General features: G+C 44.6%; 1 long non-coding RNA gene across 1 annotated transcript; it reads right to left on the minus strand.

Moving 5' to 3' along the window:
* Positions 1-20,439: 20,439 nt before the first annotated feature.
* Positions 20,440-21,875, minus strand: LOC130282436 (uncharacterized). Its single transcript, XR_008846382.1, has 3 exons — positions 21,814-21,875; positions 21,502-21,604; positions 20,440-20,711 (listed from the first exon to the last, which is right to left on the minus strand). It is a non-coding gene; the product is annotated as an uncharacterized LOC130282436 (long non-coding RNA).
* Positions 21,876-72,089: the final 50,214 nt, after the last annotated feature.

Below are 72,089 nucleotides of genomic sequence, written 5' to 3' on the forward strand. Positions count from 1 at the left end.
TATGATAGAGCTTTTTACAGCTTGGACATTTTTTTTAAGAGCAGGAGGGGTGTTAGGAGTAGTTAGGGAATATAACCTGAGTTAGTTTAGAAAATATGGTTTGATGACAGGTACTCTTTAACCCCTTAACGACCAAGGACGTATATTTACGTCCTTTGCCGGTTCCCGCGATATAACGCGGGGTCACGCGGTGACCCCGCGTCATATCGGGTCGGTCCCGGCATGTATCTGATGCGATCGCGGTGCTGCGCTCTATTAACCCTTTAGACGCGGAGTTCAAAGTTGAACTCCGCGTCTAAACTGAAAGTGAAACCTGCCCGGCTGCTCAGCGGGGCTGATCGGGACTACTGCAGTGAAAATGCGGTGTCCCGATCAGCTGGGACACGAGCGAAGGTCCTCTTACCGGCCTCCGGCGTGTCCCCTCGGCGATTGATTGCTCCAAACCTGAGATGCAGGCTTGAGCAATCGACCGCCGATAACGCTGATCATTGCAAAGCTATTGCTTTGCAGTGAACAGTGCTGGCAATCAGTGTGTGCAGTGTTATAGGTCCCTATGGGAGCTATAACACTGCAAAAAAAAAAGTGTAAAAAAAAGTTAATAAATGTGATTTAACCCTTTCCTTAACCCGATAACGACCATGGACGAGTATAGACGTCCAGTTTGGCGGCCGTTCCCGCAAATGGACGTCTATACTCGTCCATTATGCTGCCTGCTAGTGAAAATTGGCAGGCAGCATATAACTGCAATGCTTTGGAATACTAAGTATTCCAAAGCATTAAAAAGTGTAAAAATAAATAAATAAAATAAAAGTGTAAAAATAAATAAAAATGTAATAAAAGTGTAAAAAAAAAATAATAATAAAAATACATTTATTAAATGAATCTAATAAAAAAAAAAAACATAATGTGTAGGATCGCATTGGCGGACATCCGCAGCATGTAATATGCTGTGGATGTCCACCATGTGATCCTACACATTATGCAGCAGTCATGAGCTCCCTGCTGCGGCTGGGTAGCTTTGTGTGTCCACTCATAGCTGCGGATTTCACTGAGCTACCCAGCCGCAGCAGTGATGGATATATTCGCCATGAGTGGGTGCTTATTCCCACAACATGGCGGATATATCCATCAGGAGCCTTAACTGTCACAGACAGATGCGTTATACTGCTAGCCGACCAAGGACCAATCAGAGAGGTCCAGCCAATAACTTATGGGGGTGCGGTATATAAATGGGGTCACTTGTGGGGGTGGGGGTACTGTTCTGCCCTGAAAGCCAAATGGCGCTCCTCTCCTTCTGGGTCCTACCACGCGGCCAAGGAACCATATATGGCCTAAGCGGGGGTATTTCCGAACATGGGACAAGCAGCTAAATAAAATATAGGGTGCATTTCTTTCAATATCAGAAGTGATGTACAAAAAATATGTCCCACAAATTATGCATTTGTAAAAAAAAAAAGCTAGTTTTGATTTTTTAACACTGACTTTGTAATAATTTCTGCCAAAAAACTATGGTATTAAAATACTCACTGTGCCCCCTAGCTAATACCTTGAGGGGTCTAGTTTTTAAAGTGGTGTTATTCCGGGGGGGGGGGGGGGGGGGTTCCCATGTTCTACTACTTCTCAGTTGCTGCAATCCTTGCTTAGCACATAAAAATAAGATGTACTTTTCAAATTTTCAAAATGTCAAGTAAATTTGTTAGGCCTCTAATACATCTAAAATATGAATGACAATAAAAAAAAAAGTTGAGAAAATAAAGTAGACATATGAAATTATCATTTTTGATAAAAAAAATAAACATTATGTATAAATATATGCAACCTATTAACGTCAAAATAACAAAAAAATCGTATATTTTTTTCAAAAATTTCACAGTTTCTTGCATTGTAAAAAAATACAAATTATATCGATTAACTTTTACTATTTTCATGTAGTACAACTTGTGACAAAAAAACTATGTCAGAATTGTTTTCATTGGCAAAACATTACCAGAGTTATTCTCAAATAAAGACATACATCCCAGATTTGAAAAAACAGGCCTGGTCTTTGAGGGGCGTACAGGCTTAATTAGCTTGGTCCTTAAGGGGTTAATAAAAGTTCAAATCACACCCCCCCCCCCCTGTAGTTATGATTTTTTACAGAAGTACAACAAAATCAAACCTATATAAGTAGGGTATCATTTTAATCGTATGGACCTACAGAATAAAGATAAGGTGTCATTTTTACCGAAAAATGTACTAGGTAGAAAAGGAAGCCCCCAAAATTAACAAAATGGCGTTTTTTCTTCAATTTCATCGCACAATGATTTTTTTTTTCCGTTTCGCCGTAGATTTTTGGGTAAAATGACTGATGTCACTGCAAAGTAGAATTGGTGGCGCAAAAAATAAGCCATCATATGGATTTTTAGGTGCAAAATTGAAAGGGTTATGATTTTTAAAAGGTGAGGAGGAAAAAACGAAAGTACAAAAATGGAAAAACCCTTGGTCCTTAAGGGGTTAAATCTATCTAAAAAACTTGTTGTAATATCACTAGTCATGAGACATGCGGACCGGCGAGCTGTTGTGGGTGAGAGGACCTTCATATTAGTTCCCCACATCCCCCCTGTGCTCTAGTATCTAATCGATCATTAAATCGTAATAACCATTCTCATTTCTAACCTTTCCATTTATTTCCAGCCTCGATCAATATCGGCACATTCACTGGTTCTAGCACAGAAATCCTTCTTCCCCCGTGCGGTGTGAGGAACGGCCATTTCTTACAATGGAAAAACCAAAGAAATCAATTTTTTGAATTTCACTAACTTTAAAGCCTCATTGTCCTCTTCTTACCGCCTGTCACTTCTCCCCAATATAAATATATATATCTTCCAGGAACCTGCCGTGGCCAGCAAGGCAATGAAAGATAGATCTGTTTGAGAATGTAATGATAGGAGTGTTCTATTCAGCAAATTGATATCTTTTACTGTATCTAAAGAGGCTTCATAGATGTTCTTGTCTATATGCCTTGCCGGCATCAAAGATCCATAAGTGATCTCAGAAGTAATGGACGACACCGGCAGTGATTGATTTCCGTGCTGATCAAATAAAACTCGTCATAAATGATAGTTCCAAGAGGACGAGCTGGAAGCGCACGTGTCGCGGACAAGCAGTAAATGTGGTCCTGGGCCTCAATTTACCCTGCACATTGCATCCGACGGTAATGACTTATAGCAAATCAATAAGGTCATTCTGCCATCCCGAGTGGGGAAGAATGGGACAACAGAACAATATCATCCTACATTTGTATTCTCTTGTATTCAACAGAATGAAATGACCAACCATGCCTAAAGCCATCAACATACAATTAAAACACACACGCCACCTACGCACCAGGTCACACTGTGTTTCGGCTTGACCTAAGGCACACACTAATGACCCCTATTTATTAACATCATTGCAAGGGACACTTGCACGTTCCTTCTGTTTCCTTTCTTCTCTGTCTGTACAAAAGTCACATTAGGTCTGACACTTATATAGTTCTGGCATTGTATGCATGAACCAGCAGGCACAGGATGAACAGAATTACAGGTTCCATCCTGACAGAAAAAGTGCATATACTTGTTGAAGAACAATGGAACATGTGAATAAAGCCATGCAGTCTGGGAGCTCATTGTTAGCTTCCGCTAATACAGTCCAATCTTTGCGGAAATGGATATAGCACTACCTACATCTGCAGACAGAATTAATAGAATTAGAATAGAAGAATTCTTAGTTGGTTACATGTTTCACCTCTGTGTTGGAGTCTTCATCAGACTTTAGATGCTGTTACTTGGAAGCTATAGGGCTCTGCCAGGACGGAGATTCTTGGAGATGGCACAGTGAAAGCGAGGAATATTCAAATAGTTTAAAAGCAGCTGCAATAGAGATAATCTGTGTATGGCTGCGTTAAATAGTCATTGTTGTTTCAATATGATAGCCTATGTGATTCCAAAAATATTTGTAAACCCCTAACTTACCAAAAATGTCTTACCCCAGATAAACAGCCCTAAAGTCTTGGCCACTAGGCATCTCCTTTCTTTGCAATCTACTGTCCACTGCCTGTTGTCAGAGGATTTCTCACCCTGGACAAAACACTGCATGTAGTGGTGGGGCTCAGCTTTTGTTATGTGTTTGAGAGGGACAGATCCTGAGAGCCAATTTCCATGAAAAAGATGGTCCAAAAAGGTAAATCCAGGCTTCCCTCTTATCTGTGACCACCCATATATAGCTCAGGGCAGCTGCCCCTTATCTTGTCTATATAGCAGTGTATCTACTGCTGTAGGTCCACTGTGTTGCATTATAATCACCCCCTCCCCCTTTAGCTTTTCAGCAGCAGCAAAAGCTAATGTAACCCCTACATTGCTGCTGTTGTTTCTTGCATTTCTGACTACAGAGCAACTTTCAAACCCAGGTTGGAACCACAGCTCAGTTTTCTCTATTTGTGCTGTTATCTCTGTTCCCTGTGCTGTATGACTGCCCAACCCCCTCCCTTTCCTCAGTGACCCAACTACTGTACAAAACCTGAAAGAAGCAGAGGAGTGGGAGGAGATCAGGAGGTAGTTCTGCTCAGAGAGCATAGCCTGTAAGTACTGTAAGCATCCTCCATCTCCTACTGCTCCCAGGCTCCATGAAGCTCTGCTTTGGCCACATAAAGTACAATGTGTGGCATGAGTTTTTTTGCACTGGCCAACTGCATGGCAAAGAGCTGCCTGCTGTAAGGTTCAATGGGGGTCTATAGCTACTTTTATCATCTGCTATTCTGGTGTAAATTCTGAAAGTGTTCCATCCGAACGCAATGTGAACATAGCCTTCCTTATATAGAAGTCACCATGTCCTATACATCAAACTGTTATTTTTCCCTCCCTTTAATATTTCTGTCAAATTTGAGACTATAATAGACAACTTTACTTCCCTGAAAAAAAAAAAACACCACTTAAAAAAAAAATAATTGGAATTAATGCACTGGCACCCAAAAGAAAGAACAGGGCCCCTATTGACAATTCGGCAGTCATTATTCTTTGTTTGCAGCCTTTTCCTTCCATGTGGAGGCGAATAACACAGTTGTGAATATATGTATTTATGTATATACAGTTGTCAGGATGAGGAATGATCGTATTGATTTGCCGTGAATCATCGTTTGCGCTGTACGTGCTCGAGTGCAAATGGGGAGATCTGGAAAAAAAGAAAGAAAGGAAAAGGTACCGTGACCTTCAAAGGGACAAGTCGTAACAAACAGAGTGCCTCACACACACACAGCAGATCAGGCCACCGCAAACCCAGTGTAGAATGTACAGTTTTGTGCTTCTGCACTAAAGAGAACAAGGCAAACAAGAGGCTTTCATTCATGGCGCTCCCGTAATGTTCGGCTGAGTGAGCCGGGACAGATAGGTCTTTCATGAGCACAGCCCGCAGCTGAGGAGATGACTACCGGTGCTAGTGTTCTGAACTTTTCATCGGCCTTATGTGTGAGCTGCCAGAGCAATACTTAACCACTCTCTATTCCCTGTAGTTTCAAGGGGACCGGACTGAACAAAGGCAAGGGGAACCGGATCCCTGAGCAGGTTGGGAGCTTTGTGTGTCCTAGCGGAGTAGAAGGAGCTCCCGTCTCTAGTCGTGTCATGGAAAAGTGCTCAGCAATTTGTTTCTGTTAAACAGGACCTTTCTCTAGAGGAAGCATTTGGCTTTTCATCTCTACCTGTGCCTGGCTGCCAATCTGTCTTTGAGTCAGGAGATGCTGTAATACTAAGGAGCCAAAGAAACACATAGCAGTCATGGTCTCCAGAATGGGCATGGGGGCAACTCATACTTAAAGGGGTACTCCACTGCCCCATTGTTCGGAATATTTTGTTCTGAATACTTGGAGCGGTCGACGGGGGTCGTGACATAGCATAGGTGATTTAGAATGCTGGGTACCAGCGGTGGGGGTCGTAATGTCACGGCCACGCCCCTTGTGTCGTCACACCATGCCCCCTCAATGCAAGTCTATGGGAGGGGGCATGGCGGTCGCCATGCCCCCTCCCATAGACTTGCGTTGAGGGGGCGTGGTGTGACTGACGTCACGTGGGGGCGTGGTTGTGATGTCACGACCCCTGCCGGTACCCAGCATTCTAAACGAAGACCCCCAGGATCAGACATCTTATCCCCTATGCTTTGGATAGGGAATAAGATGTCTAGGGGTGGACCCCTTTAAGAGCCATCTTCTACTGGAGATTGTCTCTAATGTAGCTAAGGATACAGTTGCACATCATTCGTTATTGTCCCCTACACTATTTATTACAATAAAAGTCTCACATATTCTGAAGCAAGGTTGGTGTAAAACCTATGTGCATGCACAAGGCCCATCAAATATCCCTGCTAAAGGGGTTCCTCAGATGATCCGTCACTCAAGCCTTGTCACCAACAAGTTATTGGGTTTTCCGGGACCATAACATAGGCCATTAATGGGATTGTCCAGTGAAAAATAACTTATTTCCTATCCACAGGATCTTCAGAACAAGACCCCGACTCTCAAAGAGAGCACACATTCTCCTGTTCTGGAGATCGCATGGGTCCAAACACAGGGATACTTTTCCTCTATCCTGTGTTTTTTTTTTTGTTTTTTTTATATCAGAAAACCCCTTCATGATCACAGGGTCCAAATCCAGGCAGCCCCACTGACCTTTTTTGGCACAAAAATTATGTGACTTTTGGTATGTTTTTGCCAGTATTTTAATGATAAATACCCTCCTATGTTTACTTCCAGGATAGAGGCTGTACTGCTGTTCGGTGGGGGTGCAAGGTGTCCTCTGGATAGACGATCAATGGGTTTTCCTGGAAAACCCCTTTAGGCAACAACTCTGTTAGTCAAAAGATCAGACTCTGTGCACAATACTTTTGCTTTGTGTGTGATTTACTTCATTTTTTAGTTTTTTTTAATTTTTTTTGCGTGTTTTTTTAATTTTTTTTTTATTTTTTTGCGTGACTCCAAATTTATTACAGGGCATGTGATACATTTTGTGAAGGACACACATTTTCTGAAATTTCACTCTTCACATACACCAAAAAGCTATGTTAGGTCTGGGCTGGTGTAGAATCATGGCTTACTGTTTTTTTTTTTGCAAAAGTCGCAGTTGATAAATTCATTACCACTGCACAAGACTAACCCTTAACATCTGGCCTGCATGCTCTTTTGAAAAAATGGTGTAAATCAAAAAGGCGCAAAAACTAGCCTGAGGCACGGCGCTGCGCCTAAATAGTGACAAATCTGCACACAAAAACAGCTCTAAAGACAATGATAAATGCCCTACTAGTTAGAATTTCGCAAATTTTTTCATGATACTATGAAGGCAAGGTGAACATACCTTGGTGGGAAATGTATTTGAATATTTAATCTGACAGATGTTTGACTTCTTAAGATAACTTCCCAGTTTTAAGGTTAGCCTCACATGTATTGAAGCCCGTACACCTTATAAAGCCACTAAAATGAGATTAAATCAATAAAGGGATATATTGTCAGAGCTTAAATCGACATTCATTGTGGACTAGTGTGTATTCCTCAATAAAGAAGATGATGAGAAGATATTGTGGTGACCCAGGACAGAGTCAAATACTCCTCTGTACTTCTGCCCATCCTGGCTGGCAAATCCTGCTCGATGTCCGTCATGGGTCCCCTCTTCCTAGAACTCTCTTTATTGCACTACAGAATGAAATTGATATTGATAAGAGTTAATTTGCTGTGTTTTATATGTACTGTTACCTTACATTTATGTTGCTCCTGAAGGAGGCCTAGTCTAGCAACCACGCCCTGCACTGTCGGTGAAAGTTAAAGCCTGAAGGCAGGAACTAAAAATATTGGGGAATCTGCTAAAGTCCAGTCCAAGTAGTCAGTCAAGTCAGTCTGTCAATCATTAAATTCAAGCATGGGTTGCATCAGTCAATACAATTACAACTATGAGTCCCAGCATGCCGATAAACTTCCCAAGTTCACCCTTCATCTCCTTAGTGCCTATCTGAACTGTATGGACCTTAACACCTTGTTTACCTCAGTAAAGCAAGCCAGTTAACTGTAACCTTGCGTCAGAGTGATTATTTGCCCTGTTCCTGGCACAGGTGAAGCTGGCCTACCTCGGGTAGTGTATAGGTCAACCACGCCCTGGCATCACAAACAGGTTAATACACACATTACCCCATCGGACACCACAGCATCATCAGTAATCATCATTAGGGTCCACTGGGACCCCTCAAAGGGGCCAACGTCACCATCAATGTATTGATTAATCTTATATCCACAGAACAATGTTTTTACTGTATATATTAAATATTATGTCAAATGTATCCCATTATATGAAGTCCGTTCCATTGAAGGCAAGTAAATCCTATCGTCCTTCTGCAGGGTCTTGAAATGACTACTCAGGGCACTGGAATGTCAGTGATGAATTCTTGTGAATCCTGCAAACTTTGTTATACCTCCCCCTCACCTGGCACAAGGTAACAATGAGAACACAAAGCCTCCCTTAGGGAACAGTAAAGAGAGAGCCAGACACTACATTCTCAGAGCTTGCACAAAGAGCGTACACTTGACTCTGATATTGAGCCAGGTATAGATGCACCTGTGGTTGATCCTTCTCTTACCCCCATTTCCCTTCCTCCCCCCTCTCTGCATAGGTCAGGAAGGGTTCAGCACTTGTCCAATGTGACCCCCCTTCTGTCCCTTTGGCCCCGAGAGCTCCTCTGTTTTCAGTTCACAGTGAGATAAAATCTACAGTGTTTGACCGAACTCATTTATTTGTGTGTGATGATGCGGGTGGATGCCTGAGTGACAGAGACAGGGATTTCCGGCTACACCCTAAGACACATTCCACAACCATTCACAAATAAAGTGGATTTACATGTGAGCACACCCTACCCCAACATCCCATCATCACCAAACACTTTCTTTTGCCATCTGTACCCAGCTTGGCTTTGAAGTATACCTGTACCCAATGGAAGTGGCCACTGTATAGTCAGAACCTAATTTCCAGTTTACTGTGGTACATAATACTATGATGTAATGCATAACTACAATTGGGATCAGACTGGGGATATGGTTGCATTGGTAATGATTGGTTCTTAAGATAGTTCTGACATAGTCTGTGAATGTGGACCTCCACCAAATGCACAAAGACCCATTCAACAGTGCTCTAACATGCAAACAGTAGCTGTGGCCCAATAAAACGTAGAAGGCGTATGACACCTTTAGACCTTTATCCTTTGTGAATAGTATAACAGTGAACCTGATCACATTCTGCTGGGTACATGGCTATAATAGAGAATGCAATGTTGGTACTCTCAGATGTATCTAATGGACAGCCTGGGCCTAGTAATATACACAAAACATACTGTGTGGGTTGACAAATTATGAGAAACCTACTTTTCATGTTCTTGAACTATATGAATGTTTACAAGAATATAGTAAATGTAAGACTGTAAAGGTATGCATGTGGTTATAGTTAGGATGGAACAATGTCAAGTACACTCCAGGTGACAGGGATCCTCTACTTCACATATATATCGGCTCCCTACGTCATGCCCCACTCCCTCAAGCTCTACACTAGTCTATTCTTTTCTCAGCATGGAAACTTTAAAGTACAGTCCTAGTACAAGAAAGTTTTTTTTACAGAACTTTAAATTGTTAAGTATGTTTTTTTTTTATTTTTAACATTTTCTAAATTTGCATTTTAGCACTTTATGTGTTATATTAGGTTGCTCATGGCATTATTTGCATTCATATGTATTGTGCATTTCAGTTACCTTTGTAGAAAGCATAAACATCTAAAAAATAATAGATAAACAGAAGGATTGAACTATGGACACATTTGCATAGATTTGTTTTTCTGTTATTCATTTGCTTCCTAAATGCCATATTAAGCTACTTTCTAAACAGTCGCCATTACAAATTTTCTATCATTTTGTTGTTGCATAGTGTGTACCTCCTTCACATAACTGGCAGTGCTGTTGCTTCAGACAGGTCCAAGAGTACACTACTATTCCCTTAGTGTTAGAGATAGAAGGGCGGAGGATGCAAATGGCAGATTGGAGAGAGAAAAAAGAAGCCAAGTCATCAGGGAGGTCAGATCACATATTATATAGATGGGGAGGCGATCACACATTGACAATCTTAAGAGTAGAATGACAGGCTATGTATGTATGATGTTCTCGTGACTAAATAGAAGGCTTTTTAAGATGACGCACAGCCACTGTTTGTATAATGTATTAATGGGACTTTAATGCGAAAAATGTCAGATTGTATCCTGTTGATGTACATGCATTTTTAATCTGTAAAATAAGAAGGATATTTTATTGGGCATCTTTGGTTCTGGTGGACTTAACTAGGACTGGACTCCAGGTCATCTGTAAACACCGGTTTTACACTCTATAGGCTTTTTTTTCTACTATCTATATAGGCTGTGTAGAAGTGTGGAGAGAGGAGAGATTACAGGGGAAAGCTGGTAATCGCATACTCTGCAGCATCAGTGTCTGTCATGACATGAAAACATGGATTCCTCAAGGGCTATAGAAGAGTAAAGCAGTGCTGGTCCATGAGAGCTAGTGGAGGTAGCACCTTTCAGGCCACACAGACCTCACATCCAGTATGTGTTACAGGGGGGATACATCTGTGATAGCCTGGGGGGTGTCAGATATGGTGAGTGTAGCTGTGCGGTAATCAAAGGGTGCTTGTTAACCCTTGCTATCCGTGATGTCAGTGTGGGGGCTCCTCAATAAAGCTTTTCCTACCACCGCCCTTCCCAGGAACCATAGGGAGGTAGATGATAACGGGTTTGAGGTAGAGAATAATAGATTGTCCACAACCGGAGAGCTTCTGTAAACAGTATTAACTTTTACTGAAGATTTTCTGTATACTTAACATAACAGTCTCTTAGCTTAACAACAGCTTTCCCTTGGAGATTGACAATGGTTGGGACTTTAGCATTCAGAGTCTTTTAGTCTATTGCGCTGTTCCACAGGATTTAGGTGAATTAGTTGCGGTCCAGTAGTCACGATAGCATTAGCAGGAATTTAGGAATTTGAACTGAAGATTTTGGTTCTGCTGAGGCCGTAGGTTTTGAGGCCTAGCGTGTCTTTGAAAGTTGCGTAGCACACTGTCCTGTTAGTCCGGCATCCACGAGAGCAGTAACCCAAGAGAGCGATAATTAGACGCAGCTCCCTTACATGGGCAGGGGCTGGACTAACGCTAATTGGTCCATAAGGATGTCAATCACCATTACAGAGATTTGTGGGTAACATGTGACCAAAGGACCTCCTAAGGTCCTACAACATACCATAGAGGTTACTAGCACTGTAACATGACCGAAGGTCCTGCGACACTGAACAAGGTAAGTACTATACCGGTACATTCCTATGAAACATAGATATAATTATTAAATATAGACATATATTAACATTGAGTTAGACTCAAAGAGAGGCGACTAGGGGCTGTCCCACCTGAAGAACCATACCTGAACGTAGTTACTCTGACTTTGGGGACCTCTACACTAGGTACTGTATGCAATACGGTACCGGGACACCACACATCCAGATGAGAAAAGTCTGAAACTAGAAGCAGGGTACATTCTGCATATCAGGCTGTCTAAAAATGAAGGACTGACGATTGCAACTTGTTTTTTAAACTCTAACCACTGACTATTAAGATACATAAAAATTTGTACAACAAAAACAACAACAAAAAACCTTATTCTGAAAAACAATCAAGCAGTTTTATAATACCTCCATATGGGACTAATAAAAAATTGTAAAAATAAAGTTACGGTAATTAAAAATCCCAACGAAAAATCTGTGTTTTTTCCTTACAAAACCCTTTTCATGGAAAACAAGACATAATTTGTATTCACACATGCATATAAGTACCGTAAATGTATCATGTTATTTATTGTGTAGGTAAAAGCCATGAAAAGAATAAGCAAAAAGAAAAAAAAAAAAAAAAACAACACCATTCCCCCATAAATTGGAATAAAAAGTGATCAACAAAGTGAAATGTACCTCAGAAATGTACCTCAAAAATAAGAACCCACACAGCTCCATTCAAAAGTACTAAAACATAAAAACTCCATTAATTTTGTATCACTGCAATTGTACTGACTCGGAGAATAAAGTTATCGTGTTAATCATACTAAACAGTGTACAGTGTAAATTAAAGTAGACACTGTGCTTTGAACAGGGCAGGACTGGCCTACCGGGAAAATTCCCAATAGGCCGCTCACCCTGTGGGCCGGCCCGTCCGCAGCCCACCCGTGCTTGGCCACCTGAAGCGCGGACCAAGCCGGCCACTAACACAAGCACATAAGGTCCTGACACTACTATTAGGACCTTGTCTGCAGCAGTCGCAGAGTGGCGAAGCTGATAGCTATAAGCTCCTGGCCCCGCCACTTAGTCCAATACCTGCAGGGTGGCCGTGCGAGACATCTGAATCCTGGTGCAGGCAGCTCAATGATATGACATCATCATGCTGCCTATGCTTGGACGCAGTGGTTACCTCCCTATCTGGTTACCTCCCTATCTGTCTGCCTACTTACCTATCTAAACTAAGGGGCGGGGAGGGGAATATATGTATACCTGTGGGGGGTGGGGGGGAGTGTTGGGGGAACTTATCTACCTGCCTTTACCTAGTCTAGTCTTAGGGGAAGGGGATCAATCGAAACAATGTGGGGTTGGAAGGTGAGTCTGCTTGTTTACCTGCCTACTTATCTGCCCAATCTAAAGTGGGGGGTGGGGGGTGGATACCTACCTAGCTAATATGGGGGAGGCTGCCTGCCTACCGAATAGGTAGGAGGTGACTAATATGGTGCACCAAGGGGGCTTGCTACTATATGGGACACAAAGAGTGCCTGACTCCCCCATATGGCAATCAGGCGCCCTTTGTGCCAGAGAGCGGCCAAACAATTATATGTGAGCACAAAGTGGGCATAGCTACTATATAGGAGGATAACGGGGACCTAATACTATAAGTGTAATGGGGCACAGAGGAGGCCTAACTGCTATATTGGGGTGAGGCAATATTAACAGGAAGTTTGTATAAAGATGAGGATGATGCTGAAGCACAGAGTTTAAAATGTGTGTCTGGCAGATTCTCCGGTGACAAGTCTTGGCCGGGAGAAGTGTTCATGATGCCCAGGACAGATGGAGAAGAAAAGTAAAAGTGAACGACTCTGAACAAAGAAGATGTTACCTGTGATTCACTGGATGTAACTGTAAGCACTTATATAGTCTGCTGTGCCTGTGTAGTGTTGGTGTATACCTGTATATGTGCACTGTATGTGAAAATCTTACATAGTGCATTTTATTTAGTAGCAGTGGGGAGGTATTAGTCATTCTGTGGTAGTAGTGGTCAAGGTGTGGCAGTATTATTTGTTCCTTGTATACTGGTATTATTGGTAATATCATTCTTGGTATACAGGATTTGGTCAGTAAGAGTATGATGGTAATATGTATTGTAATAATACAGTATTTCTCCTTTTATACTGGTATTATTGGTAATATTGGTCTCAATATACAGGATTTGGTCAGTAACAGTATGATGGTAACATGTATAGAGATAATATTCCTGCTTGTATACTGGTATTATTGATAATATTGGTCTTAGTATACAGGATTTCCACACTCAATGCCTCAGTTCCCCATAGAACCTTTTTCTTGAATTGCAAACATTTTTCACTATAATGTAGTGCTGTGCCATTTTACTTATTTTACTTCTATTTGGTCTTGAATGCTGGCACCATTTCACTGAAACATTTGGCAAAGTGGTGCTGTATTTCTTCTGTGACATATACATATTTATTTAAAGATATATATATATATATATATATATATAAACAAATTGATATCAATTTGTGTGTGTATGTGTACAGTGGGGATCAGCAGTTTGGGCACCCCAGGTAAAGATTTGTATTAATGTGCATAAAGAAGCCAAGGAAAGATGGAAACATCTCCAAAAGGCATCAAATTACAGATTAGACATTCTTATAATATGTCAACAAAAGTTAGATTTTATTTCCATCATTTACACTTTCAAAATAACAGAAAACAAAAAAATTGCGTCTGCAAAAGTTTGGGCACCTTGCAGAATTTATAGCATGCACTGCCCCCTTTGCAAAGCTGAGACCTGCCAGTGTCATGGATTGTTCTCAATCATCATCTGGGAAGACCACGTGATGTCAATCTCAAAGGTTTTAAATGCCCAGACTCATCTGAATTTGCCCCAACAATCAGCCCCATGGGTTCTTCTAAGCAGTTGTCTAGAAATCTGAAACTGAAAATAGTTGACGCTCACAAAGCTGGAGAAGGCTATAAGAAGATAGCAAAATGTTTTCAGATGTCAATATCCTCTGTTCGGAATGTAATTAAGAAATGGCAGTCATCAGGAACAGTGGAAGTTAAAGCAAGATCTGGAAGACCAAGAAAAATATCAGACAGAACAGCTCGCAGGATTATGAGAAAAACTATTCAAAACCCATGTTTGACTGCAGAATCCCTCAAGAAAGATCACTGGATGGTAGACACTGGAGATGTGGTACACTATTCCACTATAAAGAGATACTTGTTCAAATATGGTCTTCATGGAAGAGTCATCAGAAGAAAACCTCTTCTACGTCCTCCCCACAAAAATCAGTGTTTGAACTTTACAAATGAACATATAGACAAGTCTGATGCATTTTGGAAACAAGTTCTGTGGACCAATGAGGTTAAAATTTTACTTTTTGGCCGGAATGAGGAGAGGTACGTTTGGAGAAGAAGGGGAACAGAATTTAATTAAAAGAACCTCTGTCCAACTGTTAAGTATGGGGGTGGATCAATCATGCTTTGGGGTTGTATTGCAGCCAGCGGCACAGGGAATATCTCACGAGTAGAAGGAAAATGGATTCAATAAAATTTCAGCAAATTTTGGATGCTAACTTGATGCCATCTGTGAAAAAGCTGAAGTTAAAGAGAGGATGGCTTCTACAAATGGATAATGATCCTAAACACACCTCGAAATCCACGGGAGATTACATCAAGAGGCGTAAACTGAAGGTTTTGCCATGGCCTTCACAATCTCCTGACCTCAACATAATTGAAAATCTATGGATAGACCTTGAAAGAGCAGTACGTGACAGACAGCCCAGAAATCTCAAAGAATTGGAAGACTTTTGTAAGGAAGAATGGGCAAAGATACCTCAAACAAGAATTGAAAGACTCTTGGCTGGCTACAAAAAGCATTTACAAGCTGTGATACTTGCCAAAGGAGGCAGTACAAGATATTAACTCTGCAGGGTGCCCAAACTTTTGCAGACGCCATTTTTTTGGGTTTTCTGTTATTTTCAAAGTGTAAATAATGGAAATAAAATCTAACTTTTGTTGACATATTATAAGAATGCACAGTACAGTCTATAGAGGATGTGCATAAGTTACAAGATGACTTGGATAGACTAAGTGTCTGGGCATCCACTTGGCAAATGAGGTTCAATGTGGATAAATGTAAAGTTATGCATCTGGGTACTAATAACCTGCATGCGTCGTATGTCTTAGGGGGGATTAAACTGGCAGAGTCACTGGTAGAGAAGGATCTGGGTGTACTTGTAGATCACAGACTACAGAATAGCTTGCAATGTCAGGCTGCTGCTTCCAAAGCCGGCAGGATATTGTCATGTATCAAAAGAGGCATGGACTCGAGGGGCAGGGACATAATACTCCCCCTTTATAAAGCGTTGGTACGGCCTCACCTGGAATATGCTGTTCAGTTTTGGGCACCTGTCCATAAAAGGGACACTGCGGAGTTGGAAAGGGTGCAGAGACGCGCGACTAAACTAATATGGGGCATGGAACATCTTAGCTATGAGGAGCGATTAAAGGAGTTACAATTGTTTAGTCTTGAGAAGAGACGTTTAAGGGGGGATATGATAAACGTATATAAATATATTGATGGCCCATACAAAAAATATGGAGAAAAACTGTTCCAGGTTAAACCCCCCCAAAGGACAAGGGGGCACTCCCTCCGTCTGGAGAAGAAAAAGTTTAGTCTCAAGGGGCGACACGCCTTCTTTACCGTGAGGACTGTGAATTTATGGAACGGTCTACCTCAGGAACTGGTCACAGCAGGAACAATTAACAGCTTTAAAACAGGATTAGATACATTCCTGGAACAAAATAAGATTAATGCTTATGAAGAAATATAAAATCTCATCCCTTCCCCAATATCGCGCCACACCCCTACCCCTTAATTCCCTGGTTGAACTTGATGGACATATGTCTTTTTTCGACCGTACTAACTATGTAACTATGTAACTATGTAATCTGTAATTTGAGGCATTTTGGAGATTTTTCCATCTTTCCTTGGCTTCTTTATGCACATTAATACAAATTTTTACCTGGGGTGCCCAAACCTTTCATCCCCACTGTATATATACACACACACATACATACACATTTATACAGGGGCGGACACAGACAGCATAGGGCCCCTGTGCAAAGAACGTGCCTGCCCCCTCATACATTAATTGTTCAGGTAGGAGATAAATATGAGATATGAGATAGATAGATAGATAGATAGATAGATAGATATGAGATAGATAGATAGATAGATAGATAGATATGCGATAGATAGATATAAGATATATAGATAAATATGAGATAGATATCAGATAGATAGATAGATATTAGATAGATATGAGATAGATATGAGATAGATAGATAGATATGAGATAGAAAGATATGAAATAGATAGATAGATATTAGATAGATATGAGATGGATATAGATAGATAGGGTCTGTCCCAATGAGGCCACCTTGTCGCGGTGGGACGGTCCAAGCTATTTGACCGCCGGCGGAGACAAATTTGCGAGCTAAGTGCCTCACTATTTCATAGTTTCACATTTGCATCTATTACACCATAGCTGTATAGCTCTCCATGTTTTAACTGCATATTCATGTTTCATCTATATCCTTGTGCTGGCAGTGTGCTGCTGCATTCTTCTGTTGCTGTATATCTAGCCTAGTAGCGTGCACCTGTAGGCCAGGTCCATACAATAGTTTGGTATCAACTAAAGTGCTGGCTGACTTATTCTTTGTCTGTATTGCACATACGGGGGAGTGGCTACCTCCATGTTGGCCTTGCACCCCACCCACCTCTATCAGGTGTGTATATAAGGTGTCTTGGATGTTCCAGACCCTGCCATGCTTACTGAACTGTTCACACAGAGGCATATTCACAGTGTAGGGTCCGTCCCAATGAGGCCACCTTATCGCGGTGGGACGGTCCAAGCTATTTGACCGCCGGCAGAGACAAATTTGCGAGCTAAGTGCCTCACTATTTCATAGTTTCACATTTGCATCTATTACACCATAGCTGTATAGCTCTCCATGTTTTAACTGCATATTCATGTTTCATCTATATCCTTGTGCTGGCAGTGTGCTGCTGCATTCTTCTGTTGCTGTATATCTAGCCTAGTAGCGTGCACCTGTAGGCCAGGTCCATACAATAGTTTGGTATCAACTAAAGTGCTGGCTGACTTATTCTTTGTCTGTATTGCACATGCGGGGGGAGTGGCTGCCTCCATGTTGGCCTTGCACCCCACCCACCTCTATCGGGTGTGTATATAGGGTGTCTTGGATGTTCCAGACCCTGCCATGCTTAATGAACTGTTCACACAGAGGCATATTCACAGTGTAGGGTCCATCCCAATGAGGCCTCCTTATCGCGGTGGGACGGTCCAAGCTATTTGACCGCTGGTGGAGACAAATTTGCGAGCTAAGTGCCTCACTATTTCATAGTTTCACATTTGCATCTATTACACCATAGCTGTATAGCTCTCCATGTTTTATCTGCATATTCATATTTCATCTATATCATTGTGCTGGCAGTGTGCTGCTGCATTCTTCTGTTGCTGTATATCTAGCCTAGTAGCGTGCACCTGTAGGCCAGGTCCATACAATAGTTTGGTATCAACTAAAGTGCTGGCTGACTTATTCTTTATCTGTATTGCACATACGGGGGAGTGGCTGCCTCCATGTTGGCCTTGCACCCCACCCACCTCTATCAGGTGTGTATATAAGGTGTCTTGGATGTTCCAGACCCTGCCATGCTTACTGAACTGTTCACACAGAGGCATATTCACAGTGTAGGGTCCGTCCCAAAGAGGTCACCTTATCGCGGTGGGACGGTCCAAGCTATTTGACCGCCGGCGGAGACAAATTTGCGAGCTAAGTGCCTCACTATCTCATAGTTTCACATTTGCATCTATTACACCATAGCTGTATAGCTCTCCATGTTTTAACTGCATATTCATGTTGCACCTATATCCTTGTGCTGGCAGTGTGCTGCTGCATTCTTCTGTTGCTGTATATCTAGCCTAGTAGCGTGCACCTGTAGGCCAGGTCCATACAATAGTTTGGTATCAACTAAAGTGCTGGCTGACTTATTCTTTGTCTGTATTGCACATACGGGGGGAGTGGCTGCCTCCATGTTGGCCTTGCACCCCACCCACCTCTATCGGGTGTGTATATAGGGTGTCTTGGATGTTCCAGACCCTGCCATGCTTAATGAACTGTTCACACAGAGGCATATTCACAGTGTAGGGTCCATCCCAATGAGGCCTCCTTATCGCGGTGGGACGGTCCAAGCTATTTGACCACTGGTGGAGACAAATTTGCGACCTAAGTGCCTCACTATTTCATAGTTTCACATTTGCATCTATTACACCATAGCTGTATAGCTCTCCATGTTTTATCTGCATATTCATATTTCATCTATATCCTTGTGCTGGCAGTGTGCTGCTGCATTCTTCTGTTGCTAGATAGATAGATAGATAGATAGATAGATAGATATGAGATGGATGGATAGATAGATAGATAGATAGATAGATAGATGTGAGAGATAGATATGAGATAGATAGATAGATAGATAGGTAGAAAGATGTGAGATAGATAGATAGATAGATATGAGATAGACAGATAGATATGAGATGGATATGAAATAGATAGATAGATATGAGATGGATGGATAGATAGATAGATGTGAGATAGATAGATATGAGATAGATAGATAGATAGATAGGTAGAAAGATGTGAGATAGATAGATATGAGATAGATAGATAGATATGAGATGGATATGAAATAGATAGATAGATATGAGATGGATGGATAGATAGATATGAGATAGATAGATAGGTAGAAAGATGTGAGATAGATAGATAGATAGATAGATAGATAGACATGAGAAAGATAGACAGATAGATATGAGATGGATATGAAATAGATAGATAGATGTGAGATAGATAGATAGATAGATAGATAGATAGAAAGATATTAGATGGATAGATAGATGATAGATAGAGATAGATAGACATGAGCTAGATACAGTAGATAGATAGATAGATAGATAGATAGATGATAGATAGGACATGGATATCTTTTTACCAACCAGGGTGCCTCCAGATGTTGCAAAACTAGAAAACTACAACTCTTGGGCCTTTGGCTGTTGAGGTATGCTGGGAGTTGTAGTTTTGCAACAGCTGGAGGCACCCTGTGGGATGGATAGATCGATAGGTAGATAGATAGTGTTTTCCAACCAGGGTGCCTCCAGCTGTTGCAAAACTACAACTCCCAGCATACCTGGACTGTAGTTTTGCAACAGCTGGAGGCACCATGGTAGGAAAACACTGATCTATGCCCAGTCAATCTATCTCAGTGTTTACCAAACAGTGTACCTCCAGCTGTTGCAAAACTACAACTCCCAGCATGCCCGGACAGTCTTTAGCTGTCCGGAAGTTGTAGTTTTGCAACAGCTGGAGGCTCCCTGGTTGGTAAACACTGCCTTAATGGATTAATGATAAATAAACAAGCAGTGTGTCCACATGTTGTGGCCCCAGTGGGGTCACTTTCCCTCCTCCGGGGTCCACAGGTAACCTACAGGTCCCATTACAAGAACAATTTTTTGAAAAAATTGCGGCAAAAATTTTCCCCAAAAATTGTTCTTGTAATGTGACCTGTAGGTGACCTGTGGACCCCGGAGGAGGGAAAGTGACCCCACTGGGCTGCTACCCCCCAGCCGCAGGTTATACTGCTAGTGAGAAGAGAGGCAGGACAGGGGACATAACTTCCACTCACAGCCGCTGTGCTCCTGGGAGGCCTGTCAGTTCTCGGCCATCGTCCTCTTCCTGTGCTGGGGGCGGAGCCATGAATCAGGTGACTTCATCCCTTCATGCCTGTCTCCCTAATGATACCGGAGCAGGAGCAGCGCAGGGATTGTAAAAAAAAAAGAGCGCTTGTCTGAGTGGGGATCGGGACAACTGTCCTGGATCCTTACCAGCTGCACCTCTGTCTCACGTGACTTGTCCGCCCCTGCATTTATACATATATATATTATATATATATATATATATATATATCTGCATAAAGCAATGACAGTGCTGTGGGGCTGGTATGCATTTATTTCCAGGGCTGTTTTTTATCCCCAGCCCTGCCATTGAACAAGCTTTACATAGATCAAAAGTCCAAGTGAATATAAGAAACTTTGTAATGCTTCTTTCTCCTGTTTTCAAGCTTCTGCTCTCTCCCCTACTCCTGTGAGACTGTATCCCCCTCGGAAAATTAGTTCAACTTTGTCCTACAGTATGTCTAGGAGGGAGCTCTGTCCACCTGCTCCGGGAGAACTACAACTTGTAGATAAAGCCTGCAGAGCAGAAATCTGCTAAAAAAAAAAAAAAATAATCATATAAAGGTTATATAATGCCAAGAAATAGTGCTTCTCCTCATGTACACAGAGCAGCTTATCCTGAAACATCACCTGAAATGGCAGGTACACTTTAACTCACAAAATAATGTCAGTAGTTATAGTGCAAAGCAAAAACAAAACTCATCTAATATAAAAACAATCCCTCAATTGGTGGCTCATATGTCAATGGAAAAATAAAAAAGTTTGTTTTTATTAGGGACTACGATAGGCCAGTAACTAAAGCAGTGTGCTTCTAGGTGTTGCAAAACTACAACTCCCAGCATGCCCGGAAAGCCTTTGGCTGTCCGGACATGCTGGGAGTTGTACTTTTGCAACAACTGGAAGCACCCTGGTTCGGAAATTCTGCATTTAAGGGTTAAGAATAACCTTGCTGTAGCTCAGCACTTGTATCACTCGTATTTATCAGCATACGTAATTTCTATACATTAAAATAAATAATTAAATAATAAACAAACAATCTAAAGTCAGAGAATTTGAGCAGAGCATGGGGGATAGATAGTTGCAAACCAGAAACATAGTGGAGGTATGCCAAAATGTACACAGTGCATTCCAGTCACAACCAGATACCGTGGAGAGCGGTCATTTGTAGCTCTAATGATACATATGCATACAAATACACAGTATATATATATATATACACACACACACGGGCATACAGACAAGCGTGTACAGTCTAAACACAAACGTAACTTTGTGTCTTCACAAGTTGTCACAACAAATTATATGATCGGTCACTTCAAGTCACCGGGATTTCCAGAGTGAGTTCAGTCCAGTCCACGTCGTAGGGATTCGTGCAGAGTAAAGGATGAATCTCTATGTCGTATAAATTGAATGTTCAATACAAACAACTAAAAGGTAAGTAAAAACAATATAAGCTGTGGATGGCAGTTATAACTAGTAAAAGTAGGAATGACTACAAATCAAAGCTTTTCAAAGACGTTGTCAAGGTATATATATATATATATATATATATATATATATATATATATATTTATTTATTTTTATTTTTTGTTAACGGCCCCATATGAATTAAAATGTCAAAGCCTCAGTAACTTACCTTTCCCATACAGACCCCCATTCAAGCTTCAGTTGGCAACCCGATCTTTTGTAGCAGACGTCACATGACCGCTTTAGCCAATCAGTGAGCTCCGTGGTCATGTCTGTACTCCGGGCATCGCTGCTCAGGGATTCAAGCCATGATGCCTGGAGTATGGCACAACATCACTAAGGCTGCTGAATGGCTGCAACGGCCACTTGATATCTGACTGGGGTGCAGGACGAAGCCTGAATGGGGGATAAGTAGTGTGAGTGTGGGATTGGAGGGGTAAGTAAATGCTGCTTTGTTACAAGAAGTCCTGCATAGGAAAATGTACAACAAAGAACACACACCCCGCGATCTCCTGTACGGCGATTTGGCTCTCCTTGCATACGGAGCGGGGGTCAGCACACACCTTCCATTCATCTCTAAGGGAGAGTCGGCAATACACGAGCGCTCACTCATGTATGCCTTGCTCTCCCATAGAAATAAATGATGTGCATGTGTCGAATTCCCCTCCGTGCGCAAAGAGAGCTTAAGCACGATGCAGGCATTTGTGGTCATTTAAAAAAAATAATTCTGTGGTGACATGGGGGTGCAAGGAATTCCTAATCACTTCGTGATGCCAGGGCACCATTAGCCTATACACTTTCCGAGGTGGAGACAGCTTCTCCTGGGCCAGACACTGGGAGTAAAGAAACACACCAACGTCGGGTTACAGATAACTGTCTTTACTGAGCAGGGTGCAGATGGTATTACACAGACAGTATGAGAAGAGAGGAAGGAATGCAGTGTAACCCTTTGGGAGCCCTGTTGCCTTGCTGGGATTTATGGTGCTTTTCACCCACTTGATTAATACTGACTTGAGATAAGAGACTATAGATTCTCGATGCCAGCTAGGCTTCTGCCTAGGTCCAATACTTTCTCCACCAGGGCTTGACTTTCCGCTGCATGGGGGAACACTTGCAGAATGGCTGGATAGATTTTTGAAGAGATACACTGCTCCTCACTCTTAAAAGCATAGAACACATAACATATTATACAGTGCATATGGAAAACATAAAGGAGTATGTAATAAAGTGCTTGAACATATGAAATATAACTGACAGTCTCTTAGTGGGCCCAACATATGTACAGCAGGCATGCCTGTGGAAATCCGCAGCCCACAGGACAGCCTTTGGTGCTGGGACACCACAAACTCCCCCTCTTAAGAACAGCCATCCTCTGAGCCCAGTCCTAGAGGCTGGGGATTTATGAGGGAAGTGCAATTGAACAGTACCTTGTGGAGGTAGAATAAAGTCTCCTTCCATAATGGGGTTTGTGATGACCATTCGCATTTTTGGGTTTGGACTTAATGTGCCATATATTTTACTTGTTACCTGAGAACTTGAATAAGCTAATAAGGCTATTCCGCCAGGATAAGGATGGATTGAAACAGACTGACATAAAGCACACAAATACACATAACACCATCGCTACCGGTCCTGTGCCAAGGGGCCTATTGGATTATAGCATCTTCTCTCGTTGACTAGTGAGTAGAGAATACCTGATGGCCAAAACTAAGGGACACAACAAGGAACATACAGACTCCTTCTTCCACACTTAAGTTTCAGCCAAGGTATCCCCTTGAATTTGGGGGTAACCTCATGCGTATCAGAAGACAATTATGACAAATGCCATAGAACATATAGAGATAATACATTGTGACTGAGAAATACATTTCTGACTATAAGAGCCTTGATTACTGTCTGCCTTTTTGCATTTCACTAATGACAGTACTGAGTAAGACATGAGAAATACTGAATAAGGCAATACAATACATATGAAGACTGACTAAGCACATTGTATGAATGTCAAGGTTATACGTTTCTGACCACTAGGCAATCCTGTCTAGCACATTTAGTTTTTTAAGGCACTTGAATATTTGGCACCAAACTGGGAAGGTAAAAGGATATTTAGGAAGTTCATGGTGTAACACCGGGTACAAAAGCATAGTGGTTTCTTCATGGCCAGGCACGGGCCTGACATGTTTCTTGAACTTGTTGCAGAACTTAGGAAACAATAATTGGTAGCAGTCTTGGGGCATTGCTCTTAATGTCCTCCACAGGCTGAATAACATGCAGCTGATGAAGACCTATAACAGAACAACAGGTTTCCATCGCCTTTAACTGGAACAAAAGGATGTTGAGGGAGTGAGCATTATTGTGGCTCACTTTTTTGCTTTTTCTGTAGATTTAGTAAGTTGGATATTTGCCACCCCTTCTTGGCTGGGACAGGAATCTTGCCTCTCTTCCTTGAGAACCCTCTGGCAGGTTGATCGGGTTAGTCCATGATATTCTGGAGAGGTTAGAATGAGACACGCTGGGGCTGAGTGATAGTAACCACCATCTTTACTGAAGCAGCTTGTGCCACTGGGGCTGGTGGTGCTGCAGCAGCTGCTCCCCCAACTTCTTTCTCTGGAGGAGGTAACTAGGTGGTAATGCAGCAAGCCTAGGTAGGGTTACAGCAGATTTTGAGGTCATAGACTGGGGTTCATTCCTGCAGTCGCCTTAGTAGTGAACAGTCCATGCAAGTCAGAGGACCAATCTTCTGAAGGGCAATAGACAAATGGCAGCTGCCTTGGGTTTTTAGGTCTTGTAACCGCAGTCGCCCACTCTCCTCTGGAGCTTTGTACAGGGGTATACTCTACAATTTCCCCACTTTCAAAACTGTGTAGGTGTCAGGGTAGATAGTCCCTTTTCACCGTCCTTCTGTTTACTAGAACAGTGCCCCCATGGGAAAAGTCCATCAGTGTTCCGAATCCTCTGTGCTTGTCGAACTTGACTACAGTGGCCCGTCACCATTCTAAGGGGGGCTTCTCCCAGGTGGGGGTGTTCAAGCATGTGGATGTACACGTGTTCCAAGAATTTTGTGTCAGTTTGCTGTTGCTTATGTACCTCTGGTGGGAGCTGTTGCTTTCGGGCCTCCTGCTCAGCTTCTGGAGTAAGGCCAGAGGGAATCGGGGAAGTGATCTTTGCCAGGTAGAGGTATCAGGAATTTGTGTATGGCCCGGATGACCGCTAGTTCGTCGCCAAATACCCACCACGGCAGCGGGGGTGACTTGGGTCACTTACTGGGTCCAGACGCTGACTCCTGTGTTGGGGCTCCCACTTCGGGAGTCCACTTCTGGAACTTTTTGACGCTACATGAATTCTGTTCACATCTCGCACAAATAAGTGGTACTGAATAACACAGTCTCTGGTCACAGTTTTTGCTCTCTGTATTGCCGATAATAAAGTTCTCCCCCTCTATTTCTGTAGATGTCGGGTTACCAATAACTGCCTTTTACTGAGAAGGGTGCAGATAGTATTACACTCTATTCTCCACACCGGCTAGGGTTCTTACAAGGTCCAATTACTTTCTCCGCCAGTGCTTGGCTCTATGCTGCATGGTGGAACACTTGCAGAATGGCTGGATATATGGTTAAAGAGATATTTTCTTAGGCTTCCTCTAGAGTTCTCCACACAACTTCCCTTCCTTTCCACAGCTGTCACGCCCCATCCCATAAACTTGCATTGAGGGGGCGTGGCCGTGATGTCAGGAGGGGCAAGACCGACCCCGGCAGCATGAAAACAGCATTCGAAACATTTACTTCCGAACGCTGGCCAGTGGATGACCCCTTTAAGGCAGCACTGGAAAATAATGGTGGCATCACATATTATTTACACTTTGGGCCCAACTGGACATTTCTCCTTAGGAGCGCACTCACTTGCTGTTGCCAAGGATGTGTGTTGAGTTTTTTTTTTTTTTGAGGTGAGGGGACACAACATTATACACTGTTATACAGGCTGTGCACTCACTACTTTACATTGTAGCAGAGGGTCATTTATCAGTGTTGCCACATGAAAAGATGTAATAAAATATTTACAAAAGTAGGGGGGATGGACTCAATTATGTAAGATACTGTAACTATTTATTTATTTAGTTATCTTTTATCTATCTACATATCTACCTATATTTTACCCATAAGTTGCAGTTGTAGCATTGGCCTACCCTTTACATTAAAGGGTAGCTCCCACCATCCTATTTTTTTTTTTTGCTAGCCTGTTAAACCCCCCCCCTCCCCCGCGCGCTACGGCACTAGCCCGTTACCTCCCCCCCCCCCGCCCCGCCCCGCACACCCCGTTCCCTCATTACACTTGCAGTCACTGCAGAGTCCGGCAGCGGGCGTGCAGGGACAGCAGCGGCAACGAGGCGGCGGCGGCGATGTGCGGGAGGAGTGGCCTCCCAGCCAGTGGCCGGGGAGCCAATGCACTCGCTCCCGCCTGTCTGATTGACAGGCAGGGAGCGAGTGCCGCCTAACTGAAAAAGGACTGATTGCCACTCTAAAATCAGTCCTTTTTCAGTGGCCGGTTTTTAAATGTAAATTAAACCTTTTTAATGAAAAATAAATAAATAAAAGTATATTAGAGATATGTTGTAGTACATAAGTACTACAACATATCAAAAAATAAAGTTGGTGACAGTGCCCATTTAAAATACATTTCCAATGTGAGATATGATGCATGGTGCATAGATACACCTCAGCTGCAGAATCAAAAATAATAATAATGTCAGAGATTGTACAGAATATAAAAGAACACAACAATTTAAACTTTAAAGTATATTTTGCATTTAAATCCCCTCAGTAGAACATACATTTCAGCCCCGGTATATCACTTTCTAACAATTTCGCTCTCAGGCAGCTGTTAAATATTATTTTCCTTTCACTTCGACAATAATAATAATAATAAACACATTTCCAATTGTAACCTTGCATTACTGTATTTGTACGGCACAAAGAAGAATGGTCGTGAGCAGGAAATAAAGATTGAGCACCCAGGAGGGTGGTTGAGTAGGGTAATAGAGTGGGGGGAGGGCAGAATGTTATGGTAAAATTCACTGATGCTGTGATCTCTGCCATAAATCTGTAATAACACATTGTGCTGCCTGTCAAGCACTGAATCCCAGCTGGGGCGCGGAGAGGGGTGAAATGCCTCATTAGCTCATAATAAGCTGCCCCCTAATCACCCCCCGCCCCGGGACCGTCTCCCCTGACACCAAGCCATAAGCACCATTTAGACGCACACAATGGCCACAGAATGAACAACGTTTGCAACAGACACACATACACACATTACACAATGACTAGAAACATTCCCTACTAAGATCCCTCTTACTGGAGGTCTGGACGGCTTTCAGTCATGCAGGGAAAACAAACCTATGGTTAGAACAGGCCGGGCTATTACACGAAACACAGAAAACTAAAAATAAAACAAAGTTCTATAATGCACATAGTACAATCTGTATATCAGATACATATTACAGGTTATGTTAAAATTCATCCGTAAAGTACTATCTCAAAGTATAAACTAGGCATGAAAGAGTTACATTTAATTAAAACTGTGCCAGACCTTAAGGGAATATAAAACTAAATTAAATTATTTACAATGTAAATGTATCAAATTCCTTATAAAATTATACATTTTACCAAACAAACAGATTTGTGGACAAATAAGTAGAATATGTTTTTGAAAATTGTAATTGAAAAATAACGCTCTAGAGCAGTGCTCCAACCTGTGGACCCTGCAACTGGAATTTTCCATTTTTCTATATAGGTCCACAGGTTGGGGACCACTGCTCTAGAAAATGACAATAAGAGCCAAAGGGTCTTCAGTATTTATCTCCCAAATCTCCCAAAATTTGTTTTGGATCCAATTTGCTAGATTCTGCCATAAGGTTTGATTTGGATACCAATTTAGATTTAAAGGGATACTTTGCCCTTAGACATCTTAAGATGTCTCATCGCTGGGATCCCACCACTGGGGACCCCCACAGTCTCCTTGCTGCACCCCGCATTTGTTTAGAGTGTCAGGTGCAGCTCTGGAGCGCCAAAGGCTCATGACATCACGGCCATGCCCCTTTAATGCAAGTCTTTGGGAGGGGACATGACGGCCATCATGCCCCCTCTCATAGACTTGAATTGAGGGGGCACGGCCGTGACGTTACGAGCGGGGCGTTGCCTTGAATGTCCTTTGGATAGGGGATAAGATGTCTAGGGGCGGAGTACCCCTTTAAGGTGCCGTTGCAGGGGCAGGCAGGAGGCCCTGCTTCTGTACAGTGCACTGCGCAGCTATACACATTCGCTGAGATGGATACAGAGCACCCAGTCCAACAAATGTATGAGTGAGTCTAAGTGGCAGTGCACAGCTTCACCACTTACCTCCATGCCACTTGGTGTACAAAAGCAGGGACTTCTGCCTTTGACAGGAGTCCCTGCCGCTATATATACTTTCCATGATAGCATAGGGTGCCACACAATTCACCCCAAGAGTATTCCGAAAAGGTTGAGATTTTGACGATTTGTTTATCTCTAGCCGACAGCTGTCTAATGTCCATGGCCAGCTCTTGAAAAGATCCTAAAGAACACAATGCACAATAAATCGAAAGTCACATAATACCTTTGATAATATGGTTAGACAGTTGTTTAGCACTGACTGGGTGTAAAGATCAATGTAAGAAATACACAGGGTTATCTGGAATCCTATACTTTCCTGTGTACCTGGTCTGGGGGGTGAGGATATATCGTACTTAGAACCTCAGAGTGATCCAGATCATAAGTGGAGAAATCTTTCACTCTCTCCTCTACATATCCAGGAATACACTGCTGTACATACATTTCCCCAGCTGAATTACACTGCATGGTCAGATGGGTGTAGGATTCTTAAGCAGGGTCTTCCATACATTTAAATGGCGGTGATAAATGACACCTCTCCTGTTTAAAGACATGAAGTCCTTATTCTCCTCAGCGACTCCATCATTAGCTCATCATGAGGATTGAACGATTGGGGGCTTTATGTCTTCTCTAATAGACCCCAGGGAGGCTGCAGGGTCATTCTCATGTGAAGTTTTAAGACTGAAGATAGCAAATCCACTTCTCCTTAAGAATCAATACTGCAAAAGGCCCAGTGCGCTAGATAAATTCTTAAATATGGATTGTGTTGTCACTATCTAAATAACAGTATATATTAGCCAGTTGTGGAGCTGCTGCATATTGTCAAGAATCTAAAAGGTCATTGTCTCACAATCTGTGTACTTTACACAAGTGCTACAGGCTGGGGGTGCAGGAGAGATGGAATTAGATTATTATTTGTAGAGGTAGAACGTGGAAAAACCTGGAGCAGCCCCTTGCCACTGTACCATACAGACATGTTCCTATGTGGTCCGGGGCCATTGGGCCATGGACTGCAGCCCCTATAGCTCTTGTTAATATTATTAATAGTGCTGAGCGCGAATATTCGAAATGCTAATTTTTACCGCGAATAACGGCACGTCGCAATTTCGCATATATTCTAAATGACGAATAATCTTTTTTTGCGAATATGCAGATATTGCGAATATTGGCACTTCCAGTCAGAGGACACTGATCCCTCCCTTTTTTTAGTTGAAAGAAATAATCGCGCATGCGCACTATGCAAATTTCATTACGAATTTTCGCAAGTAAAAAAAAAGAACGAACATAGCGAATATGTGAATTTTGTGAACATAGGACGAATATTCATCCATGTATTCGCAAAATATCGCAAATTTCGCAAAATATCGCGAATATGGCCCCTTGCGCTCATCACTAATTATTAAATGTGGTCATTCACCATGTAAATAACACTATTTGGCTATGTTCCTATGTTATGCACAAAATTTGCATGGAAAAACACAAGTAATATGAAATCCATTGTATTTAATGGTAATATGCGTATGGTAGTAGCTGACAAATATGGTTAGATAAGTGACACATTGGCCCAGATTTATCAAACTGGGTGAGAGAAAAAGTGGAGAAAATTTCCCACAGCAACCAATCACAGCTCAGCTTTCACTTTACCAGAGCTCGTTAGCTGAGCTGTCATTGGTTGCTATGGGAAAATCACTCCACTTTCCTCTAAGGCTGCATTCACATCTCATTTTCAGTCTACGGTGGCCGGATCCGGCTGGGGGAGGGGAAAACCAGGTGCTCCTGTACCCCAGACAGACCGGTGCTGAAATCCATTTACTTTAATGAGTTGACCAGAGTCAAACGGTGACTCCAGTCGGCTAATTTTTGACCCGTATCTGGTTTCCTGACCGGACCTAAAACCGTAGTATACTACGGTTTTAGGTGCGGTCACAAAACCGGATGCGGGTCAAAAATGAAGTCTTCAGCAGAAAGGATATGCCTCAAATTTTTTGCCACATTTACTGCAGCATAAGGTAAGGTACACTGGGGAAAAATAGTCTTTTTGATGGTCGATACAATGTTTGGGTAAAGTATTCAATGAAGCCAGTTGGACACGGTATGCTTTCCCTCAGCTCTTCATCACAGCCCTCACTCCTTAACTACTTTCCTCCCATAACATTGCTGCCATTTTTCCACACAGAGCTGTTTCAGAACATCTACTTTTACAGCAGACTATCGCATCAGTGACATTGCAGCACCTGCCATTCATACCCCGTCTGGTCCTGTGGTATTGTTCAGCACAAGGCAGCATGCTGTAAAAACACCTTAATCTTCCCTAAATGTCCCAATAAAGACATATATATATATATATATATATATATATATATATATATGGATATGACAGGGGGATGGTGATGTAGGCTGGTCAGAGGTGATGACATCACTCGGATGCCAGGCTGGGGCACAGAGATAAGATCCAGTCACACTTCCCGAGACAGCACCAGATGTAGTGTTGTCTTGGCAGAGAGGGAGAAGCTGGGAGCTGCTGTCAGGGATGAAGAATGCTAAAGCCACAACAATTTAATATAACTGTATATTACTAAGTTATACATCTTGGGGCGATAGTCTTATTTAAATTCAACTTTTTAAAACCAGATTACCCCTTTAATGCCTAGAGCTTTGTCAACCCATATGAGTACTGTTGTACTCCGCTGCTCAGCATTTGGAACAAACTGTTCCAAACGCTGGAGCCAGCGACAGGAGCTTGTGATGTCATAGCCCCACCCACTCAATGCAAGTCTATGGGAGGGGGTGTGATGGCTGTCCCGCCCCCTCCCCTAGACTTGCATTGAGGGGTTGGGGCGTGACGTCATGAGGGGGCTGTGACGAGCTCCAGCGTTTGGAACAGTTTGTCCCAAACGTTGAGCAGTGGAGTACCCCTTTAACTAAGTGAGAGCAAAACCCCAGGGCATTTACCCCTTTTTCACATATTACTGACTTTTAGACCAGGGCTATTTGGCGAGTTCAGCTGCAACATGGACTGGATTGGATGGATTTCATGTGTTTGTTGGGTCATGGTCACATGAAACACACCCCATTCAGCTGTGATGGAGCATGAAGTCCTGATTCGCAACATGGGGATATTGGCCGCATGACCCATGTCATAACCAAAGTTGCTGTGTAGCCCTTCCCTTATAGGATTCCCCTAGGATTTCCATTTCGAAAAATTCCTACCGTAACATCCAGCTCCAACCGCTGTGTCAACCTGATGAAGTGAACAGTACTGGTGTAGAACTGATATAGAATATAGAGGCTTATGTACTTGTGTTTTTATTAACTATTAATGAAAAAAGCATGGGGGACACATTTCACTCCATTTATTAATGACCTGTGCCAACCTTTAACTATTTTTCCAACCAATCCATCACTTTTTGCTTATTTTCCAAACTGTGAGTGTGGTTCTTATTTTCTCCACAATCCGCGTCACTTATGACATTTTCCCCCCTGTTTTTGTCTTCTCAGGCTGTGATATTTTACTTACACTTTCAACTTCGGCACACTTTGGCACATTTCTGACGTGGAACCTTGTTCATGCTTATGATGATGCAAAATTAAATAGAAATTCACTATGAAAAGGCAAAAAAGGGGAATCATTATACACGAGGCCCCTAATGTCACTTTGACCTGACCATTGGTAATATGGCCCATGGACAAGATTAGCTCTGTTTCTTAAACACTTTGGCACACTTTGGCACATTTCTGACGTGGAACCCTGTTCATGCTTATCATGATGCAAAATTAAATAGAAATTCACTATGAAAAGGCAAAAAAGGGGAATCATTATACACGAGGCCCCTAATGTCATTTTGACCTGACCATTGGTAATATGGCCCATGGACAAGATTAGCTCTGTTTCTTAAACAAGGCAAATTTTTTACTATGGAATTCTGGGAATGAATACTGAAAAATGGTGGTATACATAAAGGCTTTTTATGTTGCTTTATTGCAATGCAACTGTGCAACCCTGAAGACCCAGTATTAGCAATAGCATATGTAATGGATCAGCCTGGCATTGACCAAGCTCAGGGTCCAAAGTGTAATAATTTATACATTTTTTGGGTTACAGAAACAAATCCTATCCCTACAGAAAACAACTGCAAATATAATAATACATCTAAATAAAGAAAATCCTATCTCTTACCAGAATCGCACACTGGGAATAGAACAGGCATTATGGGTTAAGCAAACACACATGTTGCATTGCATTTAGTGAGTTGCTACAATTCTTTGTTCCTTGGCGGCTCTGGCAGCATAGCCCTATCTTTCCTATCTCGTCTGCTCCTTTATCATGGTAAATAGCACCTGAAAAACTGAAAGGCAAGCAAATATTTGTTTCTTCCCCCTTACTGGCCAAGGAGAGGGACATTTTACTGAGGGTCACATACACTTCTCCATGCAAATCACAGAGCGATCTGGATGCAAGCTTATTTCCCTGTGTCATTTTACTTTTAAATTTGGAACAAGGCGGCATTGTGTGCCCCTGCCAGCCTCACTCATATCAGCCATAAAGCAGCTTTTGGCGGCCCGGTGTTAAGTGTGTCAGTTAACACAGCTCATTCTGCATATAATGACATTTGTGTTGCTTCTAAAAATGATAATGGAGAAATTTGCTTGGTTATTCGATATCTAATTGTCGCTGCAATTTGGCCAAAAATGACTCGCAGTCTGGGATGGAGAAAGGGTAAGATCAATCTAAGGTCGGGCATCAATATGTAGAATAAAACGTTTACAAAGGCAATGGCAAAACGGGAGGCGTATATGCACTACGGGGGAGATTTATCAAAACCTGTCCTGAGGTAAACTTGCTCAGTTGCCCATAGCAACCAATCAGATCACTTCTTTCATTTTTAACAAGGCCTCTGCAAAATGAAAGAAGCGATCTGATTGGTTACTACGGGCAACTGGGCAACTTTTCCCTCGCACAGGTTTTGATAAATCTCCCCCTACATGTTTATGTATGCATAGCCCAAATACATTATAAATATAATATATATATATATATATATATATATATATATATATATATAACAGTGGAGCATGGTCTAGCCTCCCCTCTGCTAAATGATGGTTGAAATAACCAACCAACCGATACAACAGACATATAGCTTTCAAGATATTTCGTTTTCTCTAAAAGAGAATGTCATGTTTTCCAGGAACTCATTTACAATCTATTGAGCACCTACAGTACAATAATGTGTCAATTTTCTATGACCACAATAATTGATCTCCTATAGACTCTCACTAAGTTCTACAAGCAGTCAGATACATTTGCCAAAGTGCTCATGATGCTTAGAGCTAAGGACTCATGAGCCATATTACACTTCTGTTTAGTAATATATGTACCGTTATCGGCTCCGCGGGCAGATACCTTGGCTAACGCCAAGGAGGATGACGAGAGCATTTGTGCTCCCTTAGTAGCTTCGGCGAAAAGGGACATCGAACCTGGAACCTCGCAGGTACCTTTTGGTCCGGAGGCAAAGGGTAAGGTTTGTTGGGGGGCCTCTCTCCTATCGGACAAGGGCTTGCGATAGACCGCATCCTCTGTGCACGTTTTGTTTTAGTGTAACACGTTTGCACTTTGTCTTGCACTTTGGGTGATTCGAGAGCACGTTCCTCGGCTCTTAGATAGGACATCTATAGAGGTTAGTGAATACAAATTCTGGCATAGCTTGTAGCTTCTGGGCCCCGATGCAAAATCTGCTGCAGGTCACCATATGCCAAATATAATACTGGTCTCTTATGGGGAAGATGTGCTTTGGGGCCCCCTTAGACACCAGGGCCCCGATGCAACTGCTACCTCTGCTACCTCTATAGCTACGCCCCTGTATGAACTCTTTTGTTCTAAATGGGAAGAGGATGGGAAGGTTGCTGTCTGATTCCTCTTGTGGTGGTTTATTTCTCCTGAAAACAAAGGGCATTGAAATCCAACATGTCTGATTATTCTTTTCTTATGACCCATGTTGTTTAAGAAAAGTCAGGAGGCCCCCAAACACTTTAGATGGTTAGCAAGTCCCACAAAAATCATTGAATTTGGTAACACATATCTAATGTGTATGGCCAGGTTTATATGGAGGCATATACCTGTTGGAGTCCATACCAATTGGACAGAAAAAAGGGGTATTCTCAGGGGAAAATAAAAATGCTGGTAGTGGTATTCACTTTTTCCAGTCCCCCACAGTTTCCATGCCAACACTCCCAGTCTTCCTCTGGTCTCTGCTTTCTCCTGGGTTCTGTGATGACCTAACCTCTGAGGCAGGACACCGCTGAGGTCGCTGATGGGTGAGTGGGCTAGTTGCTGTCATGTCAGGATGTCACAGAAACCCAGAAAAAGCATTGACATGGGGAGGACTGGGAGCATTGGCACAGAAGCTGTGGGGACTGGAGGAGGTAAGTGCAGCATGTTTATTATTTTTAGACCACCCCAGAGTACATTTAGTTTTTTTCTGGACAACCCCTTTATCCTTGTATTATGAAGCTATGCCTTTAGATAGAATATGAAATTATATGGCACTCGGTATGTCCAGTTTCTATAAAAGAGTCTTTTAAACAGAGAAATTGTCAACCACAGTGGCCAATTATTGCCCCATGTAAAAGTCCCAGTGATGAACCGATGAACGACATTCATTCATTTATCAGCTTATTGCTGGGATTGTTGGACAGCTGAACATCTATAAACAAGAAATAGACGGGCAACAACAATGTAAGTGAAGCACCCCACAAATGATCCAGATGTGTAAAAGGCCACCAATAATTTGACCGCCAACAGGCCGATTCTGTTGGGTATGGGTCTGTCTGTCTAAAAGGGCCATTACTGTACATGTAGAAGATAAGCAAAAGACGAAACACAACAAGTGCGGAAGGTTTTTAGAAGGTGGGAGTGAAGATGATGTGATCCTGTTTGCATATATCAAGCCGGCTCTCCAACTATTACTCCAAATTGAAGCTATTAGCACTTTGCCGATTTGAAATGATTGCAGAACGGCTTTACCGAATGACCTCCAGCGTCCTCTGTTACCGCAAACAATCGACCTCATTGCGATCCTCCTTTTTTTTTTATGTACACTAAGAGCGAGCACAATAAATGAACAGTGGGTTCACATAAGCAATTACAAGTATGAGAACTTGTATAGCGTACAGTGGTAGCTGGGTGGAACATCAGCAAAGGATGAGAGCCCTGGCGGCCTATAGCACCGAAAACTCTTGTTGGCAATTGTGTCCTTAACAAGGGCAGCACAATGGAGGGTGTGCTCGGCGCGGTTGTGCCTGTTAATAGTGTAATTAAATGTCTCTGCTGCTTCTCTTCTTAAAAAGATTTATTTAATTTCCCTCAATAAAGAGGCTGCACTTTTCTCCTTTCAAACGAGAGATAATTTCCTTTTCAGGAGCGCTTTGGGCCTGGAAGAGGGTAGTACTCACAAGGAGCAGGAATACCAAACAACTTGGTCTGAGAGGATTGTCTTATTGTTCGGTGCCAACACACAATGTGGGTCTGAGGCCGACACACGGTAACAAGTGCATGGAGTGGACTGGGGCAAGGCAGACACATTCAGGATCCCAAATGCTTAATTAACCCTGCGAATCCTTGTATATTGTGAGTCGGGGCCGGGTTAATAAGAGTGCACACAACAAGATGCACATAGACGTACAAATACCCTCCAAGCCAGCAGCAGTCTAAGAAGCAGGCACGGATCATTTAATAAACAGATTTACTGTTCAGCCTTTATAAAGATAGCCCATGAATAAATGAGGCCATTAAGTAAGTCTTCATTGCAAGGCAGACATGTTACATCGTCTGGCCTCACCGGCAGACATGCAATCCTTCTATTAAGCACAAACTAATGGCTTTACATGTGATTTGCAAGTCTGGTGCAATTCAGCACATATATTCCAGAGGCAGAAGCTGAGATGATGGTACTGCGAATGAAGGCCTATGGAGGAACACCGAAATAAGCTGATGGTACAGGTTAATGGTGGGATGTCAGTACTGTTATTTATGGGATATTTATGCTCCACCGTTGTATTGTTGTATCTTGGTATTAATTCGGAGGAAATAAATGTAGAGATGACCATACAGTCTAGATGTGTTGGTCGAACTATGGTAGGATGACCAGATGATAATGTGTAAGGGAGGCTCCCGACTCTTTCCCAACAGATTTCAACTGCTCGATCCTGTTGTTTTCAAGTAGATAAGCTGCCACCAGAGTCAGCGCCAGCGGCTTCCCCTACCCTCGCCAGACTCAATTTTAAACACATGGGAGGACGTTTATCATTGGCTTTACACCACTTCAATGTTCTAAATGCCCCTGCAAATTTTGCCCAATGACATTTTTTGCACAATTTTTCTACGCAATTTTCAGTAGAACATCTTTCAAGGTTGTTTACTGTTTGCTGCACCGTACCCTACTTTTTGAAGTGTAGCTGTATTTATTATTTGCGCAAATTAAATTTAAAATGTAAAAATTTTGTTGTTGTTGCACAAAGCCTACTTTTTTGGTGCAAACCTACACCACCCAATAGGACAGTGTACTGACCGTATTGCTGCAGCAGGATTTCTTTATTCATGTCCACAAAGATTCCATGTGTAGGGGAGAGCGGACGCTCGGGCAGACCTTCGTGCAACGGACCGCGTCGCGGTCCGTTGCCCGAAGGTCTGCCCAAGCGTCCGCTCTCCCCTACACATGGAATCCTTGTGGCTATGAATAAAGAAATTGCTGCTGCAGCAATACGGTCAGTGCTCTGTGCTTTCTTTCTCTTTTGAAGATATTCGTCTTATCCTTTTGTATTCCACACCTATGCAGATCTATAGATGCGATGACCCAGAGAGGACACAGTAGCAGGACAGGGTTTACTGGTACTTGTAGTCCCACTTGTCCCAGAGCAGGGAAAAGTCATGGTTAGAGTCACAGATGTTACAGGGGATTAAAGTAATGATGAACGCAGGTCTCCCCTTAAATCACTACATGATTGTCAAGGGTGAGGGGCTGTGCTGATGGAATATAGTTTAGATACCCTGGGGCGCTTCTTGGTGACAGTGTCCTGGCCGGTGGTGTGTGGATGGCCACACTGTGCGCTAGAATTCAAGACACCAGAATTGAAAGGATGGAAACTTTTACAGAACATTTTTCACATTGTAGAGGGGCAGATCATGAACAGTTCCAATAAAACAGTTCCTAAGTTAGATGATGGCAGATGATAGTTGGCACTGAAGGAGTTAACCCGTGTGGAGTGTAGATGTTTTGTAGAGCATTTGCTGAGTTGGTAAATCCCTGAATACATAGGAACAAAATATTTTAGTAATTTCTAGAGAATACTGGAAGGTTTCTACAGTATTGCTGTCCTACCAGAAGTGGCAGCAGAGAGCAGAAAGAGTATGTAAATTTAAAAGCATATAAGTGGATGGAGGCAATTGGAGTTTTAAAAGGGTTATCCAGGAAAAAAAAAAACTTTTTTTTTATATATATCAACTGGCTCCTGAAAGTTAAACAGAGTTGTAAATTATGTTCATTAAAAAAAAAAAAAAAAATTCAGTACTTTTGAGCTGCTGAAGTTGAGTTGTTCTTTTCTGTCTAACTGCGCTATGATGACACGTGTCTCGGGAACTGTCCATAGCAAACCTCTTCTACTCTGTGCAGTTCCCGAGAAATGTCAGCAGAGAGCACTGTTGCCAGACAGAAAAGGACAACTCAACTTCAGCAGCTGATAATTATTGGAAGGATTAAGATTTTTTAATAGAAGTAATTTATAGATCTGTTTAACTTTCTAGAGCCAGTTGATATAAAAATGTTTTTTTTTTTTTTTTTCCTCGAATACCCCTTAAAGGCCATGTTTATATGGCTGCAAATGTGTGAGATATCTGCCAGACAATAGGACAGACAATTGGACTCTGCTGCAGCAGAATTTTTGAGCTGTATATTTCCTTGGAATTCCATCCAGAAATTACACAGTGTAAACATGGCCTAACTCCTCTTTTCCATCTGCCAATACCTGGTAACATAGGGAAAGTGCAATTTAACCAGCAGTACAGTGCATTTTACAAATGGTACAACATAGACAAAGGATCTTTCATCAAACCATAAAACATATACTTGTATTGGGGCACTGCATATGTCTCCATGGTAACAGACTACAAACAACCCCAGTGTAGTCTGAAGCTGTGGTAACATTGCTGCCCATCTGTCCCATACTTTCTGCAAAATCCAACTATGCAGAGTTTGTTTATAGTCTGTAACGTTGAGGTGGCATCACTGGGTTCAGTTACCAGAGATAGTGCCTGCTGGTTTGTCTTATTTCCCTTTATGAGAGTACTTTATCTGGATTATACCTGTGAGTTTAACTAGAAGTGCCTCCTCCATGTCATGTTGAGTTGTAGTGATTTATAGTTTGCAGGTGTCACCGCTGCAATTGCCGCCTATAAAACCAGCATCGTATGACTTTGTGCTTTGTCCAGTAGTAAGGTACGAAAGAGGAAGTACATGATAATAAAGTGGTGCATGCAAAACTACACAAGTGAGTGCAATACAATACTGACTGACTATGTCCCTTTCCTTCCCAATAAATAGTCAGTATACATAGCTCAACAGATTATAAACTATGTAAGGTCTTCTTTGGTTCTAGGGTCACAGTGCCAGAGGGGCCACAAAATATTTAAAGGGGCTGTAAAGTTAGTTTATAATATAGTGTCTGTATCTGTGTTTGATTGCTGGCCGTGCAATTCTTATGTGATCTTTGCCCCGATGTTTATATTTAGCAGCATAAAAAATGAGTATCGTCTCAGGTTTCCCCAGGTAGCAGTGAGGCCCGAGACATTACATCACTAGCCAGGTAAAAAGGTAGCCTGTCTGCTTCAATGGGTCTAGTGACTGCCGGGTGGGAGGGGACATCATTCTCCCCAGGGCTGCAGGGAATTATGCCAGGTGTGCTGCAATGGGTGGGTGAGGGGGGCGGGGGGCTGATGTGTGGGGGAGAAAAGTGACCTCACACTTACAAACAAGGGATCCTGGGACTTGTAATTGGAGGGAAGGAACTCCCCCAGGGAATAGCCGTTTCACAAAAAGAAATCAGCAGCATTATGGTGGACGCACAGCACAGTTATTTAGCAGAAGGACAAGCATGGGTCCTTCCTAAGCATGTCTGTTACTGTCTGCCAGATAAGTAACAGGGGTGGATAACCCCTTTAAATACAGCGTAGTAATTGCATGATAAAAAATTCTGCAACAAAAAGAACCTTCTAAGCCAGTGGTCTCTAAACTGCTGACCTTCAGCTGTTGAAAAACTACAGCTCCCAGCCATCGGCATGCTGACACATGCTGAGAGTTGTAGTTTTGCAACATCTGGAGGTCCACAGTTGGGAGATCACTGTTCTTAGTTATAATCAAAGGCTGGAAAATATCCTTTTGCACAGCTGCAGTTTTTTATATCCAGTATATGTAGTAGTATGTGAGCTTTTTACTGTAATTCAAGTCTCTCTTATGCCTTGACTCCAGACTGACACACTATAACAAGCTGCACCTATGTGAACATAGGAATGGGGGAATACATTTGAGTAAGGCCGTGTTCACACTCCCATCAGAAGTTAGCTTGAAGCTGATAATTCCATTGGATTTAATGGCGCAACCCCTAAATGCATCAAATTCTCTCCTGTCTCTTCTCATTTTCTCAGGACATGCTGGGAGTTGTAGTTTGGAAGCAACTGGCAGGCCACAGGTTGGAGATAACTCGACCCCTTGACAGATTAATCTGTAAGCAAGTTGGATATCACTGCTATATAGCAAAGCTTTGATCCCTTTCCATAGTCAATGACTATATGAGCGAAAATATATACTGTATGGAGATTTTCCATAGGAAATAATTATGACAAATGAGTTCATATGGCATGATTATTTAAAGGGTACCTCTCATCAAATAAACTTTTGATACATTTTAGATTAATGAATGTTGAATATCTTTCCAATAGCATGTTAATGAAAAATATGCTTCTTTCTATTGTATTTTTCCCGATCAGTCCTGTCAGCAAGCATTTCTGACTCATGTTGGAGTCCTAAACACTCAGAGCTGCCAGCCTGCTTTGTTCACAGCCAAACAGGCTGTGAACAAAGCAGGCTGGCAGCTCTGAGTGTTCTCCTTTGTGAAAAAAGCAGGCTGGCAGCTCGTAGTGTTTAGGACTCCAGCATGAGTCTGAAATGCTTGCTGCCAGGACTGGTAAGGAGACCCCTAGTGGTCATTTCTTCAAAGTGGAAAATTAAATAGAAAGAAGCATATTTTTTAATAACATGCAATTGTAAAGTTATTCTGCATACATTAATCTATAATATATCAAAAGTTTTTTTGATGAGAGGTACCCTTTAAAGAGGTACTCCGGTGGAAAAAAACAAATGTTTTCAAATCAACTGGTGCCAGAAAGTTATTCAGATCTGTAAATTAATTCTATTTAATAATCTTAATCCTTTCGGTACTTATCAGCTGCTGTATGTTCCAGGGAAGTTATGTAATTCTTTCCAGTCTGACCACAGTGCTTTCTGCTGACACCTGTTCATGTCAGGAACTGTCCAGAGTAGAAGTAAATCCCCATTCAAACCTCTCCTGCATCAGACAGTTCCTGACATGGACAGAGGTGGCAGCAGAGAGCACTGTTGTCAGACTGGAAAGAACTACATAACTTCCTCTGGAGCATACAGCAGCTGATAAGTACTGGAAGGATTAAGATTTTTAAATAGAAGTTATTCACAAATCTGTGGGTATCCATAATTGTATGGGTTTTCTCTAGGCCAGTATTTTCCAACCAGGGTGCCTCCAGCTGTTGCAAAACTACAACTCCCAGCATGCCGGGATAGCCAACGACTGTCCGGACATGCTTGGAGTTGTAGTTTTGCTACAGCTGGAGGCACCCTGGTTGGGAAACACTGCTCTAGGTTCTCCGGTTTTCACCCACACCATAATGAATTCAGATGGCAAACCCAAATGTGATTGACGTTGAGTGATGACAATCGCCATACAGCGCTGCGGAATATGTTAGTGCTATATAAATAAATAAAATAAACAATTGTAAGAAAACTTCTCTAGTGAACAAGTAAAGAGTAAAGGAAAAGTAAGTATAGGTTATACCTGAGCCGCCAGCCATGGCCCGTATGGATAGTAATCATAGACCGCGTGTGGCCCCTGAACTACCGTATTTTTCGCCGTATAAGACGCACTTTTTCTTCCCCAAAACTGGATGGGGGAGAAGGTGCGTCTTATAAGGCGAATACACACCTATCGCGGCGGTCCCTGCGGCCATCAACGGCCGGGACCCGCGGCTAATACAGGGCATCACCGATCGCAGTGATGCCCTGTATTAACCCTTTAGACGCGGCGATCAAAGCTGACCGCCGCGTCTGAAGCGAAAATAACACTAACCCGGCTGTTCAGTCGGGCTGTTCGGGACCACCGCGGTGAAATCGCGGCGTCCCGAACAGCTTACAGGACACCGGGAGGGACCTTACCTGCCTCCTCGGTGTCTACTCCGTGCCGGGATCCGCTGCATGGCCGGCGCTCTCCTTCGTCGTCATCACGTCGTTGCGCACGCTGTCCCGTTATCCAATAGGAGCGGCGTGAGTAGCGACGTCCTGGCGGCGACGGAGAGCGAGGATACCGGGCAGCAGAGACGTGTAGGAGCAACGGGGACACCCTGGGGACGCGGTGACAGCGATGGAGGGCGACATCCAGGGCAGCGGTGACGGGTCCGGAGCGGCGGGGACACGTGAGTATTACCTCCTATACCAGTGATCTTCAACCTGCGGACCTCCAGATGTTGCAAAACTACAACTCCCAGCATGCCCGGACAGCCAACGGCTGTCCGGGCATGCTGGGAGTTGTAGTTTTGCAACATCTGAAGGTCCACAGGTTGAAGATCACTGTCCTATACTTTACATGGTATTTGATTCAGAATCTTTATTTTCTAGATTTTTATCCTATAAAATTAGGTGCGTCTTATATGCCGGAGCGTCTTATATGACGAAAAATACGGTATATGTTCTTAATATGTGCTCTAAAATAACCTACTGTGCTGTAAACACAAACACAATTGTAGACATAATAAATACGGTGTGCAGCCATAAAAGCGGCTGACAACAGGTGCTGAAGAATGTCATCCATGACTGCAAAGTGCTGAATCGGGAAATGGCATGACAGGAATCTACACTATACAGTTTGTATATTTACATGTACCTCTCCTAAAAAAAACTATAACTGCAGACGACCGACCCGCAGGCCGTCCCGAAACCATGCACCGGTTAGTCCACCCTCAACTCGTCTCCAGAAACCATCTACAGGAAGCTGGACGTTTTCTTACGTCTGAACACTAGAGGGCAGTGTTGTATATGAGTTGTAAAGTTGTCCGTTTGCAGGGTTTACACGGATACCTGGTTTTATAACCTACATTGTAATAACATATTGCATATACTTGTGTCTTTTTTTTTTCTTTCTGTTTAATAACATAAAACATTTGTCCTAAAAGAAATAAAGCCGGAAAGAAAATATGAATATTCCCGAAGATAAGGCAGGATACAGATGCTCAAATGCTCGAATTGTAAAACTTTTGACTTTTTTTGGGCTACTCCAGACCCAATGATTTTTTTTATTGCTATATAATCTCCCTCAGCTCCATGTAACATTCTAAGAAAATAAGATTTGATGGGAATTAGTGTAAGGCTAGGTTCACATTGCCATTTGCATCCGACCCTTTTTTTTTTTTTTTTGAGCCGATTGGACCCTAAAACAGGTCAGATGCAAACGGCTACTACCAGGTCCCAACGGACCCCATTCACTTGCATGGGGTACGTTGGTGATCCGGTAATTTTACAGGGATTTAGCGGAGAAAAAAAATAGTGCTTGCAACATTTTTTTCTCCGCTAAACTCCCGTCCTTCTGGCTGGATTGCCGATGGAACTCCAAATAGCGGAGTCCGACGGAAATGTGAACGAGGCGTAAGTAGAGGAAATGGACCATGTTCACACTACGGAATTCTTGCTGAATTCCACGAGCGGAATTCCGCGGTGTGAACTTAACATTAGTGTGAATGGGTCTCCGCGAGACCCGTTCACACTGCGGAATTTCCGCGGCGGACAATTCCGCCACGGAAATTGTTCCGCGCAAAGAAAGAACATGTTAATTCCTTGCGGGATTCCACGAGCACTGCATAGCCGTCAATGGTGACGGCTCAGTGCCCCGCGGCCCTAGCACTGAAGTACCCTCAGCGGCGGCCGCCAGGCGGAATCTCTGCTCGCGGAATTCAGCCCGCGAGAATTCCGTAGTGTGAACATGGCCTTAGGTTATTTTCACTCAGCGGAATTCCCCTGTCCCATTCACACGGCTGAATTTCTGCCATGGAAATTACACATTACACAATCTGCAAAGTTTAAAGACCTGTTTCTAATTTTGGGGAATTCTGCAGAGGAATCCTATTAAAGTCAATGGGAATTGAAATTTCAGTAGAATTCTGTGTTTTGTAGTTTTGCTACAGCTGGAGGCACCCTGGTTGGAAAACACTGCTCCAGGTTCTCCCACACCATAATGAAGTCAAATGGAAAACCCAAATGTGATTGATGTGAGTGATGACAATCTCCATACAGCGCTGCGGAATATGTTAGTGCTATATAAATGAATAAAATAAAGAATTGTAAGAAAAATTCTCTAGTGAAAAGGCCTCTGAATAATGAAAGAAGTGATCTGATTGGTTGCTATGGGCAAATCAGCAACAGGTCAGGTTTTAATAAATCTCCCCAATAATTTTACCAAAATTTCATCGGAATTCCGTCGGACTTCCGCAATTCCGTTCAGCAAGCTTTGCTGAGTGAAATTTGTGCGGAATGGCACGTAAACATAGTTTTTTTTTCTGCTCTGGTTTTGCTTATGTGTGACATATTTATCATACTATCAAGGGGAGAATTGATAAATTTGGTTCACATAAGCAAAACACAATGGGGGAGATTTTTTAAAACCTGTGCAGAGGATAAGTTGCCCAGTTGCCCATAGCAACCAATCAGATCACTTCTTTCATTTTGCAGAGGCCTTGTTAAAAATTAAAGAAGCGACATAGCAACCAATCAGATCACTTCTTTCATTTTGCAGAGGCCTTGTTAAAAATGAAAGAAGCGATCTGATTGGTTGCTATGGGCAACTGGGCAACTCTTCCTTTGCACAGGTTTTGATAAATCTCCCCCAAAAAGTTGCAGTTTCACTTTTTGTTAGACTTTTTAAAAAGCAAAGGCAGGTCTGTTTTGGCTTTGACTTGCGACACTTGAGGTTTGGGTCTTTGCGACTTTTTTTATGACTTGCGTCCGACATTCGAACTTCATAAATTCACAACCACTGCAAAGTGGAAACTAAAAGTTGCTTAGGTTAGGCTGTTTGCGACAGCCTTACTAAATGAAATGAAAAGTCTCCCCCTATGTCTTTTTATGTGTCACTATATGTATTATTTAATCTCAAAAAATGCATTCCATACAAATAACACATAGGTATCGATTTGCTGAGCGAATAGTGTGCCTGGTCTCCTATCACACCACAGTTCCATCTAATAGTTGTGCTGCCACAGCCTTTATGTGCCCAGGTGGGTTGTTGGTAGAGATGAGCGAATTTTTTAAAATTTGATTTGGCCGATTCACAGAATTTTCCGAAAAAATTAGGTTTGGTCCGAATTTATTTGTGGCGAATCTGTATTAAAAATGCCTATTTATGGCCTTCAGAGAGCCTCAATAGGGGTGTAGAACACTTTGCCTTGCTGTAACATATGGTGGCAGTATGAGACAGCCTGGAGGTGGCATCAGCAGCATCAGGAGTCCTGAAAGTGACCCAGTGATATAGTGGGGTGGTGGGTGGCAATACCAGAACCCGGTGACGAATGTGGGTGAAAAAAAAGGAGAACTTGGCATCAGATGTGTGGCATCAGGAGGGTGGCAGGATCAGAATAGTAGCTAAGGCAGGTAGGCAGAAGAAAATGGTCTCTTTTGTAAAAAGTGTTAGTGTGCACAAGTAAGTATTGAGGATATACATTATGCAAAACTTAACTTTTAATAATATTCTTAGGATAAAATATATGTACCCCAAATTTCTTTGAAATCAAACAAAAGGAAAGGTGTGCAAAAAACACCATGTGCCACTTACACCACCAAGTATTGATGTGATGCAAAGACCTCTGAAAGGTGGAAGGGAACAACATTTGGTTCATTGTAAGCGGTGGGGGTAAAACCTACCCCTGTAAGACCCTACTCTTGCAATATTAAATCCCTTCTTGGCAAGTGTTACACGCCATAAAAAGGGAGGCCCCACACAGGAACCTCTCCCTATTTCCACCTAAAAACCCTGTGCAATGGCAGTGTTTGTAGGTGGAAATAGGGAGAGGTTTCTGTGTGGGGCTGCCCTTTTTACGGGCGAGTAACACTTGCCAAGAAGGGCATTAATAATGCGAGAGTAGGGCCTTACAGGGGAAGTTTTTACCCCCACCGGTTACAATGGACCATACGTTGTTCCCTTCCACCTTTTAGAGGTCTTTGCATTACATCAATACTTGGTGGTGTAGGTGGCACATGGTGTTTTTTGCACACCTTTCCTTTTGTTTGATTTCAAAAATGTTTTGGGTACATATATTTTATCCTAAGAAAAGTTAAGTTTTAGCTAATGCATATCCTCAATACGTACTTGTGGTCTGATGAGGAGGAATGTCTGTAACTGGGGAGCAGAACCTTAAATGTTTTGCACTATCCATATTTGTGGTGTTGGTGTGGCACCATGGTCAATCTACTCTGATGCATCAGGCATTGGTGGGTGGAAATCCTGGCTGATCCATGCCTGATTCATCTTCACAAAGGTCAGTCTCTCCACACTCCGCTAGTTGCGGCCACAAATCAAGTTTGGCTGCGCAGAAGTCCAATGGATCTTCAAGGTGTGTTGGCATGGTCATGTCAAGGTATGCCATCACCTGCTGGTTCATGTCCTGCTCCAGGTCTACCTGCTGATGAGTTGTTTCACAATGCAGGTGAAGAAAGCTATTCATCAGCGACTGTAGACTTAGGCTGCTGCTGATGGAGCTGGTACTGCTCCTGCCACCCCACCCCTCCCCAGCAGTCATGGCAGTGGAAGGTGAGCACAGAGGGCACCCAGTCAGTCCTGCAAGAGGATGAACGATGGCACCGATAAGCATCGGCCAACTGACTACGTAGGATGTCTCTGTAGTAGGTCAGTTTGTCCTCCCTCTCAGTGGGTGTAAAAAAAGGCCCCCATTCTGGGATGGTAGCGAGGGTCCAATAAGGTGGAGAGCCAGAAGTTATCCCGCTGCCGAATGGTGACAATTTGGCGGTCACTATGCAAGCAAATGAGCATGCAATGTGCCATTTGTGCAAGTGACTCGGAGGGACTCCCTGCCTCCATCTCCACTGCATACTGCCACGGTGTGTCAGGGACCTCTGTCTCGTCTTCCTCATAACCCTCTAGCTCTTCTGGCTGCTCCTGCTCCTCTTCTACTGTCAGATGACTAGAAAAACCGCCCATTTCATGAAACCTAAACTGTGCTCCACTGTGCCCCTCCCTGTCCTCCTCCAGTTCAGCCCCCACAGGGCTTATGTGGCCGTGAAATGTAGGCGCCACGTCTCCAGTGCCCTGATCAGCCATCGTTTCCAACAAGTGTTGAAGGAACTTAAGCAGTGGAATGACGTTGTTCATCCCGTAATAATGTGGCTTCCTCAAAAGGCCTGAGCAAACGGCAGGTGTCACGTATGAGCTGCCACTGGTTGACATTGAAGTTACACAGGGGAGTCCCCATATCCGCTTGGCTCATCAAGAAATTGGTGATGGCTTTTCTCAGTTCGTATAGTCGGTCCAACATATGGAGGGTGGAATTCCAACGTGTGGCAATGTCTCAAATCAGACTATGTTGGGGGATACCGTTCTGACGCTGCAGTTCAAGAAGGGTGTGCTTTGTTGTGTACAATTTCTTGATGAATAACTTTTAGCAGTTCCTCCCCTGTGTGACTCCAATCGCCACGGCAAACCATTTGAAGAACAGCATGACACCACCATGCCCTTCACTCATGTATGCTGGAGAGGCACTGAAACTTATCTGTGCAGTGGAGGCTGAGGACACGGTGGAGGATGAGGAGGCAGAGTTGCACACTGTCACAGGACCAACGACCTGAGAACGTGGAGGTGGAAGCAGCGTGACCTGTTCAAGTTGCTGTTGTGGCTGTGCAGGAATCACATTCACCCAGTGCGCCGTAAAGGACATGTATTGTCCCTGACCATAGTTACAGCTCCACACGTCGGCGCTGTCGTTCACTTTGGTAAACACCGACAGGCTCAAGGACTGGCCCAAGGACTGGATGCATTTTTGGAGAATAATAACATTGCAGGTTATGGATTCTAGATCTATATGGACAGAAGGTTGATCCAGGAATTTATTCTGATGCCATATTTGGAGTCGGGAATTCATTTTTACTTCGAGTATGAGTTGTTGTTTTTTTTGCATTCCTCTGGATCAACTCAGTAGGGACACATTGTGTACAATTTCTTGATGAATAACTTTTAGCAGTTCCTCCCCTGTGTGACTCCAATCGCCACGGCAAACCATTTGAAGAACAGCGTGACACCACCATGCCCTGCACTCCTGATATGCTGGAGAGGCACTGAGACTTATCTGTGCAGTGGAGGCTGAGGACACGGTGGAGGATGAGGAGGCAGAGTTGCACACTGTCACAGGACCAACGACCTGAGAACGTTGAGGTGGAAGCAGCGTGACCTGTCCAAGTTGCTGTTGTGGCTGTGCAGGAATCACATTCACCCAGTGCGCCGTAAAGGACATGTATTGTTCCTGACCATAGTTACAGCTCCACACGTCGGCGCTGTCGTGCACTTTGGTAAACACCGACAGGCTCAAGGACTGGCCCAAGGACTGGATGCATTTTTGGAGAGTAATAACATTGCAGGTTATGGATTCTAGATCTATATGGACAGAAGGTTGATCCAGGGATTTATTCTGATGCCATATTTGGAGTCGGGAATTCCTTTTTACTTCGAGTATGAGTTGTTTGTTTTTTTTGCATTCCTCTGGATCAACTCAGTAGGGACTCATTAGGCTTATAGGTTGAACTTGATGGACTCTGGTCTTTTTTCGACATTATGAACTATGTTACTATGTTACCTTCTGTTCCACAAAATTGTGCAGGGCTGGTATTACCTTCTTTGCAAAGAAATGACGGCTTGGGACTCTCCACCTCGGCTCGGCACAAGCCATCAGTTCTCTGAAAGGAGCAGAGTCCATCACTTGGAAAGGGAGGGACTGCTGCACCAGCAACTTGGACCGGAGCCCATTCGGCTTCTGCACCGTTGGATGAGTGGGCGCATGCTGTTGTCTCTTGGTCATGGCGTCGCCGATGGATTGCTGGCAGAATGACTACCTCGAAGTAGAAGGAGCAGGAGCATCTGGAGCGACAGAAAATGGGTATGACACACAGCTTCCTTCGGCTGAGTTGGTGGAGCATTGGCTGGCTGAAACAGGCGTGCCACTGGGTGATGCAAATACAAAGGAATGGGATGGAGTAATAAGTGGATAAAAATGTGACTTTATTAATAATTCATTACATATTAAAAACAAGAAAATACATCATACAGAGGGAGAAAACAACTTGTGGTGGAAAAGAGGGCGTCACTCCAGAAAGTCCACAATGTAAACTATAGTATTAAATACATTTCATACGTTGTACTACTGCTCATTCTATTGCACAATCCCATAGAGGATATACCTCAACAACTATAAAGTGCCTAGAGACAGTATACATACCAATAAATAGAATCAAAGTGCAAATACAAGAGGGACCGCTGGAGAGACGCCACCACTTGAAAAGGGAGGGACTGCAGCACCAGCAACTTGGACAGGAGCACATTCAGCTTCTGCATAGTTGGATGAGTGGGCGCATACTGTTGTCTCTTGGACATGGCTTCGCCGATGGATTGCTGGTGGAATGACTGACTCGAAGTAGGAGGAGCATCTGGAGCGACAGAAGATGGGTATGACACACAGCTCCCTTCGTCTGAGGTGGTGGAGCCTTGGCTGGCTGAAAAAGGGAGCTGCATGCCACTGGGTGATGCAGCAGGCTGGACCACCACATCAGAGCCACGGTTCTCCCAGGCCACTTTATGGTGACACTGCATATGTTGACACAGGGCCATGGTGCCAACATTGGGACATGTGACCAAGTTAACATCCTCCTGATGCTTGATGAAAATCTGCCACACTGCCGAGTAGCTGATTTTCCCACCAACAGTCCGCACTGATTGACTCCTATTGCCGCCAACTACAGGAACCCCTTTTCCACTACCTGCCAGGAAGGTTGGCTGCCGTAAAGCAGGTGGTCTACCCCGGGAACGTTTGGCCCCAGGCTTTCCACTTCTGCCACCATGCTGACTGCCAACCATGCTACCACCTTGCTGGCTCAGCTGCTGCCTCACGGCCACCTGCAACCCTTCTTCTACTTTTCTTCTCCTTCTTCTGCCTCTTCTCTTCTTATCATCATCAAGTTGTGTCTGCACATCACTGATGTCCTCCTCAGGTTCCTCAACAGTGTCTGCTTTAGGACCCTGAACCCTGGCAACACCGCCTCCCACGTCACTCTCCTCATCACTACTTGTTCGCCTAGCTGGGGAAGGGGCAGATGTCTCCTCTACTTCTTGGCTGGGCAGTAGCTGCTGACTGTCCTTTATTAGATTGTCCTCACTGAATAGCGGAGCTGTACCCACAGCATAAGATACTTCTGTAGGGGAAGGAACAGCATAGGACAGAGGCAATGGGAGGACAGGGACTGCTCCCAGGCCATGCCAACTAAGGGTTGTGTCTGAGGAACCCACCGACTGTTGACTGGTGTTGTCAGATGTCACTTGTGATGAAGTGGATGACCGTGTTAACCAATCGATGACGGCAGATGGGTTGCTGGTCGAGACATGACGGCTAGCTGATACAGGGAGCTCAGGCCTCTCACTGCGACTCCTGCTCCCACTCACTCCTAGTATGCTGCAACCTCTGCCTGATGAATTTAGGCCTCTGCCACTCCTCTGTGCACATTCTGGCACTTCTCTGCCTGACATACTTAGTGCGTATATGAGGGGAGTACAATACGCTCCACTACGCTTAAAACAGTGTTTGTCTACAACACCAGCAGGAGTGTACGTTTGTCTGGCCTTTCACAGTATCTAGGCCCTTAAGACTTTAACAGGAACAAAATAGAACACCACATTGATGTACGTATGTGGTATGCCCTTATGAGGGGAGAAAAATGGGCTACAGTATGCTTAAAAAAGTATTTGTGTACAACACCAGCCGGTGAGCACTTTTGCCTGGCCTTTCACAGTATCTAGGCCCTTGAATTTTTAACAGCAACAAAATAGTACACCACTTAGATGTACACAGAGCTTACACTTAATAGAGGACAATACTGTCACGATGCCGGCTGGCAGGAGGTGGATCCTCTGTGCCAGAGAGGGATTGGCGAGGACCGTGCTAGTGGACCGGTTCTAAGTCACTACTGGTTTTCACCAGAGCCCGCCGCAAAGCGGGATGGTCTTGCTGCGGCGGTAGTGACCAGGTCGTATCCACTAGCAACGGCTCAACCTCTCTGACTGCTGAAGATAGGCGCGGTACAAGGGAGTAGACAGAAGCAAGGTCGGACGTAGCAGAAGGTCGGGGGCAGGCGGCAAGGTTCGTAGTCAGGGTGGATAGCAGAAGTTCAGGTACACAGGCTTTGGACACACTAAACGCTTTCACTGGCACAAGGCAACAAGATCCGGCAAGGGAGTGCAAGGGAGGAGATCAGATATAGCCAGGGAGCAGGTGGAAGCCAATTAAGCTAATTGGGCCAGGCACCAATCATTGGTGCACTGGCCCTTTAAGTCTCAGGGAGCTGGCGCGCGCGCGCCCTAGAGAGCGGAGCCGCGCGCGCCAGCACATGACAGCAGGGGACGGGAACGGGTAAGTGACCTGGGATGCGATTCGCGAGCGGGCGCGTCCCGCTGTGCGAATCGCATCCCCGACGGCCATGACAGTGCAGCGCTCCCGGTCAGCGGGACCGACCGGGGCGCTGCGGAGAGAGAGACGCCGTACGCGCTCCAGGGAGGAGCGGGGACCCGGAGCGCTAGGCGTAACAGTACCCCCCCCCCCCCTTAGGTCTCCCCTTCTCTTTGTCCGGTAACTGCCTCCCCTGGGATGAGGACACCGGGAAAGGATGGAGGGATTCCTCAACGGCAGGCAGTACAGCAGGAGTGGGAATGGGGAGGGAGGGCAGAGGGCGAGGCCTGGCACGGGGCAGTGTGACACCAGGACGAGGGCCATGAGGAGGCACCGAGGCTTGCCTGACTGGACTGGGAGGGGGGGAGAGGCACTTCTTATGGCAGGCAGAGTCCATAAAGACCTTAGGGAGACCGGATACAGGGGGAACCACAGGGTCACGGCAGGGAGTACTGGGAACCGGTTTAAGGCAGTCCTTGAAGCAAGAGGTACCCCAGCTCTTGATCTCCCCTGTGGACCAATCCAGTGTTGGGGAATGGTGTTGAAGCCAGGGTAGTCCAAGGAGAATTTCGGAAGTGCAATTGGAGAGGACCAAAAACTCAATTTTTTCGTGATGAGTTCCGATGCACATTAGGAGGGGCTCCGTGCGGTAACGCACGGTGCAATCCAACCTGGCTCCGTTGACCGCGGAAATGTGGAGTGGCTTGACGAGACGGGTCACCGGGATGCGGAATTTATTCACCAAGGACTCCCGAATAAAATTCCCAGAGGCACCAGAGTCCAGGCAGGCCACGGCTGAGAGGGAAGAGCTGGCTGAAGGAGAAATCCGTACAGGCACCGTGAGACGGGGAGAAGCCGACTTAGCATCAAGAGACGCCACACCCACGAGAGCTGGGTGCGAGCGTGCGTTTCCCAGACGTGGAGGACGGATAGGGCAATCCACCAAAAAATGTTCGGTACTGGCACAGTACAGACAAAGATTCTCTTCCCTACGGCGATTCCTCTCTTCCAGGGTCAGGCGAGACCGATCCACTTGCATGGCCTCCTCGGCGGGAGGCCTAGGCGCAGATTGCAATGGAGACTGTGGGAGAGGTGTCCAGAGATCTAAGTCTTTTTCCTGGCGGAGCTCTTGATGCCTCTCAGAAAAACGCATGTCAATGCGAGTGGCTAGATGAATGAGTTCATGCAGGTTAGCAGGAGTTTCTCGTGCGGCCAGAACATCTTTAATGTTGCTGGATAGGCCTTTTTTAAAGGTCGCGCAGAGGGCCTCATTATTCCAGGATAGTTCAGAAGCGAGAGTACGGAATTGTATGGCGTACTCGCCAACGGAAGAATTACCCTGGACCAGGTTCAGCAGGGCAGTCTCAGCAGAAGAGGCTCGGGCAGGTTCCTCAAAGACACTTCGAATTTCCGAGAAGAAGGAGTGTACAGAGGCAGTGACGGGGTCATTGCGGTCCCAGAGCGGTGTGGCCCATGACAGGGCTTTTCCAGACAGAAGGCTGACTACGAAAGCCACCTTAGACCTTTCAGTAGGAAACTGGTCCGACATCATCTCCAAGTGCAGGGAACATTGCGAAAGAAAGCCACGGCAAAACTTAGAGTCCCCATTAAATTTGTCCGGCAAGGACAGGCGGAGGCTAGGAGTGGCCACTCGCTGCGGAAGGGGTGCAGGAGCTGGCGGAGGAGATGGTTGCTGCTGTAGCAGAGGCAGAAGTTGCGACTGAAGTTGCTGCACCATGGTGGACACTTCCGACAGCTGGTGGGTTAGATGGGCGATCTGTCGGGATTGCTGGGCGACCACCGTGGTGATATCAGAGATATAAGGCAGAGGAACCTCAGCGGGATCCATGGCCGGATCTACTGTCACGATGCCGGCTGGCAGGAGGTGGATCCTCTGTGCCAGAGAGGGATTGGCGAGGACCGTGCTAGTGGACCGGTTCTAAGTCACTACTGGTTTTCACCAGAGCCCGCCGCAAAGCGGGATGGTCTTGCTGCGGCGGTAGTGACCAGGTCGTATCCACTAGCAACGGCTCAACCTCTCTGACTGCTGAAGATAGGCGCGGTACAAGGGAGTAGACAGAAGCAAGGTCGGACGTAGCAGAAGGTCGGGGGCAGGCGGCAAGGTTCGTAGTCAGGGGAGATAGCAGAAGTTCAGGTACACAGGCTTTGGACACACTAAACGCTTTCACTGGCACAAGGCAACAAGATCCGGCAAGGGAGTGCAAGGGAGGAGATCAGATATAGCCAGGGAGCAGGTGGAAGCCAATTAAGCTAATTGGGCCAGGCACCAATCATTGGTGCACTGGCCCTTTAAGTCTCAGGGAGCTGGCGCGCGCGCGCCCTAGAGAGCGGAGCCGCGCGCGCCAGCACATGACAGCAGGGGACGGGAACGGGTAAGTGACCTGGGATGCGATTCGCGAGCGGGCGCGTCCCGCTGTGCGAATCGCATCCCCGACGGCCATGACAGTGCAGCGCTCCCGGTCAGCGGGACTGACCGGGGCGCTGCGGAGAGAGAGACGCCGTACGCGCTCCGGGGAGGAGCGGGGACCCGGAGCGCTAGGCGTAACAAATACGCTTACTATTAGCTTTTCAGTTATTGTACACACCAGTGCTGCAGCACACAGTCGCTGTGTACTACACCCAAAATTGCACTTTCTCTCTCAATCTCACTCCCTTCCCTATCATTGCTTCTAGGCTGGATTTGGGCTTGAGGTGAATCCCTGCTGTAAAAAAGCTTTTCTGTGCAACACACACTGCTCTCTGTCCCTCTCTCTCTCTCTGCAATAGAATGCTGACGTGACTGGGAGGTGAATACAGGCAATACATGGTAACATAACTTAGCTTCAGACCTAATCTTGCACATGGTTGACACAGTACTTTTCTTCACCTTCCCCTCTATTTCACAAGCGCCACGAGTAAAACACATCTGACAAAGTCCCGAACACTTTCTGGAGCAAACTTCTTTTGCATCAGCATGCGATTTTTGCAGACAATACCGGACACAATTAGGGGTGGAGTGGCTCCTGTTATGCTTATACCAGTATAGACCTAGGCAACCCAATATTGGCACCTATACCCAAGGTGCAAAAAGATAATAGAAATTAAACCAGAAAAAATTGGGGCTCAAAGGTCAAGTATAGTGGACACAATTGGTAGGTAAGTATAAAATACTAATAATATATTAAAGATCTAATAAGGTGGGTATACAGTATATATTTATGTATTTGTAATTATTGAATTATTGTATTTATATATTTAGTGTATACCGTGATATCACAAGGGCCCTGTGAATCACTGGTACCACTACTTAACTATACCTTATTAGATCTTTAATAAATTATTAGTATTTTATACTTACCTACCAATTGTGTCCACTATCCTTGACCTTTGAGCCCCAATTTTTTCTGGTTTAATACTGGACACAGTTTAGACAAGGGGGGAGGACTTGTGGTATAAGGCGCACACCCGTATCCTGTTTGTGATGCCAAAAGTTGTGGTGGCGGGGTGTGTGGTGCAGGGCAGATGTTGGCCAGTCACTTCAGCCTTTCACTGAAGAGAAATAGATAGGGACAGACAGCGCTGTGTGTTGTACAGAAAAGCTTTTTCCAGCAGCGATTCCTAGTCAAGTCAATGTTCTGTGGCACAGAGAGAGGGAAAGAAAGCAGTGTGTGTTTCACAGAGAAGCATTCTTACTGCAGCGATTCACCTCACAGTCACTGTCTACAGCGTTCTATTACTGAGAGCAGTGTGCTCCACAGAAGTACAGCAGTGATTTAGCTCAAGCACAAATCCTGCCTAGAAGCACTGATATGGAAGGGAGTGAGATTGAGAGAGAAAGCGCAATTTTGGGTGTAGTACACAGCGACTATGTGCTGCAGCACTGGTGTGTACTGCTGGTGTTGTGCACAAATACTTTTTTAAGCGTACTGTAGCACATGTTTCTCCCCTCATAAATGTATGGTACATACGTACATCTAAGTTGTGTACTATTTTTTTCTTGTTAAAGTCTCAAGGGCCAAGATATTGTGAAAGGCCAAGCAAAAGTACTCACAGGCTGGTGTTGTACACAAATACTTTTTTATGCGTACTGTAGCGCATTTTTCTCCCCTCATAAGTGCATAGCACATATGTACATCTACGTGGTTTACTATTTTGTTCCTGTTAAGGTCTCAAGGGCCTAGATATTGTGAAAGGCCAGGCAAAAGTACTCGCCAGCTGGTGTTGTACACAAATACTTTTTAAGCGTACTGTAGCGCATTTTTCTGCCCTCATAAGTGCATAGCACATACGTACATCTAAATGGTGTACTGTTTTGTTCCTGTTAAAGTCTCAAGGGTCTAGATACTGTGAAAGGCCAGGCAAAAGTACTCACCGGCTGGTGTTCTACACAAATACTTTTTTATGCGTACTGTAGCGCATTTTTCTCCCCTCATAAGTGCATAGCACATATGTACATCTACGTGGTGTACTATTTTGTTCCTGTTAAGGTCTCAAGGGCCTAGATATTGTGAAAGGCCAGGCAAAAGTACTCGCCAGCTGGTGTTGTACACAAATACTTTTTAAGCGTACTGTAGCGCATTTTTCTGCCCTCATAAGTGCATAGCACATATGTACATCTAAATGGTGTACTGTTTTGTTCCTGTTAAAGTCTCAAGGGTCTAGATACTGTGAAAGGCCAGGCAAAAGTACTCACCGGCTGGTGTTCTACACAAATACTTTTCTAAGCGTACTGTAGCAAATTTTTCTCCCCTCATAAGTGCATAGCACATACGTACATCAAAGTGGTGTACTATTTTGTTCCTGACAGCCAAAAGTACTCACCTGCTGCTATTCTAGACAGCAGCGAGAGGCCTAATCTCCCGGTATCAGCTAGCGGTCGTGTATCGACCAGCAACACATCTGCCGTCATTGCTTGGTTAACATAGCCATCCACTTCATCACAAGTGACATCTGATACCCCCATTCAACAGTCGGTGGGTTTCTCAGACACAACCCTCAGTTGGCATGGCCCGGGAGCAGTCCCTGTCCTCCCATTGTCTCTGTCTTATGCTTTTCCCCTACACAAGTATCTTATGCTTGGGTTCAGCTCCACTATTTAGTGAGGACAATCTAATAGAGGACAGTAAGCAGCTACTGCCCAGCCAAGAAGTGGAGGAGACATCCGCCGCTTCCTCCGCTAGGCGGGCAAGTAGTGATGAGGAGAGTGACGTGGGAGGCGGTGTTGCCAGCGTTAAGGGTCCTGAAGCAGACACTGTTAAGGAATCTGAGGAGGACATCAGTGAGGTGCAGACACTTGATGATGATGACATTGATCGCAATTGGGAGCCGGCTGCAGAAGGGGCTTCATCCTCATCAGGAGAAGAGGGTTGCAGGTAGCCAGCAAGGTGGAAGCATGGTTGGCAGTAAGCATGGTGGCAGAAGGGAAAATTCTGGAGCCAAATGTGCCCGGGGGTAGACCACCTGCTTTGTGGCAGCCTACCTTCCTGGGAGGTGGGGGAACAGGGGTTCCTGGAGATTGCAGCAGTAGCAGTCAATTAGTGTGGACTGTTGGTGGGAAAATCAGCTACTCCGCGGTGTGGCAGTTTTTCATCAAGCATCCGGAGGAGGTTAACATAGCCAAATGTAAGATGTGTCGGCAAAAGGTGAAGCGTGGCCAGGGTCCCAATGTTGGCACCACGGCCCTGCGTCAACATATGCTGCACCACCATAAAGTGGCCTGGGAGAACCGTGGCTCTGATGTGGTGGTCCACCCAGCAGCACACTGCTCCCTCTTGCAGCCAGCCAAGGATCCACCACCTCAGCTGAAGGGAGCTGTGTGTCATACCCTCATTCTGTTGCTCCAGATGCTCCTGCTCCTTCTTCTCTGATTCAGTCATTTTGACTGCAATCCATCGGTGAAGCCATGTCCAAGAGACAGCAGTAAGCCCACTCATCCAATGGCGCAGAAGCTGAATGTGCACCTGTTCAAGTTGCTGGTGCTGCAGTCCCTCCCTTTTCAAGTGGTGGACTCTGCACCTTTCAGAGAACTGATGGCTTGTGAAGATGGCAGTACCAGCCCTGCACAATTTTGTAGGTGAGCCAGTCCTTGAGCCTGTCAGTGTGTACCAAAGTGCACGGCAGCGCTGACATCTGGAGCTGTAACTATGGTCAGGGACAATACATGTTATTTACGGCCCACTGGGTGAATGTGGTTCCTGCACAGCCACAAAAGCAACTTGGACAGGACATGCAGCTTCCTCCTCCCTGCTTCCAGGCCGTTGGTCCTGTGACAGTGTGCGACTCTGCCTCCTCATCCTCCACTGTGTCCTCAGCCCCCCTTTAGGCAGCACATAGTGGGATTTGAACCCAAGGCCCCAGCGCTGCAAGTCTGCAGTGCTAACTTCTGAGCCACCATGCTACCCTTACCATACATCTAATATGCACGGTTGCTAAAATGGACAGAGAAGTCAGCAGAGAGTACCAGAAAAATTAGGCATGTACACATGGCTCAAAAATTTGGTATTGTTGCAGCCGCAGCTGTGGCATCGCCCAGAAAAATTGCGGCAGCATAAAAAGTGCAGCACCAGAGGCCAGAAAAATTAGGCATGTACACATGGCTGAAAAATAAGAACAAGCGCATATCCAAGAGTCCAGAAGACTCTATAATGCAGGACGGAGAAACAGACAAAGAAATTATTTTCTAAATAACATTTTTCATCAAATAAAGAAACAGAGTTCATCCCTCTCTGTATTTTTTTTTTTTTTATTTAAGTTTAAAAATCACAAGCGTTCCTTGGTGTAATGGTTTAAATTATCAGAAAGTCCAGAAGACTCTATGATGCAGGACGGTGAAAATCACAGAGAAATCCTTTTCCAAATAAAATTTTTCATCAAATCAAGATGAAAGCAGCGGCCAGAAAAATTGCAGCAGCAGAAAAAGTGCAGCACCAGAGGCAAAAAAAATTAGGCATGTACACATGGCTGAAATATAAGAACAAGCGCATATCCAAAATTCCAGAAGATTCTATGATGCAGGACAATGAAAATCACAGAGAAATCCTTTTCAAAATAAAAATTTTCATTAAATAAAGAAACAGAGTTCTTCCTTCTCTGTATTTTACTTTTGAAAATGTAAGTTAAAAAATCACACGCAACAAGCGTTCCTTTGTGTAATGGTTAGTACTCTTGAAAATTGAAGTTTAAATTATCATAAAGTCCAAAAGACTCTAATGCAGGACGGTGGTGCGGTGTGACTCTCCACTTTGAGGCAAGTCAACCCCAAGATGGCGTGACACTGCCATATCCGGGATGTGGAATAGCACCTGGGGAGCTGGGGGGGGGGGGTCCCGGTGATGTGGAGCAAGACGCAGCAGTGGAAGAGGACTCGGCTGAGGAGGTTATGGAAGAGGATGGAGTAAGAGGAGTAGAGGAGGTGGCAGCAGGCCTGCCTGCAAGTCGTAGCGGTGTCACCAACTCCTCTGCAGAGCCACGCATTCCATGCTTGGCAACCGTCACCAGTTTTACCCAATGCGCAGTGTAGGTGATATACCTGCCCTGACCATGCTTTGCAGACCAGGTATCAGTGGTCAGATGGACCCTTGCCCCTACACTGTGTTCAGACATGCCATAATTTCCTTTTGCACAATGGAGTAAAGGTTGGGGATTGCCTTTTGTGCAAAAAAATTTCGGCCGGGTACCTTCCACTGCGGTGTCCCAATTTCTACAAATTTATTAAAGGCCTCAGACTCCACCATCTTGTATTGTAAAAGCTGGCGGGCTAGCAGTTCCGACAAGCCAGCTGTCAGATGCCGGGCTAGGGGGTGACTTTGAGACATTGTCTTCTTGCGCTCAAACATCTCCTTGACAGACACCTGACTGTGGGCAGATGAGCAGGAACTGCTCAAGGCGAGAGGCGGATGGTTGAGAGGGGGCAAGGAGGGCAGCAGTGGATGACCTGCCTGAAGATGCTGGACCAGGAGGAGGATGGCGGTTTTGACTTTGTGTGCTTCTTGTACTGATGTGTTGATCCCATAGGCGTCTGTGATGTGACATCATGTGCCTTCGCAAAGCAGTTGTGCCTAGGTGGGTGTTGGACTTCCCACGACTCAGTTTCTTCTGGCACAGGTTGCAAATGGCCTCGCTGTTGTCAGAGGCAGACACACAAAAAAAATGCCACACTGCTGAGCTCTGCGATGATGGCATTCTGGTGCAAGGCAACAGCATGCGTTGATTGGCATCCAGTCTGGCTGACCCCGGGTGCCGATGCATGCTGTCTGACTGTGCCACTAGCTCCTTGCGATGACCTCCCCCTGCTTCCAACTTGTCTCCTCCTCCTCTCTGTCTCCCCATCTGAACTTTCCCCCTCTTCTTCTCTTCTAGCGGGCACCCACGTGGCATCCACGGACACATCGTCATCATCAACACCTTCACCGCTATCTGACACCTCAAGAAAGGAAGCGGCAGCGGGTACAACATCATCATCACACCGTACGTCCATGTGTGTAATGCTGCCTGACTGAGACATATCCCTGTTAACTACATCCTCTGGCAATAATGGTTGCGCATCACTCATGTCTTCAAACTGATGTGTAAATAACTCCTCTGACGGATCAAGTAAAGCTGCTGCGGTGCTAGTGTTGGTGGTGGCGGCAGGCGGGCAAGTGGTAGCATGAGAGGTGCCCGAAGCTAAGCTAGAGGAGGAGAAGGACGGTGCGTCAAGGTTCCGAGCAGAAGCTGTAATAGATTGGGTGTCTTGTGATGATAGCCAGTCAACTAAGTCCTCAGAACTTTGGGGGTTCAGGGTACGTGGCCTCTGAACACTGGCCATTCTAGGGCCAAAGGGAATCCCAGCACCACGACGGCCCCTGTGGGGTGGCCTTCCTCTGCCTGTAATTTTTTTGGTTAAATTTGCACAAGTGTCACACCAAATGTGATTTGCACTAGGGTGACACAATTTGCCCTGCAGGCAAAAAAACTGGCAACTGTGACGTGAACTGACAGTGACGACTGATTTTATTTAACAGCCAAAAAAGGTATTTTTTTTATTTTATTTGCACAACTGTCACACCTGATGTGATTTTCACTAGGGTGAAACAATTTGCCCTGCAGGCAAAAAAAAACTGGCAACTGTGACGTGAACTGACAGTGACGACTGATTTTATTTAACAGCCAAAAAAGTTTTTTTTTTAAATTTGCACAACTGTCACACCTAATGTGATTTTCACTAGTGTAACAATGAGCAAAAAAGCTTGCCAGCGGAGTTCCCCTTTTAAGCAGTGGTCCCCAACCAGGGTGCCTCCAGCTGTTGCAAAACACACAGACTGATATATTTCAGCCCTTTGATTACTGTAGTAGTTAGTTGCTTTAAAGAAAAAAAGCTTGCCAGCGGAGTTCCCCTTTTATGCAGTGGTCCCCAACCAGGGTGCCTCCAGCTGTTGCAAAACACACGGACTGATATATTTCAGCCCTTTGAATACTGTAGTAGTTAGTTGCTTGAAGGAACTCAAGTTTGATTCTGGAGTACCCCTTTTAACCAGCGGTTCCCTCCCAACCAGGACTGATATCTTTCAGCCCTAAAAAGGGCTTTTTTGGGTGCTGTCCTTAAAGCGGATGTTACACTAGTGCTTTAGGAGTAAACTGGACCCTGAATACACCACCTAGCAGCAACCTAGCTATCGCTTTCCCTATACAGCAGGAGCAGCTTCTCTGACCCTCCACTTCCTAAGCCTGCAGCTTGCTGAATGAGGCTAAAATGGCGTCCGTGCAAGAGGCAGGAGGGTCTGGAAGGGAGGGACTGCTGCTGATTGGCTGTAATGTGTCTGCTGACTCTGACTCACAGGGTCAAAGTTTACTGCAATGTTAAAGTATAGGGGGCGGATCAAACTTCACATATGTTCACCCGGCGATGCGAACATGCTAAATTCGCCAGGAACTGTTCGCCGGCGAACAATTCGCGACATCTCTACTCCTCAGTAAAAGACACATGAATGCCCACCTGGAGTTTGCAATAAATGCACCTAAAGGGCTCTCAGAGAACAAGATTCTTTGGTCTGATGAAAACCAGGATTTAACTTTGTAGCCTTGTTTCTAAGGATTGTGTTTGGAGGAAACCCGGCACTGCTCATCACCCTCCCAATGTCATCTCTACAGTGAAGAATGGTGGTGACAGCATCATGATGTGGGGGTGTTTTTCAGCAGCTGGGACAGGGAGACTGGTCAAGGTTGAGGGAAAGCCACTCTTCATTAGTCAGATGCATATAACAAATGGTTGGAGCAAAGTACAAAGCTATTCCTAATGAAAACCTGATCCAGAGTGCTCTGGACCTCAAACTCAGCCAAAGCTTGACCTTCCAATAGGACGATTTTCCTATGCAAACAGCCAGGACAACACAGGAATGGCTTCAGGACAACTCTGTGAATGTCCTTGAGTTGCCCAGCCAGAGCCCTGATTTGAGAGACCTGAAAAATAGCTTCATGCCCCTACGAGTTTAGTTGTGCATCTCTGTATCCTTTTCAGCTGCAGAATGTCCCTTTTTTGAACCCGTGCCAATAAAGCAAATTAGTACCTATAGTACTATTATGCCCTATGTATTCCTGTATATAGTGCCTTATGAGCCCCTCAAATAGTTTGTCATCTAATTTCTATGTGTCTACCACCTTTATTTTTTTTTATTACACTTTTAATTTAGCTCACTAGTCTGAATTCCTCTCAAAGGGAGGGGGTGTGGCCTCACTGTGCAGGTCTCCGCCCCCTCCCTCAGTATGCTGTCTGCTCACATCTCCCCTAGCATTAGCAAAACTACAACTCCCAGCTTGTCCTCACTGACAGTACTGGGACACAAGCTGACAGTGGGAGGATTTTTCCCTGCGCTCACAGCTGTCAATCAAGGAAGTGTGTCCATGACATAGGTGATGATGCATGGACACAGCAGGACTAGTATGTGTCCAAGCAGGCAGGGGGGCAGTTTGACTGGCTTTTTCAGTATGAAATACCGGAAATTTTCTAATGAAAGCAGTTGCAAAACCTATTGGTTATACATGCTTTACAACATATCAAAAGTTTTTGTATCTGACAGTGCCCATTTAAGCTTACTGGTCTATAGTTAGCTGGAGAAGACCTAGAGGACTTTTTGAAGATCGTCACCATAATCGCCTTGTGCCAGTCCCTTATTCTTCCTGTTAACTCTTTCTGCACCTTATCAATGGCATAATGTAGACACCTCTGTTTGTATGCATTCTCCTATACCTTACATAAAACCCATTTTAATATCCATTCATCTGAAATAAAACAAGCACACATTATTGACTAGCGGTGACACTGGTGTGCCGGAACTCTTTGGGGAGAGGTGAATCAGTAATGAGTGATGAGACAATCCTCCCATTGTATCAGTAACATTTTCGGTTTGCCGTATCATTAGCTTTATGCAAATATACATTATTGCACACACAGAGTTAGTTTGCATGGGCGGTGACATGATAGCAGATTCACTTCTGTGTATCTTAGTAGTAGTATATATATATATATATATATATATATATATATATAGATATATATATGTTGAATATTGTACTGGGGAAATGTATACTGTATTAGTAGATATAAGGGAAATACTCTTACTTGATGCTCTCTGAAAGCAGGAAACAAAGTAAACAATATAATAGTTGCTAAATGCACACTTTGAGCAGACCTTTACTAAAGAGTCATAAAATATGCATCACTTTAGGCCGCACTGCTTCACATGCAGCTCTGCGGAATTTAATATTTTATAAGCATTCTGCAACACAGGGAAAATAACACATTTCATCAAAATTGTATAAGGTGTATACAGTTCTTTGTCAAAAAAAAAAAAAAAAAAAAAAAAAAACAACAACATGGAAGTACCCTCATCCTTGGGATCAGAGGTGTAACAAGTAATTATACGGCCTACAGTAAATCTAGGGATGAGTCTTCGCACAGCGAAGATGGTGAAGATGGTGAGTATAGATGTATTTTTCGCCCTATAGGACGCACCGGCGTGTAAGACGCACCCAATTTATAGGTGCCAAATCTAAAAAAATAAAGATTCTGAACCCAACAGTGGTCTTCAACCTGCGGACCTCCAGATGTTGCAAAACTACAACTCCCAGCATGCCCGGACAGCCAACTTCTGTCCGGGCATGCTGGGAGTTGTAGTTTTGCAACATCTGGAGGTCCGCAGGTTGAAGACCACTGGTATAGGAGGTAATACTCACGTGTCCCCACCGCTCCGGACCCGTCACCGGTGCCCTGGATGTTGCTCCATCGCTGTCGCCGTGTCCCCGATGCTCCGGACTTCTTCTTCCCCGGCATCCACGCTCTCCGTCGCCGCCATCACGTCGCCGTCATCACGCCGCTACGCACACCGTTCCTATTGGATGACGGCGTGCGCGACGACGTGATGACGTCGAAGGAGAGCACAGGGGATCCCAGCACGGAGAAGACACCGAGGAGGCAGGTAAGGTCCCTCCCGATGTCCTGTAAGCTGTTCGGGACGCCGCGATTTCACCGCGGCAGTCCCGAACAGCCCGACTGAGCAGCGGGGTTAGTGTTATTTTCGCTTCAGACGTGGCGGTCAGATTTGATCGCCGCGTCTGAAGGGTGATGTCCTGTATTAGCGGCAGGTCCCGGCCATTGATGGCCGCAGGTATTCGCCGTATAAGACGCACCAACTTCCCCCCCCCCCCCCCAGTTTTGGGGAAGAAAAAGTGCGTCTTATACAGCGAAAAGTACGGTACATATACATGTATACAGACATATATTCATATACATAGGTATAAGTATAACACGTCTACAAGGATAAACGGTGCATAGAATACATATGCAAAGAGGTATGTATATGCACGGCACTCATACAAAAATATGCAGAAAACGTACGTATGTAGGTACACATGAACAGATGTATTCAGACTCCCTTGTGTGTACACAATGGCCCTGATTTACTAAGAGCAGAGTGTTTATTCTGGAGTGATTTCAATGTCACTCGTCTTTTTTTCAGGCTTATTTGCTATTCTGTCGCACATGTCGGTTATTTTTGTGTCGCACGTTTTTTTTGTGTCGCATTAGTCAATTGTGTCGCACAAACTCCGAGCTAAAGAAATTAGTTGTCTGAGTCAAAATGGTTTAGACTTGTTTGTTTAAAAATGTTTCCATGAATCAATAATATTCATGTGTTATAATTTTTCAAACATTCCAACAATTCTTGTTTATCAGCTTGGGTGTAAATTGATTTCAACCTAATATTGCAAATGTGTTAAAAAGAAAAAAAAAATATATAAACATTAACTATCACAAAAGCATTCAATATTTTATCCATAAAAGTGTTGAACTGTACAAAATGTTTTCAGGTTATAAAACAAGTTACTTTCACAAAAAACACAATGGCAAACAGACCCTTGTTAGAAATCGCTCCATTTTTGGAATTTCACTCGTCCTCTTGGCTGTCGGTTATTGTGTGGGGTCGCATAAAAAGTCGCACAGAGGTTACGACTAAAATTTAGTCGCATTATCGGAGAAAAAAAGAGTTGGTTGGACTTTAGTAAATGAGGGCCAATATGCATACATTGATATATACTAGAGATGAGCGAACTTACAGTAAATTCGATTCGTCACGAACTTCTCGGCTCGGCAGTTGATGACTTTTCCTGCATAAATTAGTTCAGCTTTCAGGTGCTCCGGTGGGCTGGAAAAGGTGGATACAGTCCTAGGAGACTCTTTCCTTTGAATGTATCCACCTTTTCCAGCCCACCGGAGCACCTGAAAGCTGAACTAATTTATGCAGGAAAAGTCATCAACTGCCGAGCCAAGAAGTTTGTGACGAATCGAATTTACTGTAAGTTCGCTCATCTCTAATATATACACACATGTACAGGCATACATATGCATACAACACAACATACTTGTGGCACATTCCTGTTTACAGGCATATACAGTGGTCCCTCAACATACGATGGTAATCCGTTCCAAATGGACCATTCTTTGTTGAAACCATCGTATGTTGAGGGATCCGTGCAATGTAAAGTATAGGACAGTAGTCTACAACCTGCGGACCTCCAGATGTTGCAAAACTACAACACCCAGCATGCCCGGACAGCCGTTGGCTGTCCGGGCATGCTGGGAGTTGTAGTTTTGCAACATCTGGAGGTCCGCAGGTTGAAGACCACTGGTAATAGAGGTTATACTCACGTGTCCCCGCCGCTCCGGACCGTCACCGCTGCCCTGGATGTCGCCTTCCATCGCTGTCGCCGCGTCCCCGTGGTGTCCCCGACGCTCCGGCAAGGCCTCTGCTTCCCCGGCATCCTTGCTCTCCGTCGCCGCCATCATGTCGCTATGCACGCCGCTCCTATTGGATGACGGGACAGCATGCGCAGCGACGTGATGACAATGATGGAGAGCGCCGACGATGCAGAGGATCCCGAAGAGGACGCGCCAGAGCCCCGAGGACAGGTAAGTGATCGTCAGTGGACCACACGGGGCACCGTAAACGGCTATCCGGTGGCAGCTGAAGCAGTCTGTGTTGCCGGATAGCCGTTTATGCGACATACAAAAGCATCGTACGTTGATGCTGCCTTCAACATGCGATGGCCTCTGAGAGGCCATCGTATGTTGAAATGATCGTATGTCGGGGCCATCGTAGGTCGGGGGGTCACTGTACAGACAAATATGCACAGATATTCATGTGTACATACTGCCATCTCAAGGACTGCATACTGTAACTCAGTCTCCTAAGGATATAAAATAAGTGGCGGTGTATACAGTGTAAACATACCCACTGAGGACTGTTCAGGAGCAGTTAGTCTGGCGGTGAAACAGGACTTACTACTCCTCTTCTCTACCACAGCGGTGCAGGGCCTTCGCTGTGGGCAGTGCGATTACCTCATTTCATCACACACAGCCTGCAGGAGATGGTCCTGGACTATTTCCAGTTGAGGGCGTCCAGAACAGAGGATGAAGAGGGCCTGGCCTCAGTGCAGGAGTGGAGGGAAAGTGTGGTGTCCCAGCACCAATAGCTGTCCTGTGGCTTTGGACTGTCATGGGCAGCTTGGTAGCACAATGTGTTGGGCCCACCAGAGTCTTACAGTAAAATCAATTGTGTTTACATTCTAATGTCAGATACTATATTTTTTTAAATTAACTCTACTATTGTTATATGTATATATGTTATTAATATGTTACTGTGCCTTTAAATTAGAGCATTGAACCCCATGTGACCTTGCCTGCCAATTTATAGTATGGTGGGGGAGGAGTTACCCTAGTTAAAGGGGTAGTCCAGTGGTGAAAAACTTATCCCCTATCCTAAGGATAGGGGATAAGTTTGAGATTGCGGGGGACCCTCTGCGATCTCTCTGTACGGGGGCCAGGCTCTCCCAGATAGCGGGTGTTGACCCCCACCACGAAGCGGCGGCCGACACGCCCCCTCAATACATCTCTATGGCAGAGCCGGAGATTGCCGAAGGCAGAGCTTCGGCTCTGCCATAGAGTTGTATTGAGGGGCGTGTCGGCCGCCGCCTCGTGCGGAGGTCGACACGCCCCCTTCCTGCGGGCTGTCGGGGCTCCGTACAGGAGATCGCAGGGGGCCCCAGCGGTCGGACCCCCCGCGATCTCAAACTTATCCCCTATCCTTAGGATAGGGGATAAGTTGTTCACCACTGGGTCACCACTGGACTACTCCTTTAAGTTACTGCTGAGCACAGTTTGACTCTGGTGTGCTGTGTGCTCTGAAGAGAGGCCTAGTCCAAATCTAATCACTCAAATTGTCATACTGCAAGGATTACTCGCAAGGAGGAAGTTCATGCCCCTGCGGAGAAGGCTTCAGTACCTTGACAGGACCCTGGCTACTAGGATTCAATCTTCCATCTCACAAGTCAGTATCAATCCGTTTGGTGTAAGCACCACAAGTTTTAACAAGGCAACAGGGCTCCCAAGGGGTTATGCTGCACTCCCTCACCTAAAGCCAGCTGTACGTGTATTACTATGTGCACCCAGCTCTGTAAAGACAGTTATCTGTAACCTGATGTTGGTGCGTTTACTTACTCCCCGGCCCAAGAGAAGCTGTCCCAAACCTCGGACTGTGTATAGGATAACAGTGCCCTGGTGTCACGAAGTGATCAGGTATTTCTACCAACATCACCCTGTGTCACCACAAAAGTAAATGTGATTTTTCTTATTTTTTGGAGGGACCTATTAGTGGCAAATACTTAAAGGGGTTCTCCCCTAGAGAAATTTTTTTTTTAACCCCTTAAGGACGCAGCCCTTTTTCACCTTAAGGACTGAGCACTTTTTTGCAATTCTGACCACCGTCACTTTTCACATTAATAATTCTAAAACGCTTTTACCGAATATTCTGATTCTGAGATTGTTTTTTCGTGACATATTCTACTTTATTTTAGTGGTAAATTTTCGTGGTTACTTGCATCCTTTTTTGGTGAAAAATCCCCAAATTTCATGAAAATTTGGAAAATTTAGCATTTTTCTAACTTTGAAGCTCTCTGCCTGTAAGGAAAATGGATATTCCAAATATATTTTATTTTTATTCACAAATACAATATGTCCACTTTATGTTGGCATCATAAAATGAAATCATGGAAATTGCAAAATCTGAAGGGACAGATGTTACAGAACTATAACTCCCAGCATGCCTGGGCAGTCTAGGCATGCTGAGAGTTGTAGCTTGGCAACATCTGGAGGGCTACCGTTTGGGCACCACTGTAACAGTGGTCTCCAAACTGGGCATGCTGGGGGTTGCAGTTCAGCCTTCCTAGTGGTTGCCACAGTAAAGATCGCTTTACTGCAACTTTCCTCCCCCCACCATTGCTTCCCTACCTGCGCCGTGATCTCCGCTGATGTCTCTGATGATCTGCGGTCCCCACGCCATCTTCTTTGCAGGTACCCAGCCTCCATCTGCTCCCCCCCGTTCTGCCCGACATCCAGGGGTAGGCAGAACGGAGGGGTTTCCAGGACCCACTGTCTTGCGCTGCCATTGATCAGAATTAATTTCTGACCAATGGCAGGGGATAGGAGGAGATCGCAGCACTGCAGCCTCGCTCCTATCCCTCAGGATGATCGCGGCTGTCACTGACAGCTCCGATCATCCCTATTTTCCTGGTGATCGGGTCCCCAGAGACCCGATCAGCCCGGAATAGCAGAAAATCGCATGTCTGAATTGACATGTGATTTTCTGCGATCGTCTACATGGGGGGTCTCAGGACCCCCCTCGGCGATGTTCCGGGATGCCTGCTGAATGATTTCAGCAGGCATCCCGGTCCGGTACCCAACCGGCTAGCGGTGGGGACCGGAATTCCCACGGGCATATGCATACACCCTACGTCCTTAAGGAGGTTAAATCAACTGGTTCCAGAAAGTTAAACAGATTGGTAAATTACTTTTATTTAAAAATCTCAATCTTTCCAGTACTTATCAGCTGCTATATGCTCCACAGGAAGATCTTTTCTTTTTGAATTTCCTTTTTGTCTTACCAGAATGCTCTCTGCTGACACCTCTGTCTATTTTAGAAACTGTCTGGAGCAGGAGAGGTTTGTTATAGGGATTTGCTCCTACTCTGGATAGTTCCTAAAATGGACAGAGGTGTCAGCAGAGAGCACTGTTGTCAGAAAGAAAGGAAATTCAAAAAGAAAAGAACTTCCTGTGGAGCATAAAGCAGCTGATAAGCACTGGAAGGATTAAGATTTTTAAATGGAAATAATTTACAAATCTGTTTAACTTTATGTCACCAGCTGAGGAGAAGTCTTGTGTCAATTCAACTACGGCAGGGACTCCAGATGAAATGGGAATGGGGAGTGGGGGGGAGCGGATGACGGCCGTACACCACAAAAAATTTGGAGGAAGATTCAGAATTTTTGAAGTTGTACGAGAATTCAGCCCAAGGCAGGAGGTCAACCCAATCATCTTGGCGGGAGGAAACAAAATGTCGCAGGTAGTCACCAAGAATTTGGTTTACTCTTTCCACTTGTCCATTGGATTGCGGATGATAAGCAGAAGAAAAATTTGATTTTCTTTTTAATTGACTGCATAGGGCCCTCCAAAATTTTGAGACAAATTGAATGCCTCTATCAGAGACAATATGCGTGGGAAGCCCGTGGAGACGAAACATTTGGAGAAAAAATTGTTTCGCCAATTGAGGCGCAGAAGGAAGGCCTGGAAATGAAACAAAATCAACGACCACCCAAATGACAGTGTTGCCATGAGATGAAGGCAGGTCCGTGATGAAATCCATAGCTATATGGGACCATGGTTGTTCAGGCACAGGCAGAGGAAGGAGAAGATCAGCAGGCTTCTGGCGTGGAGTCTTGTCATGTGCACACACTGTACAGGCCTGTACGAAATCCGTCATATCTTTCTCCAGGGAGGACCACCAATAGTATCTGGCAATTAACTGTATGGAATTTTTGATTCCAGCATGACCAGCCAGGTGGGAGGAATGACCCCATTTGAGAGTTTGGAGGCGAAGACATGGAGGAACATACGTTTTTCCCGGAGGAATAAGCACCAGAGAAGCAGGAGCAGAGGAGATCAGACACTCTGGAGGTATGATGTGCTGAGGAAGAGCTTTGGATTCTGAGGCATCGGTGGAACGTGATAGAGCATCTGCCCTGACATTTTAGTCCGCAGGGCGAAAATTAATCTGAAAATTGAAACGGGCAAAAAACAACGACCATCTAGCCTGGTGAGGATTTAAACGCTGGCGGACTGAAGATAAGACAAATTTTTTATGGTCCGTGTAGATGGTGATGGGATGAAGGGACCCTTCCAGAAGATGTCTCCACTCTTCAAGTGCCAACTAAATGGCCAATAATTCACGGCAACCTATAGAATAGTTTTTTTCAGGAGGAGAAAAAGTTTTGAAGAAAAATCCGCAAGTGACGTTTTTTCCCTTAGCGTTTTTTTGAAGAAGGACAGCTCTGGCTCCGACTGAGGAGGCGTCAACCTCGAGGAAGAAAGGCTTGAGAGGATCTGGATTGGACAAGACTGGTGCAGAGGCGAAGGCGGCTTTGAGGTGGTTAAAGGCTTCCTCCGCCTGCGGTGGCCAGGATTTCGGATTAGCATTTTTCTTGGTCAATGCTACAATAGGAGCAACGATGGTGGAGAAGTGGGGAATGAATTGTCGGTAATAATTAGCAAATCCGAGAAATCGTTGGATAGCTCGCAGACCAGTGGGGCGTGGCGAATCTATTACTGCCGATAGCTTGTCAGGGTCCATTTGAAGACCTTGACCGGACACTATGTATCCCAGGAAGGGTAGACTGCTGTGCTCAAAGAGACATTTTTCAATTTTGGCATAAAGTTGGTTTTTGCGTAGGCGCTGAAGCACTTGACGGACATGGAGGCGGTGTTCGTCTAGGTTGGGGGAAAAAATGAGGATGTCATCAAGATAGACTACCACACAGGAATACAGCAGGTCCCGGAAAATCTCATTAACAAAGTCCTGAAAGACTGCAGGGGCGTTGCAAAGCCCAAAGGGCATGACAAGATACTCAAAGTGTCCATCTCTAGTATTGAAGGCGGTTTTCCATTCATCACCTTCTCGAATACGGATGAGATTATAGGCACCCCTGAGATCGAGCTTGGTAAAAAATGTTTGCTCCCCGCTTGCGAACAAATAGTTCTGAGATGAGAGGCAGAGGATAACGGTTCTTTACAGTGATTTTGTTAAGACCACGGTAATCAATGCAAGGCCGTAGGGATCCATCTTTTTTGGCAACGAAAAAGAAGCCTGCTCCTGCAGGAGATGAAGATTTTTGGATAAAACCCTTTTTAAAGTTTTCTTGTATATATTCAGACATGGCCTACGTTTCAGGAGCGGATAGTGGGAAAATCCTGCCACGGGGTGGAGTAGTGCCAGGAAGCAAGTCAATAGGACAGTCAAAGGGTCTGTGTGGCGGTAAGACTTCTGCTTGTTTTTTTAGAGATAACATCAGAGTAGTCCTGATAGGCTTTAGGAAGACCTGGCAATGGTGTGGCGAAGGAGACTTGACAGACAGGTAGGAACAGACTTGAGACATTGTTTGTGGCAGGAAGATCCCCAACTTTTAATGTCCCCAGTGGCCCAGTCGAGGATAGGTGAGTGACGCTGGAGCCAGGGCAGACCAAGAAGAATTTCAGAGGTACAGTTGGGTAATACAAAAAATTCAATACTCTCCTGATGGAGATCTCCAATGCTCATAAGCAGAGGTTCTGTGCGGTAACGCACGGTGCAGACCAGTCTTTCTCCATTCACAGATAAAATGAAGAGAGGTTTGACGAGACGGTTAACAGGGATATTGAATTTATTGATGAGAGAGGCTTCAATGAAATTTCCTGCTGAACCTGAGTCCAGAAAAGCCACGGCGGAGAAAGAGGTATTGGTACTTGCGGGTAGAGAAATCCGCACAGGTATAGTCAGACGTGGAGAGGATGCATTCACACCTAGTAATGCCTCTCCCACGTTAACTAGGTGCGCGCGTTTCCATGACACGGAGGAAGAATAGGGCAGTCCTTTAGGAAATGTTCAGTACTAACATGGTACAGGCACAAATTTTCATTTCTGCGGCGAGTCCTCTCTTCTTGGGTCAGGCGAGACCGATCCACTTGCATAGTCTTCTCGGCGGGAGGCACAGGAGTAGGTTGCAGTGGACTCTGGAAGAGAGGTGCCAAGCGAAGAAACCGCCTGGTGCAAACAAGATCCTTTTCTTGGCGGAGCTCCTGGCGTCTTTCAGAGAAACACATATCAATGCGGGTGGCCAACTGGATAAGTTGAGACAGGGTGGCCGGAATTTCTCGTCTGGCCAGAACATCTTTGATGTGGCTGGATAAACCTTTCTTGAAGGTCGCGCAGAGGGCCTCATTGTTTCAGGCGAGTTCAGAGGCGAGGGTACGGAACTGTATAGCATATTCGCCCACTGAAGAATTCCCTTGGACAAGATTCAGAAGAGCCGTCTCGGCTGAGGAAGCCCGGGCTGGCTCCTCAAAGACACTGCGTACTTCAGAGAAGAAGG

This window comes from Hyla sarda, chromosome 7 (assembly GCF_029499605.1).
Source record: "Hyla sarda isolate aHylSar1 chromosome 7, aHylSar1.hap1, whole genome shotgun sequence".
Lineage (NCBI taxonomy): Eukaryota > Metazoa > Chordata > Amphibia > Anura > Hylidae > Hyla > Hyla sarda.